This window comes from Zingiber officinale, chromosome 9B (assembly GCF_018446385.1).
Source record: "Zingiber officinale cultivar Zhangliang chromosome 9B, Zo_v1.1, whole genome shotgun sequence".
Taxonomy (NCBI): Eukaryota; Viridiplantae; Streptophyta; class Magnoliopsida; order Zingiberales; family Zingiberaceae; genus Zingiber; species Zingiber officinale.
The window spans coordinates 110733351-110805439 of NC_056003.1; the positions used below are offsets into that span (position 1 = coordinate 110733351).

At 37.0% G+C, this 72089-nt stretch overlaps 1 long non-coding RNA gene and 1 other non-coding gene across 2 annotated transcripts; both read left to right on the forward strand.

Annotated features, from left to right (window-relative positions):
• Window positions 1-19434: 19434 nt before the first annotated feature.
• On the forward strand, window positions 19435-19543 carry LOC122025918. The gene has a single exon (XR_006123928.1). It is a non-coding gene; the product is annotated as a small nucleolar RNA R71 (small nucleolar RNA).
• Window positions 19544-60810: 41267 nt separating this feature from the next.
• On the forward strand, window positions 60811-61852 carry LOC122025051. The gene is made up of 3 exons (XR_006123589.1): window positions 60811-61366; window positions 61472-61605; window positions 61797-61852. It is a non-coding gene; the product is annotated as an uncharacterized LOC122025051 (long non-coding RNA).
• The last annotated feature ends 10237 nt before the right edge of the window (window positions 61853-72089 follow it).

Genomic DNA, 72089 nt, shown 5'->3' on the forward strand with positions numbered 1-72089 from the left:
TTAATTTTATTCGTCATAAAGTAAAGTTGACGAGATAATAAAATTAATGAATAAAATCTCCTCTTCGATTTTGTATACGTTCACACTATCGTGACATACAAAATTCATGGAGATTTTAAGGAGTTGATCTTGACCAAATATTTTTATGATTCTTAGGATGATTGTCAATCCCTTAGTAGTCATACTATAGAAAAGACTTAGTAGTCCCAATTGTAATGATTGGAAATAGGACTTGAACATTAAGGTAGACTGTCTTCTTAGAATTAAGAACAATATAGGTGTATTTAATTCATTAGTTGAAACATGTTTAGTGGTGTTATCTACCAGAACCTGGAGTGTAGATACAGATGCCATTAATCATGTCCGCAATTCATTGCAGGGTTCCAGGAAACCCGACAACTAAATGAAAATTAAAACACCATCCACATGGGCACTACTGTAAAAATGGTAGCTGTTGCAGTGGGAGATGTTTATCTTTTGATAAGAATAAAACATGGATTTTTGAGTAATTGTCTTTACGCACCAAGTTTAGAAAGAACTAGTTTTCAGTTTCTAAACTATTCAAAGAACTTGATATTCTGTCTTTTTTAATAACAAAGTTGTTATTAAGAAAAAGAGGGAAGTTATTTGTTCTGGTACGTTGGTTGGCAATTTATAAATCCAATAACTCTCATGATGCAACAAATGGAAATTAGTAACACATCTTCTAACTTTAAGAGAAAGTAACATTCGGAAATGAACCAATTATATCTTTGGCATCTAAGGCTAGGTTATATTAACTGGAGTAGGATTCATTGATAGCTGATGAACTTCTGGGTTCATTAGTAGTGAAAATCTTTCCAACCTGCGAGTCTTACTTGGAAGGAAAAATAACCAAGAAGCTTTTAAGTCTAAGGGGTATGGAGTCAAAGATATGTTGAAATTGGTTCATTCTGATTTGTGTGATCCTATGACTATCCAGACAAGAGGTAGTATTGAATATTTCGTCTATTTTATAGACAACTATTCAAGATACAAATAAATTTACTTAATGTACCGCAAGACTAAGTACTTTGATTAGTTCAAAGAGTACAAGGCTGATGCGGAGAAATGTTAAAGTAAAAGTCACTATGGTAAGATCGTAGTGGCAAGTACCTCTTGGGAGAATTTAGGAGTCACTTATTAGAAGTAGGGATTCAATCCCAACTAGCTGCATCTGGTACACCCCAACAGAATGGTGTAGAAAAAGGAAGGTATAGGACTCTTATGGAAATAAGTAGATTGATGAGTTATTTAGAATATTACTAAAATTATTTTAAGGATATACTCTGGAAATGGAAATGAATATAGTACCTTCCAAAGACAGAACTCTCTACTCATATAGAATTGCTGAATAGGTGTAAGCCTATTTCGAAGCATATTCGGATTCGGGTAGTCCAACACATATGCAGAAGAGAGACAATGATAAGTTGGACAGGAATTTACTTGTTTGTGGGTTATCCTAGAGAAATGAAAGTAGGTTTATAGTCTTAAAAATCAGAAGGTATTTGTTAGCATCAATGACCGATTTTTAGAAAAGGACTATGTAATAAACCATGTGCCCATAAGAAAATTTGTTCTTAAGGAAATAATAAAAGACATGTCTAATCTAGTGCCAACTGTACAAGATGAGATACCACAAGGAAACTGCAACACGTATCACAAATGATACACAATTGCAGAAAGTGCCTTGTCGTAGTGGGAGGGTTGTTAGGCAACCTAAAAGGATTCATGTTTTGGGAGAGTTTTTGGACTCGATCCCTGGAGGACATGAACCTGATCTCCGGACATATGACGAAGCACTCCAAGATAAAGATGCAACATCTTGGCAAAGAGTAATGAATAACAGAATTAGAATATATGTATTCTAAAAAAATCTGGAAGCTTGTAGAAACACCAAATGGTGTAAAAGCCTTTGGGTGTAAAAATGTCTATAATAGGAAAAGAGGGATAGACAGGAAGGTAGAAACTTTCAAAAGCAAGGCTAGATGAAAAAGGAAACTTTTTCACTAGTAGTCATGCTTAAGTCTATCCGGATTCTTTTATCTTTTTGGCAAGTGGATGTCAAGACAACATTCCTTAATGGAAGTCTTGAAGAAAGCATCCATATAAAGCAACCAGAAGGGTTTATTGTAAAGGGCTAAGAGCATCTTGTGTGCAAGCTCAATCAGTCTATGGACTGAGGCAAAGCTTCAAGGTCTTGGAACATCCAGTTTATCAAAGTAATCTAGACCTATGGATTTATTGAGTAAACGGATAAGTCTTGTGTATACAAAAGGTGTGATGGAAACGTGGTGGTGTTTCTTGTACTATACGTAGATAACATTTTTGGTAGTTGGAAACAATATCAAAATGTTGTCAGAAGTAAGGGTATGGTTGTCCAAATAATTCGATATAAAGGACTTGGGAGAATGTATATATTTTTGAGATCAAAGTAATAAGGGATCGCAAGAAAAAAAAAATATTACTTATCCCAAGCTTAATACATCGGAAAAAAATCCTTGCTCAGTTTTAGCATGCAAAACTCCTAGAAAGGTTTCTTACCTTTTAAGCATGGAGTGTCTTTATCTAAAGAGATGTCTCCGATGACATCAAAGGAGATTGAGGACATGTAGGCAGTTCTTTATGCTTCGGCAGTTAGACAACCTAATGTATGCTATGCACGAGATCAGAAATCTGTTTTGCTAAGGGCATAGTTAGCAGATATCAAAGTAACCCTAGACAAGGACATTGGACTGCAGAAAAGCATATATTAAAAGTACCTTAGAGGCACTAGAGATTATATGCTAGCTTACAAGGCAGTTAATTTAGTTCTTGTAGGTTGCACGGATTTTGACTTCCAATCGGATAGGGACAATAATAAGTCGACCTCGGGGTTTTGTGTTTACTTTAGGAGGAAAAGTCATAACTATGGAAGAGTGATAAGCATAGGTGTTTTTCTGGACTCCATCATAGAAGCTGAGTATATGACAAGCCTCTGAGGTAGCCATAAAAGCTGAATGACTTAAATAACCTCAAGATAGACTTAGATATGATTTCTAGTTTGTCCAAAGATTATTACAATTTATTGTAATAATAATGGTGCAGTAGCAAACTCGAATAAACCATGAGTCTATAAGGCAAGTAAACACAATAGAGCGCAAGTACTACCCAATACGAGAAATTGTATAACGAGGAGAAGTTGTTGCCGCCTAGATTGCATCAGATGATAACCTAAGGTCCTTAAGGCAAGAGCTTTTTGAAAGGCATGGAATCAGATGTATGACAGCAGATATGACAGCTTAGTCTTTTAGTATAAGTGGGAGATTGTTAGAATGTATACTAAAAGCCTAGCTTTTGGTATAAAACATTTATCTAGAAATAAGAATCACATTAGTCAAATGTCTACATTTGTGATAAATGTAGTTGTTCAATTAATTTATATTGTAGATAACATGGTATGTGGTGTCACACACAGAAGATCATGTTATCAGTACCTTATAAATTATAAACAATAGCTCACGACCATGATGGAAAGGAACAAACCATTGGAAGATCGTAGTGTAATTAGGTGTTAGTTTATCTTAACTATATAATTACACTAGTACACTAAGAGTGTATTGAGTAGGACCATTAGAGGTCGTTTCTTTTATACTGACTTTATAAAGGAACAAAGACCTCAGTTATTATGGAAGTGTGTGCTCTTAATCTTAATATAATAACAAGCACATATATTTGATATTTATTTCTTTAATTTATCAATGGGTGAGATTTAGTTCGATGAATCAATAAGCCCGATAAGTTGGGAAATGATATCACTTATAGTGTGTGTTGTTGATTATAGAAGGAAACTGTGTCCTAGTAATCTAGGTTGAGAATGCCCCCAAGAGGAGCTCATAAGGATTGTCATGTTAAACCCTGCAGGTGGACTTAGTCCGACATGACGATGAAGTTGAGTGGTACTACTCTTGGAGCTAGATATGAATTAAGTGAGTTGTCAGTAACTTACTTAATTAGTGGACATTTGTTATCTTAAACACAGGGAGACTAACACACTCATGATAAGAAGGAGCCCAAGATGTAATTTGGGATTGGTGCGGTAGTTCAATAATAGTTCTCTAGTGGAATGAATTATTATTGATAAAATTAAGTTGTGTGTTTAGGGCGAGCACGGGATGCTTAATTTTATCGGGAGACCAAAACCAATTCCTCCTCTCGGTCCCTATCGTAGCCTCTAGTATATAGAGATTTATACCCACCGCATACCCACCTTCTTACCCATCCAATGGGGCCGGCCAAGCTAGCTTGGAACCCAAGCTAGGGCCGGCCAAGACCAAGTGGATGAGCCATGTAGGTGGCCGGCAAAAGCTTGGGTCCCAAGCTTAGGTGGCTGGCCACTTGAATTTTAAAAAGGATTTTTATTAAAATTATTTCTTATGTGGATATCGTGATTTTAAAAGGGAGTTTAAAAATTAAAAATTTCCTTTTATAGCTTTCTACAAAAGATTAAGAGAAGAGATTAATCTCTTTCCTTATTTGTAGTTTAAAAGGATGATTTTAATTTTTGGTAAAAACTTTCCTTATTTGTAAATCATCTACATGTTTAAAAGAGAGTTTAAAATTTGAAATCTTTCCTTATTTGTTGATTAAAGGAGGATTTTAAATTTTAAGAAAACTTTCCTTTTTAACCATGTTCATGATTTAAAAGAGAGTTTAAAATTAAATATTCTCTTTTATAAGTTTCTACAAAAGATTAAGAAAAGATTTGATATCTTTCCTTATTTGTAGATTAAAAGAGATTTTAATTTATAAAGATAACTTTCTTTTTATCCACATGTTTAAAAGAAAGATTTTACTTTATTAAATTTCCTTTTTATAAACCAATCATGAAGGGATAAAATTATTGGAGAAATTTTTATAAATTTCCGGAAGCAAATAAGGAAGTTTTAATTGGTGTTTAAAATTTTATTTGCTTGGAGAGTTTATGTGGTGGCGGACCATTACAAATTGAAAAGAAAAATTGTTTTTAATTAAATAAATTTTCCTTTTCAATGGCAAAAGAATTAAGGAAGTTTTTATTAATTTTTCCTTATTTGCCAAGACCAAGGATTATACAAGAGGGGGTAGAGGAGGCTTCAAGGCTAAGGACTCTATTCTATTTTTCTCCCTCTTTTCCTTGGTGTGGTGGCCGGCCCTTCCCTTTCTCTTCTCTCCTCTTGTTGTGGACGAAATCTATCATCTCTTGGAGCTTGGAGGATGTGGCCGGATCAAGGAAGGAGAAGAAGGAGAGAAAGCATGCATCCCTTGGAGCTTGGTTGGTGGAAAATTCTTCATCCTTTGGAAGTTCTTGTGCTTGGCCGAAACTTGAAGGAAGAAGGAAGAAGGTGCCTAGTGTTGGTGCGGGAAGCATCCGACGATCGAACCTAAGTTTTGATTATGGCAAAGGATTCAAAGTTAAGGTGCGTTGTTATCTGACAGCTTTTGTTGAGTGTTTCAGGAAAGTCCTAACTGCTGTTAGGCAAGGTAAAATCCTAGGGGGTGGTAACCCTAGGTCATAGGGGGTGGTAACCCTATGCGGAAAGTCTTGGCAGGTCGATGGCTTCAGGCAAAAGTCCTAGGGGGTGGTAACCCTAGGTGGAAAGTCCTGGTGTCGCGAACCAGGTGAAAGTCTGAACTGGCCGGTGAAGCGGATGTTCAGCAGAAAGTCCGGAAGCATCGAGTGCTGAGCAAAAGTCCAGTCAATCTGGAGGATCGTACTGGCAACAGGTAAATCTCCTGAGTGGAGTAGGTGAGGACGCGTTCCCCGTAGAGGGAACAGTAGGCGTCGGGTCGACCTAGGGTTTCCGGCTGGAAACCCGAAGTCAGACTCGGACAGTCCGGAGACTGTCTATACTTTATTTTATGTGTACTGTGCTAACTTTGTTTTGCAGGGTATGTGTTTTGGGACTAACACATTTTGCAGGAACAAAGGAGCAAGTTACGACTCGGATGAACAGTGTCCGAGGCGCCTCCATGGAGCTTGGAGGCGCCTCGGGTGCGAGCCAGGAAAAGGCCAGCGCAGCAGACTGGAGGCGCCTTGAATGGAGTTCAAGGCGCCTTGGACCGGAGGTTGGAGGCGCCTTGGATAGGCGCCTTGAACCAGATAGAGTTCGACCAGGTCAGTGCTGATCCACGCGGGTGACTCGGCTCGTTCAAGGCGCCTTGATGAACAGTGTAAGGCGCCTTGAACCCTCTTTATAAGGGGTCTCGACCAGCAGCTCTGAACAAGATTTTACAAGCAATCTTTCTGCTACAAGCTGCTCACGAGACGATTCCGAAGTGCTGCTACGAGACACCGACGACCCGGAGCTCCGAACTTTCTTTTCTACTACTGTTGTCGGTATAATTTTAATTGCAGTTACATTTTGTAATTAATCTGTAATATTCATACGAAATTATAGTTGTTGCCCACGGAAAGCGATCAAGGATCGCGGGCCTTCGAGTAGGAGTCGACCTAGGCTCCGAACGAAGTAAACGACTGTGTTCTTGTGTTTGTTTCCTTTATTCCGCTGCTTTAATTACTCTACGAACGTTTTACGATTCCGATAGTCGAACAAAATAGCCGCGAGCGCTATTCACCCCCCCTCTAGCGCGTCTCGATCCAACAATTGGTATCAGAGCGGGGTCGTTTTGAATTGGTGCAACCACCTTTCAAAACAAATTTTTCGCAGTTTTTTTTTGTTTTCGGAGTCGAATTAGAATTTAGCCTTATAGCTATATTCTAATTTTTTGTTTCCCTCGAATCGACTTTTGCTCGAAGTAGGTGCAACACCACTCGAGTTCGTCTTTATTATTCTTTATTCCAGCACTACTAATCCAAGACTTAGTCTTGGAACATATTTTGTTGTTTTCTTTTGTTACATATTATAAATGGCCCAACAAGAGGGTTTCAGCACTGTACGTCCCCCGCTATTTTCCGGAGAGGACTTTGGCTACTGGAAGGGAAGAATGGAAATGTATCTAAAGATACAATTCGAAACAGGGATGATCATAAAGACGGGACTAAAACTGCCAATCGATGACGACGGCAAAACTACACCCTGCGAGAAGTGGGACACCTCTTTAATAAAAAAGGTTGAAGCCGACGCCAAAGCTACCTGCACCCTCCAGTGTGGTCTTACCAAGGAAGAACTCAACAGAGTTGGTCCGTTCTCCTCTGCAAAGGAGCTCTGGGAAAAGCTAATCGAACTCCATGAAGGCACTGACGACACCAAGGTAAGTAAAAGAGATCTTTTACTTAATAAATTATATAATCTAAAAATGCAGGAAGGCGAAACGGCGAGTTCTCTTCACGCGAGAATACAAGACATCCTTAACTCTCTTCACGGAATTGGCCAGAAAATAGAAAATCGGGACGTAATAAGGTATGCCTTAAACTCGTTTCCAAGGAATACATTGTGGGCATCAATGGTAGATGCCTACAAAGTTTCCAAGGATTTATCCTCCTTAAAATTAGATGAACTTTTTAGTGAATTTGAACTTCATGAGCAGACTAATGCACAGCCTACCGAGAAAGGTATTGCGTTGGTTGCAGGTACAAGCCGAACCTGGGAACCAAGACCACGACGGAGAACCGAACCAGCATCGGAAGCTGAACCAGACTCTGACGATGAAGAAGGTGACATTACAACCGAGCTGGTGAACCTCGTGAAGAAGCTCTACAAGACGAAAGGATTCGACAAAAGAGATCTGAAGAAGGCAGTAAAATCAAAGGAAGGCCCACAAAATACAAAGATGAAGTTTGAAGTTACATGCTACGGGTGTAACCAAAAAGGGCACATCAAAACCAACTGCCCTAACATGAAGGAGATCAAAAAGCAAAGAAAGAAAAAGGTCCTCAAGGCAACATGGGACGAATCTTCATCGGAGGACGACGACGACGAGCTCGAACAAACGAGTCTACTTGCATTAATGGCTCGGGACCAAGTCGTTGAATACGGATGCGAGAGCGAGTCTGAGGCCGAGTCCGAGCAAAGCCACGGATCCGTATCCGTTTCCGAAGGACCAGACCCCGCTGTAAGTATCTCCCGGTTGAACACTTTAGTTAGCTATTTATTGCGCAAATTAGCCAAATCAAACCTGAAAGTTAAATCACTTCTAAAGGAAGTTAGTGTCCTTAAAGAAGTGGCTAACACCAAATCCTTACCTGACCAGAGTCAAACTGAATTTCCAACTCAAGTTCAAAAACTTGAGGAAGAAAATTCAAGTCTAATAAATCAGGTTAAAGATTTAAGAAATACCTTAGAACGGTTTACTTTGGGCTCCAAGAATTTGAACTTGATTCTTGGGACACAAAGAGCCATCTACAACAGAACTGGGCTGGGTTACAAAAGTAAATATAGATCCTATTTATCATTAATAAACAAACAAAGTATTAAAACAGTCCAAGCATGGGTCTCCAAGTCTAACTTGGTTAATCAAGTTGGACTTGGCCAATACTGGGTTCCAAAGGTGTTAGAGTGTATACTAAAAGCCTAGCTTTTGGTATAAATATTTATCTAGACATAAGAATCACATTGGTCAAAAGTCTACATTTATGATAAATGTAGTTGCTCAATTAATTTATATTGTAGATAACATGGTGTGTGGTGTCACACACAGAAGATCATGTTATTGGTTCCTTATAAATTATAAACAGTAGCTCACGACCAAGATGGAAAGGAACAAACCATTGGAAGGTCGTAGTGTAATTAGGTATTAGTATATCTTAACTATATAATTACACTAGTACACTTAGAGTGTATTGAGTAGGACCATTTGAGGTCGTTCCTTTTATACTGACTTTATAAAGGAACAAAGACCTCAGTTATTATGGAAGTGTGTGCTCTTAATCCTAATATAATAACAAGCACATATATTTGATATTTATTTCTTTAATTTATCAATGGGTGAGATTTAGTTCGATGAATCAATAAGCCCGATAAGTTGGGAAATGATATCACTTATAGTGTGTGTTGTTGATTATAGAAGGAAACTGTGTCCTAGTAATCTAGGTTGAGAATGTCCCCAAGAGGAGCTCATAAGGATTGTCATGTTAAACCCTGCAGGTGGACTTAGTCCGACATGACGATGAAGTTGAGTGGTACTACTCTTGGAGCTAGATATTAATTAAGTGAGTTGTCAGTAACTTACTTAATTAGTGGACATTTGTTATCTTAAACACAGGGAGACTAACACACTCATAATAAGAAGGAGCCCAAAATGTAATTTGGGATTGGTGCGGTAGTTCAATAATAGTTCTCTAGTAGAATGAATTATTATTGATAAAATTAAGTTGTGTGTTCGGGGCGAACACGGGATGCTTAATTTTATCGGGAGACCAAAACCAATTCCTCCTCTCGGTCCCTATCGTAGCCTCTAGTATATAGAGATTTATACCCACCGTATACCACCTTCTTACCCATCCAATGGGGCCAAGCTAGCTTGGAACCCAAGCTAGGGCCGCCAAGACCAAGTGGATGAGTTAAGTTGGTGGCCAAAGCTTGGGTCCCAAGCTTAGGTGGCCGCCACTAGAATATTAAAAGGATTTTATTAAAATTATTTCTCATGTGGATATCATGTTTTAAAGAGAGTTTAAAATTAAAAATTTCCTTTTATAGCTTTCTACAAAAGATTAAGAGAAGAGATTAATCTCTTTCCTTATTTGTAGTTTAAAAGGATGGTTTTAATTTTTGGTTAAAACTTTCCTTATTTGTAAATCATCTATATGTTAAAAGAGAGTTTAAAATTTGAAATCTTTCCTTATTTGTTGATTAAAGGAGGATTTTAAATTTTAAGAAAACTTTCCTTTTTAAACATGTTCATGATTTAAAAGAAAGTTTAAAAATTAAATATTCTCTTTTATAAGTTTCTACAAGAGATTAAGAAAAGATTTGATATCTTTCCTTATTTGTAGATTAAAAGAGATTTTAATTTTTAGAGATAACTTTCTTTTTATTCACATGTTTAAAAGAAAGATTTTAATTTATTAAATTTCCTTTTTATAAACCAATCATGAAGGGATAAAAATTATTGAGAAATTTTTATAAAATTCCGGAAGCAAATAAGGAAGTTTTAATTGGTGTTTAAAATTTTATTTGCTTGGAGTTTTTTTTCTTGTGGCCGGCCATTATAAAATTGAGAAAGGAAATTATTTTTAATTAAATAAATTTTCCTTTTCAATGGAAAAAGAATTAAGGAAGTTTTTATTAAAATTTCCTTATTTGCCAAGATCAAGGATTATAAAAGAGGGGGTAGAGGAGGCTTCATTGCTAATGAATTTATTCTATTTTTCTCTCCCTCTTTTCTTCTTCTTGTGGCCGGCCCTAGCCTTTCTCCTTTCTTCTCTTTTGGTGGCCGAACCATACATCTCTTGGAGCTCTTGTTGGTGGCCGGACCTAGGAAGGAGAAGAAGAAGAGGAGGAAGCCTCATCTTGAAGATCCCTTGGAGTATTGGTGGTGATCAAGTTCTTCTTCCTTGGAGGTGGTTCTTCTTGTGGCCGAACCTTGCTTGGAGAAGAAGAAGGTGCGTGGTGGTTCTCGTCTCGGAAGATCGTCGCCCACACGACGTCCGGGATAAGAAGAGGAATACGGTAGAAGATCAAGAGGTTTTTCTAAAAGGTATAACTAGTAATTTTTCTTTCCGCATCATACTAGTTATTTTTGGAAATAATACTAAATACAAGAGGCTTACGCTCTAGTGTTTCGAATATGATTTTTCAAGTTGTGTTCTTTTGTTTCTTTCTTTTCCTTGTGATTTGATTGTTCTCTTTGGTTAACCTAAAGTTATTTTAGGAAATTAAATATTAGCTTTCTATTAAAGGTTTTGTCTAGTCGGTGGTGGTTGCTCCCATATCCAAGAAGGTCATGTGCCTCGCCACGTCAGTACTGGGAACCTTTTATGGAAATTAATATTTAATGGAATTAATAACTTAAGGAGACTTGGGTCAAACGTGTTAAGTTCCGCAGGAGATCCAAGTCAAAACCTAAAAGAACAAATAGATTAAGTTTTGGATCAAACGTGTAAAGTTCCGCAGGCGATCCAAAATTTAATTTAAAAGAACACATGGTAGCTAGGAAAAGGTTCAGACCTTTGTACAAAAATTTTGTACAGTGGAACCTATAGGTTTTCCGAGTAGCAACCAACAATGGACCTATCTTTGATGTTAGCTTCAGGGGTTAAGGTAGCTCTTGCGCAGGTCTTGCTTTCTCACTTGTATCGGGGTTTATTTCACTTTGTTGATAGTCACTTTGCCTCTTTTGGGGGACCGGTTCTTGTTTTTTAAAAAAACCTTGCCTACTTTCCAGACTTTTTGCCCTCGTACTCCTTCGACCCAAGAGACCCTTTGCTTCTTTTTTCCTTCTCCATAAGCTGACCTAGAACTGGATCAAATATACTACCTCAATAGACCATATCGAGGCCATGATCCAGGGGGAGCAAAGAGAAAAATAATCCTAAAAATTTAAAATTAAAATTCGAAAGTAAAAAATTTAAAATTAAAATTCGAAAGTAAAAAAATTTAAAATTAAAATTCGAAAGTAAAAAATTTAAAATTAAAATTCGAAAGTAAAAAATTAAATTCAAAATTCGAAATTAAAATTAAAATTAAATTCAAAATTAAAATTAAAAATTAAATTCAAAATTCAAAATTAAAATTAAATTCAAAATTCAAAATTCAAAATTAAAATTAAATTCAAAATTCAAAATTCAAATTAAGAAATTAAAACTCAAAATGAAGATAAGGGATCCAGACTCGCTGGCACCCCCAACTAAACTACCCGGGAGGGTAACTGAACCTAATCTACCCGAAATGGGTAAAACAAGAGTAGATTACCCGGCAGGGTAATTAAGGTTAGATTAAAACGGACTAAGGTTAACTTGAACCACAGTACTGGTGAAGTTTTTGGATGATTTAGGGAAGCTTGGGCATCGCATGTCTAGGAAGATATGACTTCGACCTGGTGCATTTGGCCAAGTGGAACTGACCGAAGCTACCCTTAAATGGATCCTAACTAGTTAGACCAAGGTTTAGTACTAAGCTCAATGGGTAGGACTATTTGGAAAATCTCGAAGGCATGGTTACTTTAATGAGTTCCTTGTGACTCACCATAGCCCAGAAGTTTATCCAAAGAATGCTTACTTGTTGAACCCAAAGCTAAACCTGAATCTAACACAAAGTTAACCCAAACCTTAAAATTGAATTATAAATCATCTCACATCAATCATAGGTTTCCCTGATTGAAAATTTAGATCGGGTGAGATGACTAAGTAATAACATTCATTTGAAAATCATTTTCAAAATCAATTTTAAAAATCAATTTTCAAAATCAATTTTAAAACTCAATTTTCAAAATTAATTTTAAAACTCAATTTCAAAATCAATTTTAAAACTCAATTTTCAAAATCAATTTTAAAACTCAATTTCAAAATCAATTTTAAAACTCAATTTTCAAAATCAATTTTAAAAATCAATTTTAAAACTCAATTTTCAAAATCAATTTTAAAACTCAATTTTCAAGATCAATTTTAAAAATCAATTTTAAAACTCAAATTTCAAAATCAATTTTAAAACTCAAATTTCAAAATCAATTTTAAAACTCAATTTTCAAACTCAATTTTCAAAATCAATTTTAAAACTCCTCTTCAAAATCAAATTAAATTTAAATTTGAAAAAAACAAAATCGGGTGGAGCTTATCAGAGGCGCCTCCCATCAAAAGGAGGCGCCTTAGCAAGCGGCGGGAAAATTCCCGCCGCTTCGTCTTAAGGCGCCTCGGATCAACCCGAGGCGCCTCCAACTTATATAAGGCGCCTTAAACCTTGGTTTAAGGCGCCTTCAACACTTTATATCAAAACGAACAGAAGCCTTTCTGTTCGTTTTCTGTCGACGCCAAGCACGCGTTACTCGTGCGGTTTCCTCCCAACTAAGGCGCCCTCAACCGGTTTTTTTCCCTCTCTACGTGACAATGCCTCCTAGGTATAATCCTAATCCCTTCCGATCAAGTTTTACTTAGAACTTTTGTTTATTTTTGTCAATTTTTGGTAAAATCGTTCAAAATAGGAAACGCCGACATGTTGATCTTAATCCAGCTAGAATTCCATCAGCAGATATCAGATTCCCGACTATACATCTTAGGGATACCTTTGCTAATTACATCTTTGAACCTATCAAGCCTAGATATGTGAATAAGACTTTTTATACCCAGTATTGTCAACCAACTATTCAAATGATAGAGCACTATCAACTGGATTAATTGGTTTACTGCACCGATACAGTAAACCAGGAGTTATGTGCCCAGTTTTATCACAATCTTGAGAGGATTGATGATAATAGGTATAGCACCAGAGTTTCTGGCGTGGACATTGAGCTTACTCCCACTCTGCTACGCACCACCCTAGGTCTTAGGGCTTCTGAGTCTACCTTTCTATGCTATCCCAGTAGGGATCTGCCATTTGGCGATCCTTACTCCCACATTACGTTAGATACTATCTATACGTATTTCCTCGGGGGAGAGAGACCTGCTGACTTGACTGAGTTCAGGTCAGTTACTCTTCGGATTCAGGACTACATGATGTATAGGGTCCTGACAGCATGTATTCTGCCGATCTCATCTCGGGATGTCTCGAAGATGAGATCTTCACACTCATTCTTCTTGTACGCCCTGTGTCATCGTTTTGACATCGATATTGCCCTGCATATGTTCCAGAACATTATCTGTGCATCTGGGACAGTCACCTCCAAGATAGTCCACATGCCCTATTGTCATATTCTGACACGCTTCTTTTCGACGATAGAGGGTATAGATGTGACCAGAGGAACAGTCATTCCTCTTACTATATATGATGAGCTAGGATCCCGTAGTTGTAGACTAGCCAGTGCCGATATCACAGTTGATGGAGTTCTAGCGTGGATAGGACGACCACAGCAGGCAGCTGCCCCTATCGCTCCAGCAGCCGATGATTTACCAGGCGAGGGAGAGGAGTGGGCTGATTTCTTAGCTGAGGATCTTTTCGCGGATCCCTCCCCGTCTGCCAGACCATCCACCTCAGCTGGACCTTCGACCTCTTCCTCACTCTCCGTCGAGGACAGACTAGCTCGACTCGAGGTTGAGTCCATCCAGACACGACGGATAGTTCTCTCTATTCGATCCGAGATGGCTGCCGGATTTACGTCCCTTCGTGACGAGATACGACGGCTAGGTCAGCCAGCACCTGAGCAGCCCCATGATCCTCCAGCTAGTTCTCCTCGAGCAGATGATCCTGCTATTTGATATGACTCTGTTATGCATTATTCTGTGGATTGTTGTCTCACTTGTTTAGACTTCCTTATTCTGTGAATGTACTTATTTGCATGCTTATTCAGTTTCACAAAAATCCGAGCTTACTTATCACTCATTCAAATTCTAGGTAAAATAGTGTTCAAAACTCCAATTTTGTTAGATTTTCAACATTTGGATCTAGCTTAGGTTTTCCCTTAGATATTATGTACCCCTAGATTAAAGCCAGAGCATCTCACAAACACCTAGGTCTACCTTGCTTGTGTTTGAAAAACTTAGAAAGACGTGAGATGCATAGGGTACAGCCTGGACTCAGGAATGCTTATATTTGTGCATCGATATGAGTCTGGGCGTTAAACACATCATAAATAGTAATCAAGTCAAGTCTTCCAGCTCTAGCCAATTCTAACTGGACCAAATAGACTTAACTTGACTAACCATGTGAAAGCTACTGCCCTCTAGGCAATCAGCAAGTAGCTAAAGGTTAGACAATTAGGAAAAGTATGTTTCAATTTTTTGGTCAAGCATGATAGTACTTAAGGTTTCCTTAATATCAAAGTTTCTTCAAAATGGGTATTCAAAACTTAATTACAGTTTTTTAGAAAACTTATCTATGTAGTGAATATTCAATTATTTTCAAATCTAGTCAATTTTTTTGTAACGGTTTAAAAGTTTTTAAGTGACTTCATATTTTATAACTTCTAAACAATTCCTTTTATTGAAAATTCAAATACTCCTATTTTCAAACCTAGTTAATGTTAAGACTAAACTTAGCTATTTTTGCAAAATATCTTCTCAAGACAAATCATTTCAAAGCTAAATATATAGCTAAGTACCTTCATATTTGGCAAATTCCAAAATTCAAAAAGCTAAGTCGTTTTGTCAAAAAGAAAATTTATTTATTTTCTTCTTTGAAAACTTTCCTTCAGAAAAATACAAATCTACTCTCAAACTGGTTTATTTTTGATGTATGGCAAAGGGGGAGAGTAGGTAAATTAAAAGTTAAAGGAAAATTCAAAGTATTTAATAAAAGGATTAAAAGTTAAAGGAAAATTCAAAGTATTTAATAAAAGGCGGGCTCTTATTAAGGGGGAGTCTAATATTACCAAGGTAAAAAGTTTCCAGCTTAACTGTTATTTCATTTGAAGTTTATTTAAGCCTGGTTAACTTTATGCAGTTATTACATATATTCAGTTATTACAAATGTTGTTTTTTTTAACTTTGAATTACGTATTGCCATAGTCAAAAAGGGGGAGATTGTTGGTGTGGGAAGCATCCGACGATCGAACCTAAGTTTTGATTATGGCAAAGGATTCAAAGTTAAGGTGCGTTGTTATCTGACAGCTTTTGTTGAGTGTTTCAGGAAAGTCCTAACTGCTGTTAGGCAAGGTAAAATCCTAGGGGGTGGTAACCCTAGGTCATAGGGGGTGGTAACCCTATGCGGAAAGTCTTGGCAGGTCGATGGCTTCAGGCAAAAGTCCTAGGGGGTGGTAACCCTAGGTGGAAAGTCCTGGTGTCGCGAACCAGGTGAAAGTCTCGACGGGTCGATGAGCGGATGTTCAGCAGAAAGTCCGGAAGCATCGAGTGCCGAGCAAAAGTCCAGTCAATCTGGAGGATCGTGCTGGCAACAGGTAAATCTCCTGAGTGGAGTAGGTGAGGACGCGTTCCCCGTAGAGGGAACAGTAGGCGTCGGGTCGACCTAGGGTTTCCGGCTGGAAACCCGAAGTCAGACTCGGACAGTCCGGAGACTGTCTATACTTTATTTTATGTGTACTGTGCTAACTTTGTTTTGCAGGGTATGTGTTTTGGGACTAACACATTTTGCAGGAACAAAGGAGCAAGTTACGACTCGGATGAACAGTGTCCGAGGCGCCTCCATGGAGCTTGGAGGCGCCTCGGGTGCGAGCCAGGAAAAGGCCAGCGCAGCAGACTGGAGGCGCCTTGAATGGAGTTCAAGGCGCCTTGGATAGGCTGAAGGCGCCTTAAACCAGATAGAGTTCGACCAGGTCAGTGCTGATCCACGCGGGTGACTCGGCTCGTTCAAGGCGCCTTGATGAACAGTGTAAGACGCCTTGAACCCTCTTTATAAGGGGTCTCGACCAGCAGCTCTGAACAAGATTTTACAAGCAATCTTTCTGCTACAAGCTGCTCACGAGACGATTCCGAAGTGCTGCTACGAGACACCGACGACCCGGAGCTCCGAACTTTCTTTTCTACTACTGTTGTCGGTATAATTTTAATTGCAGTTACATTTTGTAATTAATCTGTAATATTCATACGAAATTATAGTTGTTGCCCACGGAAAGCGATCAAGGATCGCGGGCCTTCGAGTAGGAGTCGACCTAGGCTCCGAACGAAGTAAACGACTGTGTTCTTGTGTTTGTTTCCTTTATTCCGCTGCTTTAATTACTCTACGAACGTTTTACGATTCCGATAGTCGAACAAAATAGCCGCGAGCGCTATTCACCCCCCCTCTAGCGCGTCTCGATCCAACACCTAGGTGGTTCTCATCTTGGAAGATCGTTGCCCACACAACGTCCGAGGTTAGAAGAGGAATACGGTAGAAGATCAAGAGGTCTTTCTAAAAGGTATAACTAGTAATTTTTCTTTCCGCATCATACTAGTTATTTTTGGAAATAATACTAAATACAAGAGGCATACGATTCTAGTGTTTCGAATATATTTTTCGATGTTGTGTTCTTTTGATTTATTTTTCCTTGTGGTTTGATTGTTCCTTTCAGTTAACCTAAAGTTATTTTAGGAAATTAAATATTAGCTTTCTATAAAAGGTTTTTTCTAGTCGGTGGTGGTTGCTCCCATATCCAAGAAGGCCATGTGCCTCGCCACGTCAGTACTGGGAACCAATTATGAAAATTAATATTTAATGGAATTAATAATTTAAGGTGATTTGGATCGAACGTGTTAAGTTCCGCAAGATATCCAAGTCTAAACCTAAAAGAACAAATAGATTAAGTTTTGGATTAAACGTGTTAAGTTCCACAGGCGATCTAAAATTTAATTTAAAAGAACACATGGTAGCTAGGAAAAGGTTCAGACCTTTGTACAATTTTTTTATACAGTGGAACCTCTAGGTTTTCCGAGTAGCAACCAACAGCATGGGCATGACTATGCCGTGTTTCAATCGGCCAACCTGGGTGAAAAGACATGACTATACCATGTAAGATTTGGACATCTTCGAGAGGAAAGGCATGACCATGACTTTTGGCATGATCCTACCATGTTGGGTTCAACCAACTCAAAATGTAATAGCACATCATGCCTTTGAGGCATGAGCCGCCTTCCTTTTCTCCCCATCTCTTTCCACGCCTGTAAGGATGGTCACGACCAGCTCATGGATATTTTAGGCCCTGAAATAAATCAAAATAAAGACTCAAATGAAGAATAAAATAAAATTTAAAAGCAAAAAACTTAAGTAACTCTTGGGTTACCTCCCACGAACTACTTGTTTAAGGTCATAAGCTTGATCCCTGTTTCAGCTCAACTTAGAGACTTTGCCTTGAGGCGATTGGATTGCCCTCCTTGATGGCAAGGTGTGTCTTGAAGCCAGTTCTTCTTCTTCTTCTTCTTCAAGTAGAGGTCTTAGATAAATCAAATTCAGTTCTATCCTCACCTATCGTCAAAAAATAGTTTGTGATTTTTCATATCTATCACTGCTCTAGCAGTAGCAAGGAAAGACCTATGTAGAATGATGGGAATCTTTTGGTCCTCCATTTCTAGGACTACAAAATCAATAGGCACTATAAAGTTACCTATCATTATTGGTACATCCTCAATAATACCTAACGAGTATCTACAGGAGTGGTTAGTGAGTTATAAAGTCATTATTGTCAGCTTGAGATCACACAAACTAAGTTTCTTACAAAATGAATAAGACAAAAGACTTACGCTTGCTCCTATATCATTAAAAAACTTTACTTATATGCATTGTATTGATGGTGCACTGGATTGAAAAACTCCCTAAATCTTTTAATTTCAGAGGAAGCTTGTTTAGAATAAAGCACTTTCCTCCGTTAGGGAAATTGTTTCAAAGTCTTCCTTCTTTCTTTTGTGCAAGATGATGCCCTCGTGAACTTGACAAATTTAGGCATTTGTTGTAGAGCATCAAGGAGAGGTATGCCAATACAAAGCTCTGTGATCTTCTCCAGAAATTTGTCAAACTCTTCATCTTTCTTGCCTTATATTAGCCTTTGAGGAAAGGGTATCGAAGACACATAAGTCCTTAATGGAAGGTTGTGACTTGGTTCCTCATTCTTTTTCTCAGCTTCCTTTTGAATATGATCACTATCTAAGGAAGTTTGAGTAGCTCCTTTCATTGGACACGTTCAACTCCCATGTTCCCTTCAGCTGCTTGAGGTTCAATTAAGGTTGTACCGCTTCTTAACACAACAGCATTGCAGTGCTCAATTGGATTTGGTTCTGGTTTTTCTGAAAATATCCCCATAGTCCTCAACGAGGAGCTAGCAACCTGCATAAGTTGAGTCTCAAACATATTAGTATGACCTTCCAAATTACCAATTGTACTTTTCAATTGGTTGACATCTGCAACCAGCTGGGAATGCTTGGTCATGAAGGTCTCCATCATCTTCTCCATCCTATCCGGTTGGGATAAAGATTGGGTTCTAGTAGCTTGCCCAAAATTTCTTTATCCTCCTTGATATGAGAAGTTGGGTGATTCTCCATCCAAAGTTGTAAGTCGCTGAATAAGAACTATTTTGCTTCAGGTTGAAGTTAGTTATTGCATCTGCTTGTTCAATTTGGACTAACCATGCAGCAATAGCTCCCAATTGACAAGCATCATTTGCATGTCCTATATTACCACAAACCTCACAAATACATTAGCAACATTTATAAAATTTACATTTACCATATCAAATTTCTTCACCAATGCGTCCATCTTTGCTGAGAAAAAGTCTAGGGTGTTAACATCATACTTACCAGCAATCTTGATAGGGTTACCTCATTCGGACGCCCACTAATGATGATTTAACGCCACGTTCTCAATGATTTCTTCGGTTTCATCCAATCTCTTGTTTATTAAAGCTCCAACATGTGCATAATCTAGAGACACCTTTGCTTGGTAAGAAATTTCACTATAAATTGAGTGGATGATGAGCCACTTTTCGAGTCCATGATGAGCACATATTAACATAGTAAGCCTTTGAATCTGTCCCAAGTTTCAAATAGAGACTCTTCATCTTTTTGCATAAAGTTTGAGATAAGACTCCTAAGGTGAGTAGTCTTACTAGGAGGAATTTCTATTCAAGGAACCTTTTTTCACATTGTTCACAAGTGGTTATATTGTCAGCAGGTAAAAAATTTAGCCAATCCTTGGCTTTATCTCGAAATAAAAATGTGAAAAAAGCAATCTGATAGCATCGCTAAGCACCATTAATCTTCATGGTACCATAGATTTCTAGAAATATTTTCAAGTATTGGTTGAGGTCCTCAGTTGGTCTTCCACCAAATTGGTTTTGTTGTCCTATAGAGATTAAATAGGTTTGAGTTCAAAGTTGTTCGCCTCAATTGAAGGTATGGTGATGCTTGACCTTAGGCCTCTAGCACTAGGTGTGGCGTAGTCTTTCAAAGATTTGTTTGCCATGCCTATTTGAGTTTGCTCTGCTTCCACTTTCTTTTGTATGTTTCATCTGTGACGATATGTCTTAAAATCTTAGGATCAACAAGAATAAGATTTCTTGATGGTTTAGATCTTCTCATAAAAGAGAAACAATCTCAATAATCTTCAAACATAGTTATTAGAAAACAAAAATATAGAATTTAAGAGAAATAAAATGCAAAATTAAAACAAAAAAAATCTAGACTAACTAAATCATTAATCAATCAATGTTAATTGAAACAGTCTCCAACAAATGCCCCCAAAACTTAATGTGTTGTAACAGCAAGTGCACGGTTATCGTCAAATAATAAAAATATTGATCCCATCGGTATTGTTGATTAAACAGTAATGGAGTTTGCAAAGCTAGTTTTCTAGAAAGTAGAAGTTGGTTGAGTTCATGAAAGAGACTAAGAGAGAGAGAGAGAGAGAGAGAGAGAGAGAGAGGGGGTTGAGAGTAATTGAGGGAGAGTTAAGAGCAATTGAGAAGGCTGAGAGAAAAATTGGATTAGGGGAACGATTCTAAGACTTCTATTTCACTACGATGTTTGTTGATGTCCTAAATATTGTTCACTTTCTTACCTCTATATTTGCTCACATGGAGGGTGTCCTATCCCAAATTACCGATATGGATTTGGGAGGATTACATTGGCGTGCCTACCCAAACTTGACACTTTGTTGCAAGGCGATAACCTTAGAATGTTCACTTTGTGGGACTACCCCTATCACTAGGGCTCCATGGTTCATCCAGATTATTATCTCTATATCAAGACATCAAATTGGTACAAATCCATTAAACACTAATATAGTTATCCACTCATGGTAAACCGATTTACATTCAAGACGATAATGCTAGAAGTCCGCTTTGTGGGACTACCCCTAACACTAAGGCTCCATGGTTCATCTAGATTATCAGCTTTACATGGTGACCAACTATTCACGTGCTATGGTATTCAAATTATACACAATAAAGCCCAAAACAAGAAATAAACATGTCATACAATAGAAAAAGTTAACAAATACTTAGTTCATATATTAACAGTCACATTGTAGCTACTTCATATACTTAGAATCCAGAGAACTAGTCTATAGAGAATGAGAAACAACAAAAAATATAAAATGTAGCATTCTACAACTCAAAATAAGAAATAAAGAGAAGAGAATGCTTATCCAATCTATGTCGGTGTCTTCGGATGAATTCCAAGCTTCGATGACGGATAGATCATCACGACGGCTGAGAAAATAGCTCCTCTAGGGTGCCTTGGAAAGGAAAAAACCCTCCTCCTTGAGTTAGGGGGGCTTCTTAGGCCATTTATAGCCCTCCCAACCATTAAAAATAGTTGAGAAATACTTAACTGTCGAGAAAATTTGTCACACAACACGACCGTGCTTGTGAGGCATGACCGGACCGTGTTGGTCTCGGTTAGCATATGAGGCTGAGGCATGGCCAGGTCGTGTTGGCCACAGTAGAAATCTAGAGCTGAGGCATGGCTAGGTCATGTTGGCCTTGGTAAAAATCGGGAGCTGAGGCATGGCAAAGCCTTTTTGGTACTATCAGACCGTGTTAGCTGCGGTAGGAATTCAAGGACGAGGCATGACCGAACTGTGTTCACCTGGTTGGAGGAAAACAAGTGCTATTAGTCTTCAAATAAGGCACAGTCGAACAGTGTTGATTATTGGAGACTTTGTTTACACTCCATTCTTTAGTTAATTTCACCCAAAGAAACACGCCCGTGTCATGGACATGATCAGAGTGTATTCCTTACTGTAACTTCTCATTCCATGGTTTGAATGCTTCATTTTTGCTCCAAAAAACATGTTTTGTCAATGAAAATAAGAAAAAAGCAGCTCTTCAAATTAAAAGAGTAAAAATAATGAAAATAATAAAAATAAAATATGTAAATGCAAAATATGTTCATGAAATGCAATAGATGTATGTTAAACAATACTTAAAAACACGTACAAAATACACACATCAACAACTTACTCAGCTTACTCAATTCCACTCAGTTCCCCTAGTTGGTCCACCCGACTCTAGGGGCTCAACTCCCCTTACAACTTGCTCCACTCAATCAGTTCCACTCAATTCCTCCAGTCCACCTAACTCTAGGGACTCAACTCCCCCGACAACCTACTCCACTCAGTTAGTTCCACTCGGTTCCTTCAGTCAGTCCACGCGACTCTTAGGGCTCATCTCCCTTGACACAATGGCCTGTTCAGTTAGATCAACTCCCCCGATCCCATTAGTCGATCCATCCTACTCTAGGGGTTCAGTTCCCTTAACATACTGCTTAGATCTCCCAATCTAACATGCTCATGCTATTTGATTTCTGCCCACCGATTCAATTCAATCTCCTTTACTAATTGAGCTAGGCCCCTTGGCCGAATTAGTTATATGGGCTTGTGCTAGTATTATATTAATGCAACATGTGGAATGTGTTGGTTAAGTTAATTTTGTTGTGATCTAACCACTTGATTAAGTGTGCAGGAGACGTTCAGATAGGTCGACGGGTTGACCGGATATCTGGTAAGAAATCTAGCTAAGTCAACGGGCTGATCGGATAGCTGATACGAAGTCTAGATAGGTCGACGGGCTGACCGAATATCTGGCAAGAAATTCAGCTAGGTCAACGGGCCGACTGGATAACTGGTATGAAGTCCAGACAAGTCGACAGGCTAACCAGATGTCTGGCAAGTTGGTAAGTTAAGGTGAGTCTCTGGAGGAGAGTGACCTTGTGAGGACGCGTCCTGGTTGAGGGACAGTAAGCGTCGGTCTATTTAGGATCCCTAAACTGAGACCTTAACTAGTTCCTGGTCTTGGGAGGATAGGAACCAATTAGTACTCTTTATTATTAATTATTATCCTAATATTTATTTTGTAGGGTATTTAGATTAATGTTGTAGGATAAAAGGAACATATTTGGCTTCAGATGAACAGTATCCGAAGGCGCATTCACTGGCTATGGAAGGCGCCTTCCGTAGGGTGAAATTTTGACCTCGCCACGGATAAGTGTCAGGCTGTTTGGGATCAAGTTTAACCCATTGGAGGTGCCTTCAATGGCTATGGAAGGCACCTTCCATGCCTTATGTAAGGCAGTCTCGTGAAGGCAGTCATATAACACTGATATACGAGCTATCACACATCCATTTGAGCTTCTGACTGCTCCAGGCTTCTGCTATGACTTTGCTGCACCTGACAACTGCTTCGAAAACTTTTGATCATGGCCGGCAGACTGACACCGATACATGAGTGCTCCTTCTTCTATTTCTAAAGTGTCGATAACATTTCATTTGTGTACTTGATTACTGCAAAAGGACAAGTGTAGTGTGTTACACTTGTTTGAACTTTTTTGTACTCGATTTCCTCTTCTAGAGTTATCGGAAGAGGCCTTTAGTGGATTACCCATCGATAGGTCCACGGGACCTGGGTCTTGGAGTAGGAGTTGCTGAAGGCTCTGAACCAAGTAAACCGCTTGTGTCTTTCTCATGTCTTTTTAATTTCGATTTCATTCGTACTTTCTGTTGCACATACTTGTGATTTTAAAACCAATAAAATGAGTTTTTGAAAACCACGTGATTCACCCCCTCTCTCAACTGCGATCGATCCAACAAGTGGTATCAGAGCAGGTTCTGTTCTGAATTGGTGCAACCACCAATCAAGCCGGGGGAATCACATTTTTTTAAAAAAATTTTCATTCTATTTGAATTGGTAAAACTTTACCTGTTCAGATAATTTTTTTTTTTTCAATTTTAACTTGAAGTTGGAGTAACACCTCTCAAGTTATTTTATATTTCTTTATCTCAAACTCTACTGATCCAAGAACAAGTCTTGGCACCTCTTTTAGTTTTCTATCTACAGCTGTGAAATGATCCAAAATGAAGGATACAGTACCGTCCATCCTCCCCTCTTCAACAGTGATGACTTCCCATACTGGAAGAAGCAGATGAAGGTGTACCTGAAAACGGACTTCGACCAATGGTTCAGCATTACCAAAGGGTACAAAGCACCAATTGATGTCACCGGAATTCTATTGGATCCGAAAAATTAGAATCTTAAAATGAAGAAAAAAACACAAATGGACTTCAAGGTCCTCAACACAATCCAAAGCGGGTTAACAAAAGAAGAGCTGCTCGTTGACCCTCACGAAAATGCAAAAGAGCTATGGGGCAAACTCATAGAATTACACGAGGGGACCAACGACACAAAGGTAACGAAAAGAGATTTATATCTAAATAAATTGTTTAATATAAAATATAGGAAGGTGAGACTGCCAGTCTGCTGCACGCAAGGATAAAAGATATCCTCAAGGGACTTTACACCATCGGCCACCAGTTGGAGAACCGGGATCTAATCAGGTATGTTCTAAATGCGTTTCGTCGAAATGCACTGTGGGCATCCATCGTAGATGCTTATAAGATTTTGATGAATTTATCAAAATTAAAATTAGATGAACTATTTTGTGAATTAGAGCTACACAAACAAACTAACACCAAAATTGAGAAAGGTATTGCTCTTATTGTAGGGACATCAAAAGAAAATTTTAAAACCAAATTTGAACTTGAAATTAAGTCTGACCAAGACTCAGAGGATGAAGAATACCTGATGAACCTGGTAAGAAATATGTTCACCAGGAGAAAGAAGAGTTTCAGCAAAAAGGACCTGCAAAAGATCAACTCCACCTCTAATTCTAACAGCAAGAATGTAACCTACTTCGGATGTAACAAGAAGGGACACTACAAGACCGACTGCTCGAATTTGAAAAAAAAAGAAGGCCCTTAAAGAGACATGGGATGAATCGTCCGGAGATGAATCAAATGATAGAGAACCACAACACACCAACTACCTCGCGTTGATGGCTCACGAATCAGAATCAGAGAACGAATTAGAAGTGGGTCCAAATCCGAATTGAGCCACGAGTCCGCACTCATTCTGAAGGTTCCAATGAGGTATACTTTACTTTAAGCAAAAGATTTTTCAAAATTATTGCATGTTTAAATAAGAAATTAACTAACTCTGAAAATTGCATAAATGAACTAACAAAAGAAAATAACAAACTTAATGAACAATTAAAATCAAGTTCAACAACTGAACCAATTCAAGCTGAAATCCCAACTCAAGTTGCAAAACTTAAGGGGGATAATCTCAAACTAAAAAATGAAATAATTGAACTAAAAGAATTATTACAAAAATTCACAACTAGATCCAAGTATCTAGACATGATACTTAGGTCATAAAGAGTTGTATACAACAAGTTCGGACTCAGATACAAGTCCAACTCAACCAAAAAATCCATTATATCATTAGTTAATCAAATAAGACCCAAACTAAAGCTTGAGTTCCAAAAGTGTGTCTAATCACACAAGTAGGAATCAATCAATATTATGTACCTAAAAATGAGATCCATTGTATAAAATCAAATCCAACTAAAACCTTAAATTCAAACCAAAATAAACCTTCAAAACTAAATTCTAAACTTAAAAACAAAATAAAATCAAACAAATCAAATTAACATCAAGTCCACTATAATTATAAACGTAATCGACACAAAACCAAAACTTAAAAATCAAACTCAACAATTCAAGGGGAGGCTTCAAATTAGTTGGCACCTCCAAAATAGTAACTTACCCAGCTAGGTAATTAAGACTAACCAAATTAAGGACAATAGTTTAACTTGACAAATGTACTGGTAAAGTTTTGGATGATAGTAGGTTAGGGAAACTCTGTCTATGCATGTCTAGGAAGATATGGCTTCGACCTGGTGCATTTGACTTAGTGGTACTAACTAAAGTTACCCCTTACGAATCCTAACTAGTTATACCAAATTTTGTACTAAGTTCAGTGGATAGCACTATTTGAAAAACCTCGAAGGCATGGTTACTCTAATGATGTCCAGGTGACTCACCATAGTTCAGAAGTTTATCCAAAGAATGCTTATTTGTTGAACTCAAAGTTAAGCTTGAATCTAACATAAAGTTAAACTAATCCCTGAAATTAAACTTAACTCATCTCACAAAATTATAGGATTCCCTGATTGAAAACGTAGATCGAGTGAGATGACTAAGGACTTTAAATTTTAAACTTAAACTTAAAATTTAAATTAAAATTTAAAAATTTAAAATTTAAAATTAAACTTAAATTTAAAATCTAACTTTAAATTAAAAATAAAAATTGAACTTAAATTTAAAATTTAAACTTAAAGTAAAAAAAGGTGCCTCTGATACCATCAGAGGCGCCCTCAGGAGAGGCGGGAAAAATCCCGCCTAAGCGGTGGAAGGCGCCTTCAGCCGTTTGAAGGCGCCCTCCATAACCTATGGAAGGCGCCTTCCATTAAGCTTGAAGGCGCCTTCAAGCAGTGCTTTTCCAACGAACATAGGTCTTTCTGTTCGCGATCTCAGACTCGACAAGGCGCCTTCCAGCGATGATTTCTCAATGTTTTCATTACCAAAACCTTAAAATGGCTCCTAGGTATAACCTCAACTTAGTTCATCTTGTCAATCCTCAATTCTTATGTGTTTTATTTGTTAATTTATGTTTATATGCTTGTATACAATTAGGAAAAGATGACATGTTATCCCTAGGCCTAGCAATACTCCATCTACTGATGCCAGATTCTCTACTTAGCAACTTAGGTTGTCCTTTTTACAGCATACATATGTTGCCCTGAAATCTAGGTACTTAAGTAGAACCTTTTTTACTTAATATTCTGCCTCTATCATATAGATTATTGAGCACTACCAGTTAGATAAACTGGTTTACTACGGTCATGCAATAAATCTCAATTTGTGTGCTCAGTTCTACAACAACTTAGAAAAGATAGCTGACCTGACCTACTCCACCAGAGTTGGTGGAAAGGATTTTCACTTTTCCGCCACCTTATTATATGATAGTTTAGGACTTAGAAGATTTACATGCACATTTTTATGCTACCCTGGTAGAGATCTGCCACTTGGCGAGCCCTACTCCCATATTACATTAAATACTATCTATATGTATTTTTTTGAGGAGGAGATACTACCTACAGTGACTGACTTTAGGTCACTCTCCCTTAGGGTCTAGGACTATATCCTATATCGAGTCCTGACCACATGTATTTTGCAGATCATATCTCACGATGTTGCGATGATGCGACCCTCCCACTCTTTTATCTTGTATGCTGACATTGTATTACATATGTTTCATAATGTCATACATGTATCCAGTCTCATCACTAGGCATCAGGTTCATATGCTCTATTGTCACATCTCGACATACATATTTTTTACCATAGGAGTAGATATGACCCAGGGTGTAACACCCCTAGAAAGCCTAGATAAGAAAGTAAGGGTAATGAGAGTACGAATGTAGTGAAAAGAAGGGGTAGATATTCTAAGTTAAATATTAAGATGGGAAGGATTTAGATGATTAAAACTTTATGAAAGAAAATAAAGTTGAGAATATAAATCATCTATGCATGATTTATAATGTATGGAATTAATGTAGACAAAAAGGAAGAAGTATGAGATAATATATACATGTATGAAATATTTATGCATAATGCATAATATGGTAATATATGAATTATTATGTACAAAAGAAAATAAAATGTTAGAAGAGAGATTGAACCTTGGATCTCTTGTAAGGAACATGTATAGGATATCAAAGGGGATAGGAGAATTATTGATAAGGAGAGAAAGGACTAAGTAGTTAAGAATAAGAAAGGATTCTTTTTACTTAAAAGGAAAAGGAAGTAAAAAGAAGTAAAAATATACATAACCAAGTTTTAATCCTTGGTTCTCTTGTGGATGCATGCATATGTTAACCAAGTGTGATAGGAGAGGATATTGTAAGAGGAGAGATAGGAATTTTAATTAAAGGAAAGAAAAGAGAGAACTCAAGAAGCATTTCTCTAGAATATTCTTATCATTAAAGAGGAGAAATAAATAAGGAGGATGAATCAAGTCAAGTTTTCCTCCCCTCATTTTAGTATAAATAGGCATGGAGGGGTGACTTCAACTTCATCCTCAACTCATTCTCCTCCTCTCCTCCATTGGTGCCGAGAACTCACTCTCTCCCTCTTTTCTTCTTCTTGTTGCCGAGCAACACAAGAGGAAGAAACCTCTTCTTCCTCCTCACTCTCTCCCTCTTTTCTTTCTTGTTGTTGCCGAGCAACACAAGAGGAAGAAGTCTCTTCTTCCTCCCCCTCTCCACCAAAAGACCTAGCTTCTTCCATTGGTGCCGAGCAAAGCAAGCAAGGAAGAATGGTCCACAAGCAAGTTCTCAACTCTAGGAAACTTAAGCAAAGAAGGTAAGCTTCCCCTCACCTGCGGTACAAGGCTTTCATGTGATTTTCGGATTCTTTTTCTATGCCTTGAAAGAAAGTTTTCCCCTATGTTTTTATACATATATGATGCATGATCAGAGGTGTATGTAACCCTAGAATTTCAATCAAAAATATTGTAAATAGGTTAGGAAAATTATTGTCTAACCAAACTAGTGCAAGGTTCCCTCTATGAAATGCTAAGGACCTTCCTATGGTTTTCTTGCTTGGAAGTTGATTGGAACCAAAAGAACCCCACTCTCATGTTTCGGCCAAGAAAGAATTTAGGGTTAGGAGGACCTTGAATTTAAAATAACTATGCTTATATGACATGATATAAAGTTCTTAAGAGTTGTATACTTGTATGTTGAAAGAAACTCATGAACCTTACTCTTAATATTTCGGCCATGGTAAGGTGATGGTTTAGAGAAGCTTAAACAAAATTCTAATATGCTCAATGACCTCTGTGATATTATGTTATGAAAGATGATTAATGCTCTCATGTTTAATTGGAATGTAGAAAATTAGTTACATGATTTATGACATGTAAGATCACAAGAGTCCTAGCTTGTTTATGATCCAACTTTGTGTATGATGTTCTTAGTAAATCTTGCTATGAAATTTACTTAGGTTTCCCATGCTTTAGGCCACTTAAAGGAAGTTTATATTCTATGAATTTCGGCCAAGTAAGGTTTAAAGGACCTAGAGGCCTTGGAAATGAAACCTAAGGGGTTAAAAGTACTTCTTATGAAAACTTGATAATGTGTGAATGTGATACATGTTTGTATGACCTAAATGAATCATTATGTGTTCGGCCATGAAGGGATAGATGCCCTAGAAACCCTAGAACAAAAATTAAATATGTCTATGCCATGCTGTATGAAAATGATATGATAATAAGTTAGAATGCATGATTGCTTTAGTTACGAAATGATATGCATAATGAAGTTATATTATGAAATATGCCATGATGTGTTATAGCATAGAAAATGCTATACATAATGAAAAGAAATGAAGTTATGTTATGATATGTGATAGCATAGAAAATGCTATACATAATGAAAAGAAATGAAAAGAATAAATGCATGAAAGATTGTTAAGGACATGATATGATAGTTATGCATGATAAGTTATTTTTATGGTTTGTACCAAGGGTGGGCTCCGTAAACGCCCCGGGGTCGATGGAGTAAGACTCGGGCCTCGTCAGTAATGGGCCTTTGAGTGCCCTAGGTCGATGGAGTAAGACTCGGGCCTAGTATGTATGCATGGTAGGGCTCAAGACTTGCTACCTTGGACCTACGCATTAAGTATGTGGTACAAACCGGGATCCCAAATGATGATGATATTAATTTCAAGTACTATTAAGTATAAGTTTTCAAATTCACGATGCATTGCCTACATTCATATGTGCTTGAATTATATGATGATATGATATAATGTCATGTGATATTATGATATGAATATGATGTCCTTGTATGTCTTATGCTTGTGATTTATTTGTTTTATGATATGATATTCATGCTTCTATGAAATGATATGTGAATAAGAAATATGCATGATATGTTTGAATAGAATGATATGTTATGTTATGATTAGTTGAGACGATGATATGTTGATCCATTCTTGATATACGATGATTCTCGGTTTTAGTGAGTAGGAAAGGAACTTACTGAGCCATGAGTGCTCATAGCTTACTTTCCTTGTACCGCAGATAAAAGAGAAAGCTGGATGAACAACGGAGCAGCAGGAGGAGCAGATAGTGATGTGTGTGGTGGTGGCTCGGCTAGGACGATTCGGACAAATTAATATTTTTAGTTATAAGTTCAATATATGCACATTTGAACAAATCAGAATATGTGATATTATGCTTAATAAATTAAATTCTTTAAAGTTTTTATTCTTCCGCTGTTATAGTAAAACATGTACGTAAGTAGTATAAGAACGTAGCGCTGCCCTTAGGTAAGAAGGGTGGGCGTTACACAGGGTACGTCTGGTTCCCTTAGTGCATATGATAAGATTGGTCAACGTCAGCTAGCTTTAGTGTATATAGACATCACTGCTCAGGGGGTTCTAGCTTGGAGAGTTGGGTCGCAGCCAGCCATACCAGTCGAGGCTGAGGATGACTTCCCCCTGTTATTCCAACTGAGGGAGAGGAGTGGCCAGAGTTTACGGCTGAGGATATATTTGGATATCCTCCGACTTCAACCCAGCCCTCGACTTCTTTATCTGTCAAGGATCAACTCGCTCAACTTGAGGAGTCATCCGTACAACTTTGGCAGTCAGTCTCGGATGGATTCAGCACACTCCGGGGGAGATGACCACTGAATTTACTTCTCTCTAAGATGACATGCCCACCAGATATGAGCAGATTCTTCAGGCTCTGCAAGCACCTGAGCGACCCCTACCACCACCACCACCTACTGACGATGATCAGACCTGATCATGTTACATACACTACTATGCATTATATACTATTTGACTTACTATCTTCAGTCAGTTTTCTCTCTTTTTAGTCTATTTGTTAAATTATGAGTGTGTTTCATAGACTAAGTGTTGGAGTGTATACTGAAAGCCTAAGCTTTGTAAACATTCATTATGAATAAAGAATCACATTTGGTCAAATTGTCTACATTTGTTTGTAGTTGTTCATATAATTTATATTGTAGATAACATAGTATGTGGTGTCACATGCAGAAGATGATGTTATCAGTACCTTATAAATTATAAACAATAGCTCACGACTAAAATGGAAAGGAACAAACCATTAGAAGGTCGTAGTGTAATTAGGTATTAGTTTATCTTGACTATATAATTACACTAGTACACTCAGAGTGTATTGAGTAGGACCATTAGAGGTCGTTTCTTTTATACTGACTTTATAAAGGAACAAAGATCTCAGTTATTATGGAAGTGTGTGCTCTTAATCCTAATATAATAACAAGCACATATGTTTGATATTTATTTCTTTAATTTATCAATGGGTGAGATTTAGTTCGATGAATCAATAAACCCGATAAGTTGGGAAATGGTATCACTTATAGTGTGTGTTGTTGATTATAGAAGGAAACTGTGTCCTAGAGATACTAGGTTGATAATGCCCTCAAGAGGAGCTCATAAAGATTGTCATGTTAAACCCTGCAGGTGGACTTAGTACGACATGATAATAAGGTTGAGTGGTACTACTCTTGGATTTAGATATTAATTAAATGAGTTGTCAGTAACTCACTTAATTAGTGGACATTCGATATCTTAAACACAGGGAGACTAACACACTCATAATAAGAAGGAGCCCAAAAATGTAATTTGGGATTGGTGCGGTAGTTCAATGATAGTTCTCTAGTGGAATGAATTATCATTGATAAAATTAAGTTGTGTGTTCGGGGCGAACACGGGATGCTTAATTTTATCGGGAGACCAAAACCAATTCCTCCTCTCGGTCCCTATCGTAGCCTCTTATTTATAGAGTTCTATACCCACCTATACCCACCTTCTATACCCACACAATAGAGCTAGCTTGGGAACAAGCTAGGGCCGCCTAGGTATAAAATTGGGTGGCCTAGCTTGAACCCAAGCTAGTAGGGCCGCCAAATTAAATTAAAAGAGAAATTTAATTTTAATTTTTATTATTATGTGGAAGATATAATTTAAATAGAATTAAAATTAAAATATCTCTCTTGTAAAAAGATCTACAAAAGATTAAAGAAAGAGATTAGATCTCTTTCCTTATTTGTAGATTGGAGAGATGTTTTATTTTCTCTTTAAAAATTATTCACATGTTGATAAAATTAAAATTATAGAAATTTCCTTTTATCAACCATGAAGAGATTTTAAAGAGAAATTTTATTTTTTAAAATTTCCGGAAACAAATTAGGAAGTTTTAATTGTTGATTAAAACTTGTCCAATTTATTCTCCAATGATGTGGCCGGCCATGAGATTGTAATTTGGGAAATTTTATTTTATTTTTCTCAATTAAATCATGTCAAGGAAATTGAGGAAATTTTATTATAATTAAATTTCCTAATTTGCCTAGGCCAAGGAATATAAAAGAAGGGGTGAGGGTGCCTTCATGAGACACAACATCTATTGTTTTCTCTCCCTCTTTTATTCTTTGGTGTGGCTGGCCAACATCCTTTCCCTCTCTTCCTCTTGTGGTGGCCGAACATCTCTATTCCCTTGGAGCTCTTGTGGTGGCCGGATACTACTAGGAGAAGAAGAAGAAGAATGAGAGGAAGCTAGCATCTCTTGGAGCTTGGTTAGTAGTTTGGTTTTTCTCCTTGGTGAAGTTTTCCTTTGTGGCCGAACCTTGCTTGGAGGAGAAGAAGGTGGTTGGTGGTTTCTCATCTCGGTAGATTGTTGCCCACACAACGTTCGAGGTTAGAAGAGGAATACGGTAGAAGATCAAGAGGTTTTTCTACAAGGTATAACTAGTAATTTTTCTTTCCGCATCATGCTAGTTATTTATGGAAATAATACCAAATACAAGAGGCTTACGTTCTAGAATTTCGAATATGTTTTTCGAAGTTGTGTTCTTTTGGTTTTTCTTTTCCTTGTGATTTGATTGTTCTCTTTGGTTAACCTAAAGTTATTTTAGGAAATTAAATATTATCTTTCTATAAAAGGTTTTGTCTAGTCGGTGGTGGTTGCTCCCATATCCAAGAAGGCCATGTGCCTCGCCACGTCAGTACTGGGAACCAATTATGGAAATTAATATTTAATGGAATTAATAACTTAAGGAGACTTGGATCAAACGTGTTAAGTTCCGCAGGCGATCCAAAATTTAATTTAAAAGAACACATGGTAGCTAGGAAAAGGTTCAGACCTTTGTACAAAATTTTTGTACAGTGGAACCTATAGGTTTTCCGAGTAGCAACCAACAATTGGTATCAGAGCTAGGGTTTTGCCTCTGTGTATTTGGTATTTAGTTTAATTATGCACATGTCATACATAATTTAGGCAGGATAATAGTAGGATGTGCTAACTTTGTGGATGCAGGATCCAACTATTATGACTTTTAGTTATTATGTGTGTGATTGGACCCTTGGACATGTCAAGGGCATTAATATGTGTGTGCATGATTGTATTTAAATACGGCAGGAGCTGTATTTAGTTTTTATTAGGATTTTATTTTTGATCTAGATACATGTACATTCCTTTTATGGAATATAAGATCAAAATATAAAATTCTATTTATGTCGCGGATCAAATCTTGCAAAGCGTGGAACCTTCTAAGGACCAGAGGCGCAGCGGAACTAGGAGCAAGATGGATGTGACAGCTAGACCCGGAGGCGGTGGCCAAATATGGCAGCAGCTTGGGATGACAACACACGGAGGACAATTAGAGATAAAAGCCATAATAGTTGAAAATTAAATTTTCTATTTATTGCTTTTATATTGTGCTGTGTGTGCATGTTAGTTTACAAGTATTAAGTAGGCTAGCATAGTTAAAATTCCTCATTTATAAATAACTAAGTGGGAGAGGGATTTTTAAATAAATCTCATGGTCTCCATTACTGGTTTGTAAGTGATGCAAACAAGCTTGCGCGTTGGCTCTGAGTGCCTTCCTCCATAACGGATGAGTTTGTTTGTGGATCACTAGAACAGACTTCCATTTTTGGATGACTATAGGAAATTAATTAAGAGCGTGTGTTCTTCCCCAACGGAAGGGGCATAATCTTATTAATGGACTTAGTGTCAAGTAATGGTACACACTTAGACACATCTAATAGTATCCTCCCAACGGAGTCACTATTATTATTTGTGTGACCAAATAATACCAACTATTAATTTTATTTGTCAAAAAGTTAGGTTGACAAGATAATAAAATTAATGGGTTAAAACTCTTCTTTTACAAATGTTGAATTTGTATACGTCCACACTAACGTGGCATACAAAATTCACGGTGTGATGAGGTGTTGGTTAATTTAAAATAGTATTGTTTGAGGAATCAATATTATTCTAAATTTAGAGTTCTGACCAAAAGTTATTTGTGATTCTTAGGATGACTTTCAACCCACTGTCCATCATACTTCAACAAAATAGACTTACTGGACCTAATTACATAGATTGGAAAAGGAACCTGGACATTGTTCTGACTGCTGAAAGCTATAAATTTGTACTGACTGAACCTTGTCCTGATGCACCCACTGGTGAATCAACCCAAGAGGAGATTGAATATCATAAGAGATGGGTAAAGGCAGATGAGATGGCGCGGTGTTACATTTTGGCTTCAATGTCAAATGTATTGCAACATCAGCATAAAGATTTACCAACAGCTTATGATATTATGAACAATCTCAAGGAATTCTTTGGTCATCAGGATAGGGCTTCTAGACAAGAAGCTATGAGAAAGATAATGACAGCCACCATGCAAGAGGGTACTCCTGTAAGGGATCATATCCTAAAAATGATGGCTTATCTGAATGAGATACAAATCCTTGGAGGAGAAATTGATGGGGAAACCCAGATCGATATGATCCTCCAAACGCTACCTAGAAGTTTTGAGCAGTTCCGCCTGAACTATAATATGAATAAGAGGATTTATTCATTAGGGGAACTACTGACAGCAGAAGGATTATTTCGTCACAATTCTCAAATTCACTATGGAAATGGTTCTACTTCTAAACCGAGAGGAAGAAGAAGAAACAAGTCGGTTCAAGAAAGAAAGTGAATAAATCTCGGAGTACGGGATTTAAAGCTGGAGTGAAGAAGCCAAGGGCAAGTGCTTCATCTGCAAGCAGTCAGGCATTGGAAGGCGGACTGTCTAGGAATCAGAACAACAAAGGTATATCTCATGCTCTAGTTGTTGAAACATGTTTAGCGGTGTTATCTACCAGCACCTGGTGTGTAGATACGGGAGCCACTGATCATGTCTGCAATTCCTTGCAGGGGTTCCAGGAAACCCGACGACTAACTGAAGGAGAGATTACCGTCTACATGGGCAATGCTACTAAGGTGGCGGCTGTTGCAGTGGGAGATGTCTACTTATCTTTTAGTAGAAATAGAAATTTGATTTTAAGAAATTGTCTTTATGTACCCAGTTTTAGAAAGAATTTAATTTCAGTTTCTAAACTGTTTTTATATGGATATTCAGTTTCTTTCAGTAACGATGTAGTTATTAAAAGAAATAAAGTAATTATCTGTTCTGGTGCATTAGTTGGCAATTTGTATACTTTAAATCCAATTTCTTCCACAAAGCAAAACATGGAAATTTATAATTCATCTTCTAACTCAAATAAGAGAAAAGAACCTTCAGAAATGAACCAAGCATATCTTTGGCATCTAAGGCTTGGTCATATTAACTTAAGTAGGATTCAGAGGCTTATAGCCGATGGACTTTTGAGTTCATTAGAGTTGGAAAATTTTCCAACTTGTGAATCCTGCTTAGAAGGTAAAATGACCAAAAGGCCGTTCAAGGCCAAGGGGTATAGAGTCAAAGAAATGTTAGAATTGGTTCACTCTGATTTGTGTGGTCCTATGTCTGTCCAGGCAAGAGGAGGTTTTGAATATTTTGTCTCTTTCATAGACGATTATTCAAGATATGGATACATTTACCTAATGCGCCGCAAGTCCGAGTGCTTTGATAAGTTCAAAGAATACAAGGCTGATGTGGAGAAACGACTAGGTAAAAGTATCAAGACACTACGGTCTGATCGTGGTGGCGAATACCTCTTAGGAGAGTTTAGGAATTACTTATTAGAGGCCGGGATTCAATCCCAATTGTCTGCACCTGGAACACCCCAACAGAATGGTGTAGCAGAACGAAGGAATAGGACTCTTATGGAAATGGTTAGATCAATGATGAGTTATTCAGAATTACCAAATTCGTTTTGGGGATATGCTCTGGAAACAGCAGTATACGTTCTGAACTTAGTACCTTCTAAATCAGTTTCTTCTACTCCCATAGAATTGTGGAATGGGCGAAAACCCAGTCTAAGACATATTCGGATTTGGGGTAGTCCAGCACATGTGCTGAAACCAGATGCTGATAAGTTAGAATCTCGTACAGAAGTTCGCGTGTTTGTAGGATATCCCAAAGGAACGAAAGGTGGTTTATTTTATAGTCCTAAAGACCAGAAGGTCATTGTTAGCACCAATGCCCAGTTTTTAGAAGAAGACTATATAATGGATCACAAGCCCAGTAGCAAAGTTGTTTTGGAAGAACTTAGAGAGGACATGTCTACTTCAGTACCAACAGTACAAGATGAAGTACCACAAGAGACTGCAACACGTGTCACACATGATAAACAACCACAGACAGTGCCTCGTCGTAGTGGGAGGGTTGTAAGGCAGCCTGAAAGATTCATGTTTTTGGGAGAGTCTTCGGACTTGATCCCGGGTAAACATGAACCTGATCCACGAACATATGACGAAGCACTCCAAGATATAGATGCAGCATCTTGGCAAAAGGCAATGAATTCTGAAATAGAGTCTATGTACTCTAATAAGGTTTGGGAGCTTGTAGAACCACCTGATGGTAAAAGTCGTTGGATGCAAGTGAATCTACAAAAGGAAAAGAGGGACAGACAGGAAGGTAGAAACCTTCAAAGCTAGGCTTGTTGCAAAAGGGTACACTCAGAAAGAGGGAATCGATTATGAGGAAACCTTTTCACCGGTAGCCATGCTTAAGTCTATCCGGATACTCTTATCCATTGCTGCTCATATGGATTATGAGATTTGGCAAATGGATGTCAAGACAGCTTTCCTTAATGGAAGTCTTGAAGAGAACATCCATATGAAGCAACCAGAAGGGTTCATTGAAAAAGGCAAAGAGCATCTAGTGTGCAAGCTCAATCGGTCCATTTATGGACTAAAGCAAGCTTCAAGATCTTGGAACATCCGGTTTAATGAAGTAATCCAGTCATATGGATTTATTCAAAGTCCGGATGAGTCTTGTGTATATAAGAAGTGTAACGGAAACATGGTGGTATTTCTTGTACTATACGTAGATGACATTTTGCTAATTGGCAACAATGTCAAGGTATTATCAGACGTAAGGGTATGGTTGTCCAAACAATTTGATATGAAGGACTTAGGAGATTGTGCACACATTCATGGGATCAAAGTTATAAGGGATCGTAAGAAAAGAATGTTGTGTCTGTCCCAAGCTTCATATATAGATACAATCCTTGCTCGTTTTAGCATGCAGGATTCCAAGAAAGGTTTCTTACCTTTTAGACATGGAGTAGCTCTATCTAAAGAGATGTCTCCAAAGACATCGAAAGAGATAAATGACATGAAAGCAGTTCCTTATGCTTCAGCTGTAGGAAGCCTAATGTATGCAATACTATGTACGAGACCTGATATCTGTTTTGCCGTGGGCATGGTCAGCAGATATCAGAGTAACCCTGGACAAGGACATTGGACTGCGGTAAAGCATATATTAAAGTACCTGAGAAGGACTAGGGATTATATGCTAGTTTACCAAGCAGATGATTTGCTCCCTGTGGGTTACACGGATTCAGATTTCCAATCAGATAGGGATAACAGTAAGTCTACATCAGGCTATGTGTTTACTTTAGGAGGTGGAGCCATTTCATGGAGGAGTGTTAAGCAGAAATGCGTTTCGGACTCAACCATGGAAGCTGAGTATGTAGCAGCCTCTGAGGCAGCTAAAGAAGCAGTATGACTCAGGAACTTTCTAATGGACTTAGATGTGATTCCTGGTTTGCCCAAAATCATCACAATTTATTGTGATAATAGCGGTGTAGTTGCAAACTCGAAGGAACCACGAGCTCATAAGGCAAGTAAACATATAGAGCGCAAGTACCACATGATACGAGATATCGTGAAGCGAGGAGAAGTTGTCATCGCCAAGATTGCATCAGCGGATAACCTGGCAGATCCTTTCACTAAGGCCCTTCCAGCGAAAGCTTTCGATCGGAATGTGGAGGGAATGAGAATCAGATGTATGGTAGAAGATATGGCAGCTTAGTCATTAGTATAAGTGGGAGATTGTTAGAGTGTATACTAAAAGCCTAAGCTTTGTAAACATTCATTATGAATAAAGAATCACATTTGGTCAAATTGTCTACATTTGTTTGTAGTTGTTCATATAATTTATATTGTAGATAACATAGTATGTGGTGTCACATGCAGAAGATGATGTTATCAGTACCTTATAAATTATAAACAGTAGCTCACGACTAAAATGGAAAGGAACAAACCATTAGAAGGTCGTAGTGTAATTAGGTATTAGTTTATCTTGACTATATAATTACACTAGTACACTCAGAGTGTATTGAGTAGGACCATTAGAGGTCGTTTCTTTTATACTGACTTTATAAAGGAAAAAAGACCTCAGTTATTATAGAAGTGTGTGTTCTTAATCCTAATATAATAACAAGCATATATGTTTGATATTTATTTCTTTAATTTATCAATGGGTGAGATTTAGTTCGATGAATCAATAAACCCGATAAGTTGGGAAATGGTATCACTTATAGTGTGTGTTGTTGATTATAGAAGGAAACTGTGTCCTAGAGATACTAGGTTGATAATGCCCTCAAGAGGAGCTCATAAAGATTGTCATGTTAAACCCTGCAGGTGGACTTAGTCCGACATGATAATAAGGTTGAGTGGTACTACTCTTGGATTTAGATATTAATTAAATGAGTTGTCAGTAACTCACTTAATTAGTGGACATTCGATATCTTAAACACAGGGAGACTAACACACTCATAATAAGAAGGAGCCCAAAAATGTAATTTGGGATTGGTGCGGTAGTTCAATGATAGTTCTCTAGTGGAATGAATTATCATTGATAAAATTAAGTTGTGTGTTCGGGGCGAACACGGGATGCTTAATTTTATCGGGAGACCAAAACCAATTCCTCCTCTCGGTCCCTATCGTAGCCTCTTATTTATAGAGTTCTATACCCACCTATACCCACCTTCTATACCCACCCAATAGGGGCCGGCCAAGCTAGCTTGGGAACAAGCTAGGGCCGGCCTAGGTATAAAATTAGGTGGCCGGCCCTAGCTTGAACCCAAGCTAGTAGGGCCGGCCAAATTAAATTAAAAGAGAAATTTAATTTTAATTTTTATTATTATGTGGAAGATATAATTTAAATAGAATTAAAATTAAAATATCTCTCTTGTAAAAAGATCTACAAAAGATTAAAGAAAGAGATTAGATCTCTTTCCTTATTTGTAGATTGGAGAGATGTTTTATTTTCTCTTTAAAAATTATTCACATGTTGATAAAATTAAAATTATAGAAATTTCCTTTTATCAACCATGAAGAGATTTTAAAGAGAAATTTTATTTTTTAAAATTTCCGGATACAAATTAGGAAGTTTTAATTGTTGATTAAAACTTGTCCAATTTGTTCTCCAATGATGTGGCCGGCCATGAGATTGTAATTTGGGAAATTTTATTTTATTTTTCTCAATTAAATCATGTCAAGGAAATTGAGGAAATTTTATTGTAATTAAATTTCCTAATTTGCCTAGGCCAAGGAATATAAAAGAAGGGGTGAGGGTGCCTTCATGAGACACAACATCTATTGTTTTCTCTTCCTCTTTTATTCTTTGGTGTGGCCGGCCAACATCCTTTCCCTCTCTTCCTCTTGTGGTGGCCGAACATCTCTATTCCCTTGGAGCTCTTGTGGTGGCCGGATACTACTAGGAGAAGAAGAAGAAGAAGGAGAGGAAGCTAGCATCTCTTGGAGCTTGGTTAGTATTTTGGTTTTTCTCCTTGGTGAAGTTTTCCTTTGTGGCCGAACCTTGCTTGGAGGAGAAGAAGGTGGTTGGTGGTTTCTCATCTCGGTAGATTGTTGCCCACACAACGTTCGAGGTTAGAAGAGGAATACGGTAGAAGATCAAGAGGTTTTTCTACAAGGTATAACTAGTAATTTTTCTTTCCGCATCATGCTAGTTATTTATGGAAATAATACCAAATACAAGAGGCTTACGTTCTAGAATTTCGAATATGTTTTTCGAAGTTGTGTTCTTTTGGTTTTTCTTTTCCTTGTGATTTGATTGTTCTCTTTGGTTAACCTAAAGTTATTTTAGGAAATTAAATATTATCTTTCTATAAAAGGTTTTGTCTAGTCGGTGGTGGTTGTTCCCATAACCAAGAAGGTCATGTGCCTCGCCACGTCAGTACTGGGAACCAATTATGGAAATTAATATTTAATGGAATTAATAACTTAAGGAGACTTGGATCAAACGTGTTAAGTTCCGCAGGAGATCCAAGTCAAAACATAAAAGAAAAAATAGATTAAGTTTTGGATCAAACGTGTTAAGTTCCGCAGGCGATCCAAAATTTAATTTAAAAGAACACATGGTAGCTAGAAAAAGGTTCAGACCTTTGTACAAAATTTTTGTACAGTGGAACCTATAGGTTTTCCGAGTAGCAACCAACACTAAGACCACTATTTTCAAAATTATTTTCAAATCATTTATAAATTCTAGGGTAGAATTTTTCATACATTTTTCTCAAAATTCTCTTATTATTAGAATTTTTTAAATCAATTTTAGCCTTTGCCTAGATCAAATCCATAGAAAATATGTTCCTATAGATTTAGGATTTAAGCATCTCGCCAACATATTAGGGCTACCTTGTTTGTGTATTGTCAAACTTAGAAAGGGGTGAGATGCATAGGCAAATTGCCTGGATCTAAGATGCTTATATCAGTGTATCAACATAAGTATGGGCATTAAATACCAAAATTACAGTGATCAGGTTAAGTAATCCAATTTAGTCAAACACTAACTGGATAAGAAGACTTAACCTGACTAATCAAGTGAACGCTGCTATCTTCTGATAATTAGTTAATAACTAACGGTTAGACAGTTAAGGACAAATTATAGTTGATTAGATTATTTTGAACTAATCTCAGGTTCAGGGGGAGAAATTGATTTTCAAGTTTTTCTAAAAATTGCTTTCAAATCAAACTTATGCTTTTCATAAATCTACCTTTGAAAATATGTTTTGGAAAATTGATATTTCTCAAGTTTTGAAAAATAAATTTGGCAAAAATTTCAATTTTTTTTGTAAACTACTTTAAATTAACTATCTTTTTGAAAAATATTTTTGAAAAGCTTTACAGCACTTAGTATTTTAAATTTTATTCTTGAGTTTTGTTGCAAAACCTAGCATTTTCAAAATTTTATTTCTAGAAAACTTATGTTTTTCCTCACGGTTCTTTTAAGCATCTTCAAAGTTTTTTTATTAGATTTTAAAAATTATTCTTAGCCTTGTGAAAATCTTGATAGGAGTGTTGTAACAATTTTTTATAGATATCTTTAAAAATCAATTTGAAACCCATTTCCATGTTTGAAAATTGCTTTGAAAAAATGTCTTGTAAAAACCTTATTATTTTCAAAGCTTCTCAAAAATCGACTCTATAATTAGTTCTTTTCTAAAATAGGTTGTAAAGATAATAGTTTTCGAAACTATTTTAAAAGCCTTTATGGTAATAAAAGTTTTTTTTAACTCCCCTAAGTAATCCTGGAACTTATCCTATTGGCAATTTTTTTTTACTTAGCATATTTTTTTTCTTAGCTGTCTATTTATGTTTTTTGATGAATGACAAAGGGGGAGGGTTGGGGGATTAAGTTAGAAAACATAATTAACTTAGCAAACACCGAAATTCCAATAACTAACACCAAAATTTGAATATTATTTGTCTATTGATTAATTTAACTATCATTTGTCTATTTATCCTTGTATTTTTTTTCCTAACTTAATTCAGGTTGTTATTACATCAAAAAGGGGAGAATATTGGTGCAATTTGCACTAACGGTCTAACACAGGTTTTGATGAATGACAAATAAGTTATGTTAGGTTTTGTTGTGATCTAACCACTTGATTAAGTGTGCAGGAGAAGTTCAGATAGGTCGATGGGCTGACCAGATATCTGACAGGAAATCCAGCTAGGTAAATGAGCTGACCGGATAGCTGGTACAAAATCCAGATAGGTCTACAGGCTGACCGAATATCTGACAAGAAATCTAGCTAGGTCAATGGGTTGACCAGATAGATGGTATGAAGTCTAGATACGTTGACGGATTGACCAGATGTCTGACAAGTTGGTAAGTTAAGGTAAGTCTTTAGAGGAGAGTGACCTTGTGAGGACACATCTTGGTTGAGGGACAGTAGGTGTCGGTCCAGTTTAGATCTATTTAGGATCCCTAAACTGAGACCTTGACTAGTTCCTGGTCCTAGGAAGATAGGAACTAATTACTACTCTTTATTATTAATTATTGTTCTAATATTTGTTTTGCAGCATATTCGGACAAGTGTTGTTTTGCAAGATAAAAGGAGCATATTTGCCTTCGGATGAACAGTGTTTGAATGCACCTTCAAGTAGTGAAGGCGTCTTCGTACTGTTCATAGAAGGTGCCTTCACTGGCTATGGAAGGCGCCTTCCGCAGGGTAAAATTTTGACCTCGCCGCGGATAAATGTCGGGTTGTTCGGGATCAATTTTAACCCATTGGAGGTGCCTTCAACGGCTATGGAAGACGCCTTCCATGCTTTATATAAGACAGTCTCGAGAAGACATTCATATAACATTGATATACGAGCTACCGCGCGTCCGTTTGAGCTTCCGACTGCTCCAGGCTTCTGCTACGACCCTGCTGTGAAGCTGTTGTGCCCGACCACTGCTCCGAGAACTTTCGATCATGGCCAACAGACCGACACCGACACACGAGTACTCCCACTTCTATTTCTAAAGTGTCGATAACATTTCATTTGTATACTTGATTACTTCAAAAGGACAAGTGCAGTATGTTGCACTTGTTCGAACTTTCTTTGTACTTGATTTCCTCTTCCAGAGGTACAGGAAGAGGCCTTTAATGGATTACCTATTGATAGGTTCGCGGGCCCTGGGTTTTGGAGTAGGAGTCGCCGAAGGCTCCAAACCAAGTAAATCGCTTGTGTCTTTCTCGTGTCTTTTTAATTTCGATTTCATTCGTACTTTCCACTGCACATACTTGTGATTTTAAAACCGATAAAATGAGTTTTTGAAAACCACATGATTTACCCCCCTCTCACGTGCGATCGATCTAACAAGATGACGCGTAGGGTGTAAGCATATGTGGAGCAGTATGATTATACAAAATATGGGTTTGGGTGTGGCTGTATAATACGATGAGATATAATGATGTGATATTTTCTCTACTGTGACTTGACATCCAATTAACGAGGAAAGATATATTATTTCTCCAATAACATTATAAGAGGAGCATGCCCCCGCGGGCGTAGGTACACCTATGCATACATGCTCACATATACTCTTCATTCAAATTTCATCTTATCCTTCTCTCCTGTCAGTGATTGACTTAAGCATTAGAGTGGACGAGTCAGGCATCCCTGACCTCCACTCTAATTCTCTTATTATCTCTTGTAGACTTTAGAGACTCTCCTGGTAGTCGACCCCCCCTTTCTTCTTCAACATTTGGTGACTTGGTGGACATCGAATACACCTCATCGGTGGCTCACCGACGATCTCAGATAGGAACAACAATAAAATTGGCGACTGAAATTGTTTTCAATCATTAATTTAGCCACGAGATTATAATTTTGTCGCTAATTTCATAGCTATTAACCACAAATAATAAATAAATTATTTAATTAGAGATAGATAAATAATTTTCATCACTAAATCAACTACAGAAATTAACTTCGTTGCTAAATTAGCGACAAAATTAAATTCCATCGCTAAATCAATGATGAAAATAAATATCTATCGCTAAATCAACAATGAAATTAAATTTTCATTTCTAATTTAGTGATACATATTTAATTCTATCTCTAATTGAGTGACGAAATTAATTTTCGTCGCTAAAACATCAATGAAATTAAATATTTTGCTAAATCAGTGAAGGAATTTATTTTCGTTGCTAATTTATCCAAAGATATTTAATTTTATCACTAATTTAATGATGTAAATTTAATTCGGTCACTGATTTAGGATCATATTAGGGTTTCTTGATTTTTTTCTCTCCTCTCACTCTTTCGATCCTCTCTCTCCGACCAATTCCCAATCTTAGACGTCCATCACAATCTCTTCTCTAGCATGTGGGTAAACATCTCCCCTTTCATCTCTGGTGCTGTGCTGGTGAGGTCGCCCCTCTCGAGACGAACAGTTGTCTAGCACATACTATGTTGCCACCATGAGGTGTGAGGATCAAATCCTGGCTAGTAGTCGGATGTCTGCCCTCCCCCATGCATTATTCAACTACCCAAGGCTAGTAATCATCTGTGATTTACTTCTTCCGTATTGGCCTGGAGATGCTCTAGTGGAGGCGCAGGAGGCAAGCGAATCACTTTTTTTCCCACCATGTGCTCATGAGGCCATCCGCTGCCTCCCACTGTGCTCGCGAGGTCGGGCAGGTGTGACCTCCCATTTTGCGCACGTGGTCGACCGAACATGGCTTTGCATTGTGCCCGCAAGAATTCATATCTCATTTTTCATTAATGAGTACGTCATTATGCTTTTCCAACGCCACATGATTTTGACTCATATGAGACTCAAGACCTGAATGCTATTGATAAGTTGCTTATACTAACAACAATTCTTTTGAGGTGTGCTAACTTTCAACTTAGTTTTTTTGTTTATCACTCATAAAACATGCAAAATGATTTTGTTAATTTGGATACTATATGCATCTTTAATTATATTACATTCTTTCAGGAACAATGTAGAAAGATATATTCTATTATACCATCAACAGATATCCAAACTCTCATTAAGGTATATTTTTTTTAGACATGTTAAACTTGTGTTTATCAATTTGTGTATTTTTTTGATAAATAGTTTTGCCCTTGTGTATGTTATCCAACTAATATGTAGCTTAACTTTAGATTCATATATTAGATTGTTTTAAAATAGAAAATATAGTGTTAAACCTATCATATTGTTTTTGTTTAACTGAATTTGAATCATGCATGTGCTTATTTTTGTTAAACTTATCGTACTATACTTGCTACGGGATGGGATGGTGAGAAAAAAGAAATTAAAGATGTGATGCGTGTTTTTGTTTTTTATAGAATGTAATGTGATGAAACTAGAATCATTTGATTATTTTTTTATGGATAATTATATTTGGATGTTGCTTTTTGTTGAATGGTGTGGATGTTTGAATGTTGGATGTTGTTTTGTTTCTTTGAATGTTGTTATTAAATGTTAAATGAATAGTGTTTTTTTGATAAATGTTGAATGCTGTTTTTGAATGTTGAATGAATTGAATGTTTTGTTGTAAATGTTGAATGTTGTAATTAATGTATTACCGGATTTGAATTAATTTCAAGGAAATTTTGCCAAAAGTTTTGTTGAAATTAGCTATGGAAAATTGAGTTCCGTCTCTAATTTAGAGACAGAATTTTGAATTCCATTGCTAATTTAGAAACGAAGATTAAAATCTATTTTTAATTTATTTTCGTCACTAATTTAGTTATGACATATTAATTTCCATCGTTGAATTAGCGACAGTTTTAATTTATGTTTCTATATTTAGTTACCAATTTTAATTTCCGTCGCTAATCAATCACTAAATGTGTTAGAGACCGATTAGCGACGACATTTTGACCACCAATCAGTGTATTTCTTGTTAGGCCAACATGTTGTGTCTGATGAAGCTCTTTTCTCTTTTGAACAACTTTCTTAACTTCTTCTCAAGAAACAAGTTATGCTTTTCTGAAACCACCCACCAATACAACATTCAAGACAACTAGCTACTCAGACTATAAAAAACGGATGGCATTCTAAGTTCGAGCTCATCTCCTCTAAGCTGGTGCCTTTCCTACTACCTCCTTCAGTACATCATTGGATCCTAATATTGACTTGTTTACTTCTTTGATTTTGCAAAATACCACCTCTTCATAATCCTAACCACTTGCTCATCTCATTACCGAATGACTTTGATGATGATACTTTTTGACACACTCTTCCCTTGAGTGACATCTATGAACGAAATTGACCTGCTTTACCTAAGCATTTAAGGATCTGAATTAGTTGCAACAAAAACTATAGGGTTTGATTCTATCCTTCAAAATGGAACATAGACTTTGATTCCCTGCATAGCCTTCGTGAATGTTGTGGACTTTAAATGGATTTTTTTGTTGACCACAAAGATTGACTTGTGGCAAAAAGATTAATTCAACAATTAAGTATTAACTTCATTATCACATTTAATCTAGTCATTAAAATTAAAACTATCAAACTTTTGCTATCCAAAGTTGTAAGCTTCAATTAACTAGTTCTACAACTTAACATTTTAAATGTCTTCTTCAAGTCATTTCGATAAAATCATCTTTATAGAGCACCCATTTAGGTTCATTCATCTATAAATTCCAACACATTTGTCAACTCAAGAAATATATATATGATCTTCGAAAATCCCTCGTGCATGTCCCTAGCATCTATCTAATGTTGGTGCAATCAACCTCAAGTCAAGGTTAACCAAGCTCAGGTTGACTCGAGTTGGGTTTCGATATTTGATCAATATATTATTAAGAAGTCATATAGGTCAAGGTGATCAGATACTTGACTACAAGAGAAATATCCAACTGGGTCAAGGAGGATCGGACACTTGGTCATCAAAAGTCTAATGGAAAGTTGGCAAAAGAAATTCCAAGTAGATCATGGAGGATCGGATACTCGGAAGTTCAACGGAAAGTTGGCAAGAGAAAAGTCCAAGTGAGCAATGGAGGACCGAACACTGACATGAGATGGAAAGTACAAGTCATAGAGGATCAGACACTTGATGATAACGAAAATCTCAGTAGGTCAGGATGAATCGAATCCTAAGCAAAAGAAGTCCTGATAGATTGAAGTCAACTAAATACTAGGAAAGAAAGAATCCTTGAAGCTTGTAAGGCCAGATGCAAGGCAAGGAAAGTCCAAGAAGGTCAAGGACTAGATTCTTGGAGAGAGGTGGAAGCTCGAACCAATCTTTAGATCGGATACAAGGGTGGTAATGATCCAGAAGCAAGTCTATTCAACTGGTTGAGAAAATCAATTGAATCAATTTGATCCAAAAGAAAATTGATTCAATTGATTGGGAAAATCAATTGAATTGATTTGATCTAGAAGTAGATCAGTCGACTTATTTGAAAGCTAATCGATTCACCTGATTAGAAAAATTAGTTAAATCGATTTGATCAAAAGCAAATCAACTCAATTGATTGATAAAATCAGTCATTTGATAAACAAAAATCAGCCCGACCAACAACCTTTAAAAGGTAAATTCGAAGAGGTTTGAAGGTGTTGGTTCATGGAGATTTGAGGGAGAAGTGATGTTGCATTTCCAAACCAACAAGAGGCATTACAAAGCTATCAACAATGACCAAAGTGAAGTTCTCATCTTCTAAAGTTGTTTTGCTTTTATTTGTAAGTTATATTCAACTGATTGATAAAATCAGTCATTTTACCCGACCAACAACCTTTAAAAAGTAAATTCGAAGAGGTTTGAAGGTGTCGGTTCATGGAGATTTGAGGGAGAAGTGATGTTGCATTTCCAAACCAACAAGAGGTATTACAAAGCTATCAACAATGACCAAAGTGAAGTTCTCATCTTCTAAAGTTGTTTTGCTTTTATTTGTAAGTTATATTCTCTTTTGTTGTTGTATTGTCGTGAATTTGTTCTAAGAGGTTTCTCCACCTCTGGAAGATTTTCAAGAAGGGGAAGTTTTTAGTGGAAATGGAGAACTAGGATTAGACCCCTGGATTAGTCGTCTCAAGGCAGTGGACACCAAGTAAAATCCAAGTGTTGTGCATGTGAAGTTAATTTTGAACCAAAGTTTCCACTGTGCATTCAAATGACAAGTACAAGATCAAGATAAAGCTATTGAAGCTATTCCCTCCTCCTCTAGCTCACATGGGTCCTAATAAGTCATATCAGAGTGAGGCTGCACTTCATTGAAATAACTGCCGAAAGAAGCATGAGCTAGAGGAAAAAAGGTGTGATTTTGAGCTCTTTGATAGTAACAATTCATTTGGCTGACCGTCGGAAGAAGCGAACACCAAAGGGAGCTTGGATTTTGGGATGGAACATTGGGATAAATTCGGATATGACATCTGAGTACCTTTACCATTTAGATTGGGAGGATTCGAGCATTAGAAGTCAAGGATGAAATACTTTCTTATGATGGACATAGAACAATGGTTTGCTCTAATGAAGGATTTGAAACTTCGCGATACAAAAGAAAAACTTGTTCAGAGGAACAAATGCACTAAGGAGCAAGTTCAAAAATCTGAGGCAAATGAAAAGATAACTAGATTATTATCAAATATTTTACCTAACAATGTCTTGTGCAAGTAGGTCAATATCAGGATGCAAATTAAAGGATCTATGGAACAAGTTTGCAAAACTTTATGAAGATCTAGCCTCAACGCAAAGTGAAGATGAGCCCAAGGAAGGAAACTCGTTGACACTAGAGCAAGAGGACTTGGAGGTTGAGAGATGCTCAACATCCGAGATGGAAGATGAAGAAGCATCATCTTAAGGATTAAGGGGGAGTGTATGCTATTGACATTGGAACAAGAAAAACCCTCGACATCCAGAGCCAATGAGGAAGAATGTTCCACCTCTATGAGCGAAGATAGCTCTAACTCAAGAAGGTATAATAATTTTGTGTATTAAAAATAAAGATTATATATTGTGTTTTGAGTGTAGAGAAAGAGGACAATATAAGAGCAAGTGTCCCAAATTGATGAAGAAGAAAGCGCAATTGGCACCAAGGTGAAAGAGAAGTCAAGAGATGTTAGCCCCATGATATGAAAGGGCAAGGAGCACATTGTGTGTTTCACATGTATTTAAAAGGGACATTACCGAAATCAATGTCCAAGGGGGAGGAATCAAAGAAAAGAAAAGGGTGGGAACTCAAGTTTAGAGGGAGCACATAAGGCAAGATCCAAGGTACTATTAATTAATAATATTTCTTTATTTCAAGATAAAAAGCATGCTAGAAATAATTTTTATAACTCATTATCATGAAAATAGGATGCATGATAATTATAAATTATATCATGCTAGAATAACCTCACCTAAGGATAGAAAAGATCTATGAGCCCCAGGGTAATGATGTAATGGTTAGACCCTCCAATAGATAATCATGGGATCTAAAATTCAAGTTTTAGCTATAACGCATTGTAGGGGATTTTTACTCTAGTGAGAAGCGGGCCTAAGAATATTGGTCATTTGGATGAGCCTCTATGAGTACTTCTCAATTTACCTTGATGGTCGGTGAGAAACTTTCGTGGGGTCAGGTCGGTCACTTCTAGGGTTAGTCAGTTCAAAGAGCTGGATACCTAGATTACCCAAAAAAAAAAGATATAGGTAAAACTGTCAAGAAAATTAGACACATGCCTAGAAAAAGAAATATCCAAGGCAGTAATAAAAAATCAAAATTTGAGGATTGAAAATCAAGTTTTGATGTCAAGACTTAATAAGCTAGAGAAGACCCTTAGTAAGATGGAAATAATATTTAAAGGTTCAAAGAAACAAGATTTAAGCTTAAATAGACAAGAGTACATCTAAGGGTAAGAAAGGTTTAGGATATAAACCTAAGTCCAAGGAAAGTATGACCTCATACCATAAAGTTTCATATAACTATGAAACTAACCCTAGGTCTAGAAGTCAAGTCAAGGTTACAAGGTTATTCCTAGTGTTGATCTTAAGGAGGCTAGCATTACTAAAGCTTCAAAGAAGTATAGGAAAGCCATTAGAAAGGTATCTAGAGAGATTATCCCTAGTAAATACCTAGTACACCCAAGGATCTTCAATAGATTTTGAGTTTCTAAAAGTGTGATCTCTTCACACTAGATGGGTATAATGTGTGTCAACTCTAATTAGAAGGGTAGTTAACCCAACCATGATGAAGTTAACATTTTTAGAGCATTATCAAGGTATTGTGATATTTTAAAAATGAGATATTAATTTTTATCCTTGATGAGTTTATATCATGCCAATAAAAATTTAAGGTATTGAGATTAATTAAATTGACACAAATATGATAAAATTCAAAAGTGTGTAAAGTTGGGATTTTGGCACATTCGAGAGAGATAGGGCCACCATGTCAAATCATGAATTTGACATAGTGATTAGTTGATGACACTTAAATAAAAAACTAGGTATTTTCTTATGAGTAATAACTATCATATTTGTGTGTCCTATCACATATCATGAAATCATATTATACATTTATCTTACCATAAAAAATAATACATATCATGTCATACATGCATCATTAAGTTTGTTAGCTTTCTTTATGATGTTATGCACTTGATGAATGTCATAATCATTTACATATATAAATTTTAATTTCTTAAAATTAAGGATAATGACATTAGTTGACATCCGAGGTAGGATGATCAAGTTTAAAATGATTAGTTAAAAATGCATGATCCCTTAGCTTAGGAAAAACCTATTTTACATCTTATAAAAATCATATAATGACTTGTATGTATATTGAGATACATTAGATACAAGTCAGATGTTAGGATAATGAACTAAGTTCAAAATGCAATTTAATGTATCAAAATAGGCTTTAGTTTCATTAAATCAAAATGAATTTAATGTAAACTAATCATGGGGAAAGCTAATGTACAAGTCATGCACATCTATCTTATAGCTCATGGTTGGAAATTATGTTATCTCGGCAAAGCCGAGATAAATGCCCCCCTTATGTGCTAGTCAATATTCCAAAGGCTAGTAGCCGCCCGTGATTTACCTCCTCCGTGTTGGCCCTGGGACGAGTTGGCGGGGGCGCTGGGGGCGAGTGTATTTGCCTTTTTGCCACAATGGTTAGAAATTATGTTTAAAAACTATTTCAGAATTATTTAAGAAAATCACAGTGGAGCCTATTTATTAATAGGAATCACCATTGATTATTTTAAAAAATCTTAATGATTAATTTGAAGTTTTCAATGGTTTCCGATTTTTATATAAAACTATTTTTCTATAATAGTAATTGATAAAAGTAATATCTATATGAAATTTCATGATTTTTTTAAAAAAAAACATGGAATTACTGATGCATTTTTTATATTAGGTCTAAAAATTAAAATTGTAATTTTCAGAATATTAGTCAACTATTTCAGAAAATCAATTGAATGGATTCTATGTTTTTGACTAAAATAGATTTGTTTAAGTCATTTAAGCTCAATCTTAGGTATTTTAACTATTCTTAACCCTATGATTTTATTGAATAAGTATTTAAAGGTGATTTTCTTGGTGAAAATGAAAAGGAAAGTTAAAAGAAGAAAAATGAGGACTTGAGGGGAGGTTTTAATTCAAGGTTGAATCTTTTACCTCATGACTTAGATTTTGAAACTTCCTAAAGATTTGGGAATCCAAATCGTTATTGGTGCAATGATTGAAGTTGTAGCATGCTTTAAAAGGGAGGTTCTTCTTAAAGACATGATTTTGATAAGAAAGGAGATTTGAAAGTTTAAGGAGAATGCAAGAATTTGAGGATGAGTGAACAAATGAAGGATAATGTGTATGCTCAAGATTGAGCATTGGAGACAATGGAAGGTATGAACCTTCATTGTGATGTTGAAAGTTTAAGATGAATAGATCTTGAGAAAATATTTTTGATGTATAGAAATGGGGGAGAATATAGGGTTTAAGTTAAGAAACTCTCATTCACGTTTTGGCATGAGAAGAAGGATGAAGAAGAAAAGTTTGGCTAATGAGTTAGTTTAGCTTAAACATATTTTCAATATAAAAAAATGAGAGATTGTTGGTGTAATCGACCTCAAGTCAAGGTTGACCAAACTCAGGTTGACTCAAGTTTGAGTTTCCATGTTTGATCAATATGTTAGTAAGAAGTCAAGTAAGTCAAGGTTACAAGATACTTGACTATAAGAGAAATGTCCAAGTAGATCACGGAGGATCGAACACTTGATAATAAAAAATCCAACAAGAAGTTAGCAAGAGAAAAGTCCAAGTGAGTCATCGAGGAACGGACACCTGGCATGAGATGGAAAGTCTAGGTGGATCATAGAAGATCTGACACTTGGTGATGATGAAAGTCTCGGCAAGTCATGATAGATTGGATGCTAAGCAAAGTAAGTCCTGATAGGTTAAAGTCAACCGGATATCAGGTAAGAGAAAGTCCTTGAAGGTAGTAAGGCTAGATGCAAGGTAAGGAAAGTTCAAGTAGGCCAAGGACTAAATTCTTGGTGAGAGGTGGAAGTTTAAACCGATCGTTGGATTATATGCAAGGGTTATAATAATCCAGAAGCAAATCGATTCAACTGGTTAGGAAAAGCAATTGAATTGGTTTAATCCAAAAGAAAATTAATTCAACTGATTGGGAAAAATAGTTGAATCGATTTGATCCAGAAGCAGATCAATCGACTGAATCGAAAAATTAGTCAAATCAATTTAATCTAGTAGCAAGCATAAGCAAATTGATTCAACTGATAAGAAAAGTCAGTCAAATCGATTTGAACCAGAGGCGAATCAACTCAACTAATTGATAAAATTAGTAGATTGATAGGCAAAAATCAGACCGAGTAGCACCCTTTAAAAGGTAATTTCGAAGAGGTTTGAAGTTGTCTATTCTTAGAGGTTTGAGGGTGGAGTGTCGTTGCATTTCTAGACTAACAAGAGGCATTCTGAATCTATCAACAATGATCAAAGCGAAGTTCTCATCTTATAGAGTTGTTTTGCTTTCATTCGTAAGTTGCATTTGCTTTTGTTATTGTATTGTTGTAAATTTGTTGTAAGAGGTTTCTCCACCTCCGGAAGATTTCTGAGAAGCAGAAAGTTCTTAGTGGAAGTGGAGAGTTAGGAGTAGACCCTTGTATTAGTCATCTGAAGGAGACAATACCAAATAAAATCCAAGTGTTGTGCATGTAGAGTCAGTTTTGAATCAAAGTTTCCTCTATGCAGCAATCACAAGATTGAGATGAAGTGATTAGAGCTATTCACCCTCTCTAACTCGCATAGGTCCTAACATCTAATTCTTTTTTATTTTATATGTGGAATACCGGTTCTATTGTATTTTTTTTCTTATTTATAAGGATGACATTATAATTACAAAGATAGAGAAACATCCCTACACTACACCTTTTTAATCAAAAGTTTTCTATTGAAGATCTAGAAAATGTTCGATTCATTCTTAGTATTGAGCTTCTTTCACATTACGAAGATGGTCTCTTTATTTAGAGCAAATACATTACTCACATTTTTTAATGAGCTAAAATATTAATGGACGATGCATGTCATGTCTCACACTAATGATTGAAAGTATCCTCTCTACAATTTTGTCCTTCCTTTCCCTATTATGTCTAATTTCAAAATCTATCAAAGCATTTTAGGAGCCTTACATTTTGTTACCATAACATGTCCTAATATTGTATTCATCGTCAACTATGCCTACCGGTTTATGCACACACCTATTGATAAAAGGTGTTAAAAAATTCATTGCTACCTCAAAAGTATTATTATGCATAAGGATCTTATTAAATCAAAGCATTAGATACATATCTTATAAAGTGATGTAAATTAGGCTAATTCTCTTGAAGATAGACTCTACTAGTATATGTAATACTTCTAAAACAAAATTTAATTTCATGATATTCTAAAAAGCAACATACAATGTTTCATTTAGATATTAAAGTCGAGCATAAAATCATTATCAATGTAGCATCCAAGGTTATTTAGTTTCAATATCTTCTCTTTAATTAGCTACATTTGTCTATTAATATTGTACCTAAAATTTGCTATGAAAATACTGGAGCATATCTTACTTTGAATATAATTTTCTTTGTGACATTTTCGCTAGCTCTTTATCCAAATATCATTTTAGCATGTTGATGATCAAACTTAATGCCCTCTTGCACTAAAAGAGAATCAGGATTATCAATGAAATTCCTGACATAAATTAAATTTCATCGGTAATTATCGATAGAATTTAATTTCCATCAGACCGCTTAGGGTTACCGATGGAATATTTTTTCCATCAGTAATATCAAGTAAATTCTCGATGGAAATCACATTCCATCGGTAATATCGATAAAGTTTGATTTCCGCCGACATAACTTGGGGGTACCAATGGAATTGTTATTCGATTGGTAATATCAAATACAACTACTGACGGAATCTATATTCCAATGGTAATTTCAAATGTACTTACCGACGGAATATAGATTTCGTCAATAATATCCGATGGACTACCGACGGAATCTTATTCCATCAATAAGTCCGATTAAAATTAGGCATCACTTTGATTTCCTTTTCCTCATGCTCACGCGTGGCTTCAACTTCTCCCCAAATCTCCAGCACTCCGATGATTCTTCGATAAGTCTCTCTGCCCACCTCTCTCCCTCTTCCTGATGCCGGTAGCGACTGGTGGCCAGCATAACACACAATTGGTGGCTATGTTGGTTGCCAGAACATGGCTAGCGGTTGTGTCGATCGACAGGACGTGGCTAGCGGCTATCACGCGACTGGCGATTGTGCGGCTGTGCCAGCAGCCAACGCCCAGCTGGAGGTTGTGCCGACCGCTAGCACCCGGTAGGTTGCTGTGCCGGCCGCTAGCACCTGGCTAGCGGATGTGCTGGCCGCCAACACCGGGCTGGCGGTTGTGCCGGCCGCCAGCACCGGGCTAGCGGTTGTGTCGGTCGCCAACACCCGACTGGCTGCTATACCGACCGCCAACACCAGGCTGGCTACTGTGTCGACTGCCAACACCCGACTGGCTTCTTTGTTGGCCGCCAGCACACAAGTTGGGTGGCCGGTAGTTGTTGGCCATGGTTGGCAACAAGGTCGGCTGCCACTTATTGGCCGCGGTTACCGGCTTGGCCGACAACTATTGGTCCTGCCATGAATTTGTCCTAGCTTGTCATTATTTATGATTAATTTTAGCAACTTATTTAATATACTGCATTCATCACTCTTCTTCGATTAGACTACACATTTTCATGTATAATTTATTAAACAGTATCTATATGTTAATTTACATGGATGAATTTAGAGATGAATAATATGATATAGTCATTTTATTATTTTAGTGTTGGTATATTTACATCTAAGATTATTTTTAATTCTTAATTTAATAGTTTATCAACTCATGTACTTTGTAACAAATTGTATAAAATTTTATTTTGATTAGGTGACAATGTATATGAATAAATCTTGGATGTCTAATAAATTAGATAATAGATTTATTAGAGATAATTTTATTGCTGAAGTTGAACAGTTTGTGAACTTTGCTAAGAGTCATCCAGAATGTATGAATGGTACCGAGTTATGGTGTCCGTGTAATCATTCCAAATGTAGAAATAGATCTTGCTATAATGAGGATATTATGAAAGTACATATATGTAATAATAGTTTTGTGTCAAATTACTACAATTGGTACTGTCATGGAGAGTCTTATTTATATGAACCAATTGGACCTTCTGGTGGTTCATCATCTGGTATAACTGTTGTTAGGGAATCATCAAGTAATGATATTGCAATGTAATCAATGGTTCATGATGTGATTATTACAATATAGATAAAATACCAATATCTGAATATTAATAATTATATGAAATATTAAAGTCTAGTGAAAGAGAAGTATGGGAAGACATTCCTTCTAGTCATTCCCAACTATCAGCTATTATAAGGTTATTGAATATAAAAGTAGAACATTTTTCAGAAAGATGTTATGATGACATATATCCATTGATGCCAGAGTTGCTCCCTGTTAATAACATAATGACTGATAACTTCTACAGTACAAAAAAAATTGGTTAGAGGTTTAGATTTGCTTGTAGAAAAGATTGATTGTTGTATAAACAACTACATGATATTTTAGAATGAAGATAATGAACTGAGTGAGTGCAAAATCTATACTCACCCTCGTTATAAGCATGCCCCTCGCATACCAGGGAAGAAGAAAAAAAAAATTGCTTGGAAAGTGATGTATTACTTTTCGTTAACTACTAGTGTCACGCCCCAGAGGAGTCCCTGTCTGAGAAAATTTCGACAGCATCTCCCCTGTACGGTGGACAATCTGAAACTTTTCTACATCTCACAAATACCTCAGCCACAGGCGGCTGGAATAACAACAGTAAATAAAATCAATCACCACGCAGTTTATATATGTATTCAGCCTCTGGCTGTCACAACCACGCAGTTAATAAAATAAACAACATAGTAATACTCTGACTCGAAATCAACCCTACTCAACTACACTCGTAAAGCCCAAATCCGATTTTTTTCTTACCTCTTCTGCCGTCCAGGCAGGTATGTAGTAAGAAAATCCAAATCATACTAAAAGTCCATCCAACGGAAAAATTCCATACAATATCCATATGTAAGTCCAAAACAAAACTAACACAAAGTCTGATAGCGAAAAGCTAGAATGAAACAGCAACTTAAAAAAAAACCAGCAGAGGAGTAGCACTACGTGCAGTGGGGACTAGCGACTGGAACTCCCTCCTGACAGCATCAACCTGAAAATAACAACAATGGAGGCGGGGTGAGTCCAACACTCAGCAGGTACAATTTGATATGCAAAGTAAAGAAATAACACCTAACACTAATCATGCGTACAGTCTCCTGATATAAGAAAGATATAAATATGCATCCAAGTAAGCAGGAGAGCATACTAACCAGGACTCGAGTATAAGGACAAACAATCAGGTGGTATAGGAATCAGATGCATGTCAAACATAGGTATCCAAACAATATGCATATAAATGCAGCAACCACAAACACAAACAATAAATGCATCATGCATATGATGCCAATGATGCGTCTCGGTCACCCCGACGCCACGATCATCTCATACAAAAGTGAGGCCGAGTGGGTAGGGTGACATCCGTGCACTCTGTCGTCACTACTCTTGATGAGTGACCGAGTGGACGGGATCTTTGTCGGAGTACACTATCCTCCTACCCCAAATCATAGATGGGGAGCACAATGCTCTCAACTCCCGATACGATGGGGAGGAATCCCTGCCGGATAACGCGTTGTGTCACACTACCCATGAGCGGACCAGGGGACAGAGTCCCTGCTGCAACACACTCTGCCTGAATCGACCACTAACCCATGAGTGGTGGTGTGTGCAGATCCATGTAACTGGCGATGTGCTCAGCAATAATGGAGCAGACTATCGCACAGCATGCAATCATGCAAATGATGCATGACAATAACCATATAAACATCCTGACCTAATCCATATATATAGAAAAGTGCATCATAGGTCAACGAATCCAAAACAATCCAAAGGTATACAGAAGGTATAAAACCTAGGTCCTGAACATGGTCAAGCATGGCATATCACTACCCCCTATAAGCATGTATAGACAGGTAAAGTATACATGGGATGTAAAACAAATCAATCAATCAAACATGTACCAAGATTTGGGTAGTGATTAACCGGAATAGATAAGAAACATAATTAATGAAACATGTTAATTTCATTACTAAGCATATCAAAGATAAAAAGTCAAAAGTACCCGCCTCCGAAAATAGAAAGGTCCAATCCGACGTCGAGATACCGTCTCGAATCAGAGTCCTGTAATAAATCGTACAGTTTAGCTAAGTTAACTATAAACAAATAGCTAAACAACTTCCAAATCCACCAACCATCTAGGGTTAGTTTCATTAACCCTAATTACACCATTAGATTTATTCCAAATCTAAATTAACAACTATTGCTAACATATCTAGAAACCATCTACAACGGAGACCAATTCCTACACAATTAACGAACCCAAATCAAACACATAACAATCTATATATGTACCAAATCCTTACCTTAATTCAACCGCTGCTGAAAGTCAGAAAGTTGCTGCCCAAAAGAAACAGCTGCTGGAAAGTGGCTGCCGGAGCCATTTCCTCTGACCAGATCAAGAAGAATGATCAAAAACATTTACAAAACAACTATTAACAATTGAATTCTAGAAATAAACTGTTCCCCTTTACCTCTTCCACTCCAATTGTCTGTAGTGACCAAGGATCCGGCGTAGAAGAAAAATCCTCTACCAACGTTGTGGTGGCTGAAACCTAATGTAGCCACTGCCTTCCATCATCACCCCAACTCAGGCTATGAAAGGTATCGAACCCCCAAACCACAACTAGGGCAGAGCACTAACCTCCAAGATGATTGTTGGGTGACAACGTGGAGAACAATCGGCAACAGTGCTAGGGCACGAGTCGAAGCAACTCAAGGGAAAAGGAACCGGTCGAGGTAGCCACGTCTGCAATGACATGCTCAACCCTGGTAATGGCAGTGGTGGATTCAAGCTAGGGGCTGGATCCCTTCCCTGGGCCGAGGACCAGCCCGTGCTGAGGCTACCACTCCGATCGGGAATTAGGGGCAGCTGGAAAACTGAAGGGCGACGTCTGCGCCAGGGGTACCGGCAGTACTGGGCTGTGCCGGCCGATCGGCGACGGCAGTAGCCAGTGGAAAACGGGAGGTAAATCTAGGGCAAGGATGCGCAAGAAAGGGGCGGTGCAATCCAAAGAAAAGGGCGGCTCGATGAAGAGGAGAAGGAAAGGCCGGCTGCCGGCGCTAGGGCACAGATGACGGCTATAGAAGGGGCGGCTCCCGGCGGTGTTAGGCTCGGGTGGCTGGCGGCTAGGGCACAGACTCGGTGGGGAAGAAGGAAAGGCTCGGCGATTAGGGCAAGGATTCGGCGACGGGGAAGAAGGGGCGCGCGGACGGTTTCGGGGAGAAGAAACAGATTCGGGGAGAAGAAATAGAGGAAACGGTGAAAAGAAAATAAAGAAAAGGCAAAATAAATAAAGAAAAGGAATTAAGAAATTCAACTTTTCCTCACTTAAATGGGGTAGCCTAAACAGGCTTTTCCGAACCCCGTTTTTATCCCCGTCAACTCATCCGTACGAGCTCCGAAAAATTCCCGAAAAATTTCCAAAAATTCTGAAAAATTCCCTTATTAATATTCGCCTATTTTCCGGTATTTTACAACTAGACTTCAATGCTTATATGGATCTACCGCTATAGCTTGCCACATGATATAACATCATGAACATGAGCATGAAGGAGGTATTAAGTGTCATCCTTGTGATTATCCTGCATGGAAACATTTTGATATTATATTTCCTTTCTTTGCAATGGAACCACATAATGTGAGATAGAGACTTTCCGCAGATAAATTTTAGTCATTTGGTCAGTTGAGATACCAATATTCATCTTGGTTATTGATATTAACATTGTACAATTTAACACCATGGATATGCATGAAAGATGAATTTATATTTCTTACTGTGTTTATTCATAGTCTAACCAATCCCAAAGACAAAATAGATGTTTTCTTGCAGCCCGTGACTGCCGAGTTAACTGAATTATAAAATATAGGGTCAGTGACTTTTGATGTTGCAAGTAAAACTAATTTTAGATTGTATATTACAGTATTATGGATGATTAGTGATTTTTTAGCATACTCAATATTGTCAAGATAGAGCACAAATGGTAAATTAGCATGCCCATATTGTATGACAAAGTTTGATGCATTTTCATTACCTTGTAGTGGGAAGGTATCTTGGTTTGATAATCACTATAAATTTTTACTAGTTGATCACCCTTTTAGGTGAAATAAAAAAAATCTAAAGAATGTTGTAGTTAGAAAACCTCCTCCAATAGTCCATGATTCAAGTGAAGAAATTATTCAACAAATAGATAGTTATGGATTTCTTCTAGTATCTCAACTTGGTTCCAATGAAATAAATAAATATATTGTAAGAATGTGCAAGTATGATTGGAAGAAAAGGAATATTTTTGGGGAGTTGTCTTATTAGAAGTATCTACTCATTCAACATAATTTACATGTTATGTGATCCTGTCTGAAGGCTATAAGAGGGTGTGCTGGCTTCGGTGAATGAAGAACGACGAACTTCTCAAGATTTGAAGGGACTCCTTGATGATCCTGCACACACTCAGATGATCCAACATAGCGTTAGTGACCTAAGACCAGAGTGGGAATCCCTAGCTAGATCCTCTGACGCTCAAGTCAACCTCCTTGCTCAAATAATAGTAATGACAAGTGTAAGAAAGTGGAACTACAGATGCAAGTGCTTGTGTTTGCGTACCTTGCTAGCGGAGAGGATTTCCCTTTTTATACCACCTCACATAACCTCCGCAATCAGGAGGTCGTCCTCAGTTTGTTAGAGTTTGTTAGAAGATGAGAAAAGTACAACCTAGACTTCATGTAATATTCCTTGAGGAATTTTTTTTCGACCCTAGATGTACCCTCTTTGTCATTTATAACTTGAATCCGTGATATGATGACATATGCAAAAGAGTACATCGCTGTAACCTATTAATGAATGAAGAAGCTTCGAGAGAATATTTCCCGATAGGTTTGCCAGGCTATCATAAAGTTATCGACTGCTTGTCTACTAAATATATACTGGCCAATCCTTAAGTCGGTCATATCATGAGAACACTTTCTGTTGAATATGTAAAATACCGGAAAATAGGCGAATATTAATAAGGGAATTTTCTGGAATTTTTGGAAATTTTTCGGGAATTTTTCAGAGCTCGTACGGATAAGTTCACGGGAATAAAAACGGGACCGGGAAAAAGCCTGTTTATGCTACCCATTTAAGTAAGGAAAAGTTTATTTTCTTATTCTTTTCCTAATTCTTTTTCTTTTTATTCTTTTTCGTTTTTTTCCCGTGTCCTCACCCAAATCTCGCCGAGTCTTCTTCTTCCCCGCGCCTTCTCCCCCTCACGGCGAATTTGCCCTAACCGCAACCGCAAGGAGGCGGTTTCCTCACTTCCTTGCCGTGCCCTAGCCGTGCGCCGCCGACGCCTCCTTCTCACTGCCGCGCCTCCGACAGTCGTTCGTCCCCGCCGTACACCGCGATCTCGACGCCACAGTGCGCCCCTCAACGCCGACGTCTCCTCGCTGGCACTCAGGCACAGCCGAGCAGAGGTCTTCCTCTACCCGACTCCGACATCTCTCCTTTTCCTCCCGAGCCGAACACCGATGCCACTGCCTTAGCCATCTCGCGCCGCCACCACAGCCGGTCACCGCGACTCCTCTTGTGGGCTCGTGACACAGCCGACTCCCTGCTGCCGGTGCCCTATTTTGGGTTCACAGTCAGCCGAGCTCTCCTCACAGCAGTGCCGCAGACCTCCATCTCGTGTGCCCTAGGTTTGGATTGTGCCGCCGCTGAGTTTGCTTCGCCGACGCTGTGCCCTAACATTTTCGCCGGCCACAGGTTCGATCCATCACAGATTGTAGGCTCTGTGCCCTAGCTTTGATTGGAATTGGGTTGTTTTTGGTTGATTTTGGATTTTTTTTATTTTTCTTGATTTGTGGTCAGTGAAGTAATCAGCAAGGAGTTTGGGTTTGTGGATGATTTTGGGTTCCGGCAGCTATCCCATTTAGCAGCCTACTTAATTGTCAACAGCAACACACTGCGACCGGGAATCAAGAAACTACAGGCTGTGAATTGAGGTAAGGTTTAGGGTTTTGATCTTGTGGTAGATTATTGCTAGTGTGTTAGTAATAATTATTGATTTAGGTTTAGAAGTTGTATAACGGTGTAGTTGGGGTTAATGAAACTAACCCTAACTGATCAGTGGATTAGAAATTAGTTTAGCTATTTGTTTATAATTAAATTAGCTAAACTGTGCGATTTAACACAGGACTTTGACGCGAGACGAGTATCTCGGAGTCAGATTGGACCTTTCTATTTCGGAGGCGGGTACTTTTGACTTATTGTCTTTGATATGCTTAGTAATGAAATAATATGTTGCATTAATTGTGTTTCCTATTTGTTTCGGTTAATCACTGCCCAACACATGTTACCTGTTTGATTGATTGTTTGATTTCATTTCGTATTGATCTTGTACCGATCTATCATGCTCATGGGTAGTGATATAACCATGTTTTACCATGTCAGGACCTAGGTTTGATACCTTATTTGATCAGTATACCTCAATATGATTTATTCACTATGGTGCCCATTGTTATATGTCCGGAGGTTGGTTTAGTATATTACCATGCTTAGTGACATGCACCATTTGCATGATCGCATGCTGTGCGATAGATTGCTCCATTATTGTTGAGCACTTTGCCAGTTTTCATCACTGTTCGGTGCTCCGTTGTGACGCTCATGGGTAGCGTGACACAGCGTAGTAGCACGTCAGTTTGACTCTTCCGGTGCTCCATTGATCCGCCGGGGTAGTGTGTGTGCGTGTACGTTAGAATTCCTCCCGTCATAGTATGGGAGATGAGGCATTGCGCTTCCCATTTATGATTTGGGGTAGAATCGTATGTACTCGACATCCCGTCCTCGATCACTCATCGAGGAGTAGTGTTGCGAGTGCAGTCGTCGCCTACCACTTGGTCCCACTTTTGTTGTGAGTTGGTCGGCGGTGACCATGACATTGGCGCATCATATCGTGATGCATTTATTGTTGTGATTGTGATTCTGCGTTTATATCTGCGCATATTGTTGATACCTATGTTTGGCATGCATCTGATTCCTATACCACTCGGTTGTTTGTCCTTATACTCAGTCTGGTTAGTCTGATTCTCTCTGTCTTCTTGGTTGCATTTACCTTTATTTTTATCAGGAGACTGCATGATTAGTGTTAGGTGTTATTTCTTTACTGTGCATATTTGTACTGCCGAGTGTTGGACTCACCCGCCTCCGTTGTCGTTATTTTCGGTTGATCTGTGAGGAGGGAGTTCGATCGCTAGTCCCCACGACGTAGTCTTAGATCTCTGCGACCTCGATGGTTTTTATATATCGTTTAGTTTTGTTTTGCATTTATTGATTATGTGTGGACTTGGTTTGTTTGGATACTTGGTTGTTGTATGGATTTTTGTGATGATGATGGATTTTTATTCGATGTGTTTTTTTACTACGTGCCTGCCTGGACGGCAGAAGAGGTGAGTTCGTCGGTTTTGAGCTTTACGAGTGTAGTTGAGTAGGGTGGTTTTTGAGTCAGAGTATTACTACTTTGTTTGATTATATATAACTGCGTGGTGATGTTTTATTTTGTTGTTATTATTCCAGCCGCCTGTGGCTGAGGTATTTGTGAGATGTAGAAAAGTTTCAGATTGTCCACTGTACAGGGGAGATGCTGCCGAAATTTTCTCGGACAGGGATTCCTCTGGGGCGTGACAGAATATATTTCGGTCGGTCATACATTAAGAATACCTTCTGTTGAGTATATCCTGGTCAGTCATGCACTTAAAATACCTTCTGCTGAATATATCCCGGTCGATCATGCATTAAGAATACCTTATGTTGAATATATCCCAATCAGTCATGCATTAAGAACACTTTCTGTTGAATATATCCCGACCGATCATGAATTAAGAATACCTTCAGCTGAATATATCCCGGCCGGTCATGCATTAAGAATACCCTCTGCTGAATATATTCTGATCGGTCATGCGTTAAGAATACCTTCTATTGAATATATCCCGGCTGGTCATGCATTAAGAATGTCTTCTGTTGAATATATCCTGGCTAGTCATGCATTAAGAATACCTTCTATTGAATATATCACGACCGATCATGCATTAAGAATACCCTCTACTAAATATATCCTGATCGATCATGCATTAAAAATACCTTCTGTTGAATATATCCCGACCAATCATATGCTAAAAGCTTTATAAGGCTGAGTGCCTTTAAGCTCGATTGAGCCTTGCCCGGTCGAGCACACACAAGCACCCTTACGCTCGTTCAGTTTTCGCTCGGTCGAACGTATGCTAGATACTTTATAAGGCTAAGTGCCTTTAGGCTCGATCGACCTTTGCCCTGTCAAGCACATACAATCACCCTTACGCTCATCTGGTCTTCGCTGGCCGAATGTATGCTAGAAACTTTATAAGGCTAAGTGCCTTTAGGATCGATCGGGCTTTGCTCGGTCGAGCACATACAAGCACCCTTACGCTCTTTCGGTCTTTACTAGGCCGAACGTATGCTAGAAACTTTATAAGCCTGAGTGCCTTTAGACTCGATTGGTCTTTGCTCGGTCAAGCACATACAAGCATCCTTATGCTCGTTTGGTCTTCAAATGGCCAAACGTATGCTAGAAACTTTATAAGGCTGAGAGCCTTTATACTCGATTGAGCTTTGTCCGATCTAGTGCATACGAGCACCTTTATGTTCGTTTGGCCTTCGCTAGGCCGATTGTATATCAAAGAAGTTACAAGGTTGGATACCTTTTATCCCGGGCAGATTTATGTCCGTCTGGGTGCATGTAGAGAGCCTTGTATTCAATCAGTCAATACTCGACCGATTATACACTATAGATTAGATCACGCTAAGCATCTCTAGGCTCAGCCAGTCTTTTCCGTCCGAACATATACAAAGAACCTTATGCTCGACCAGGTTTAGGCGTCACCCCATCCTCTCAACTTTGGCTTCCCCTTTATCTAAAGAGTTCGCTCACCATAACCCGTATTATCATGCATGTTGAGAAAATTTTCTTCAATAATATCTTCAATACTTGATGAATGTGCCTGAAAGAACTAAAGACACTGCAAAATCATGTGAGGAATTTAAAAAACTAGTCAACAAACCTGAGTTGCATCAGAATGAAACAACCAATAGATTTCCAAAAGTTTGTTATACATTAAACAAAGATAGTAAAAAAATCTTTATGTAGTTAGTTGAAAGAAATAAAATTCCTAGATGGGTATGCCTCAAATATGGCTCGATATGTAGATATGAATATGTTAAAGATGTTTGGAATGAAAAGTCATGACTGTCATATATTCATGCAAAGACTTATTTCAGTAGCTTTCCATGACTTACTTCCTCAAAATGTTTGGCAAACATTTACAAAATTGAGTCTATTTTTTAGAGATTTGAAAGCAAGGTATATCATAATGAATGATATGCTTAGGCTAGAAACAAACATTTCTACCATACTATGTAAGCTAGAGCGCATATTTCCACCTAGTTTTTTTTATTCAATGGAATATCTACTAGTACATTTATCATATGAGACACAAATAGCTGGTCCTATGTAGTACAGATAGATATATCCATTCAAACATCTTTTGAGGAAATTAAAGAATAATATTCGTAATAAAGCAAGAGTTGAGAGGTTAATATGTAATGCTTATCTCGTTAAAGAAGCATCTTCTTTTTGCTCCTATTATTTTGCTGATAATGTGAAAACTAGGCATCACAAATGTCCTAGAAATTTTGATGTTGCATCTTAGTTGATAGACCCATCGATATTTTCTATTTTCAAGTTTCCTAGTAAGTCAATGGGTGCATCTATTTCTCGATGGTTAAATTAAGAAGAATATCATGCTGCAAGAATATATATACTCTTAAACTGTGATGAGATCAAACTATACATAAAGTAAGTTGACTTCTCTAATCAAACATTTATCCCCTGTTTAATTTTTTTCCTGATATCCCAATTGTCTTAAAATTACATTTTTTTCTAGCTTGTATGAATAACAACTATATCTACGAAATCTATCAATGGGTGCAAGTGAAGTAGCTACAAAGTTAGAGGCCAAATTTACATTATAGTTTCAAATATATATAAGTTAGAGAATTTGTGAATTTTGTTTAGTTCATGTGTATTAAGAAGTATCCTAATTTATATCATAACTATTTTTATAGATGAAAGACCGTAGAATATTAAATATGGAAGATGATAGGATAATGAATATTATATGAAGATCCTTCCATAAAATAAAGATGTACTCTGGTTACTATACTAATAGACTCAAATTCCATGTGGCACAATGAGATTCATGGAGATTAACATAGAATTTTATTGTTTGCATCAAAGGATCTATGGATAATAGTAACACTAAGTTTGATTACTATGGTAGACTAGGTAAAATCATAGAGATTGAATATCTTGTATTACCTATAAAAAGGTGTGTGTTGTTCAAATATTCATGGTATGATCTGACCCCAAGAATAGGAACTAGAATACATCCAAATTATAATTTAGTTGAGGTTAATGCAAATAAAAGGTTCAACAAGTTTGAACCTTTCATTTTCAGGATGCAAGTGGGTTAAGTTTTCTATCTTAAATACCCTATGAATAGAAAAAGATCTAGTGAATGGTTAAATGAAGCCTTGCTCAACCATAAAGATGTCAAACACAATCACTGCTTAAAACCATGATGCATTTCAGAATAATGAAGTAGAGAGACATTCATTTGATTTACAACTCCAATCCACATCTCAATTACTTGTAGATGTTAATATCACTTACAAGGAGATAAATGATGGAGAGATATCAAGTAGTAAGGATTTTGTTGAACTAATAGAGTCTTGTGATGAGGACTTAGAAATTGTTAATGTTGATTAGTCATATCTTAATGATAATTAAATGTTAGCATTATTGTTTAAGTAAGTTATGCTTCCATATTATTTTATATTTTTATTATTTAGTAAATTTAATTATGACGTGTTGTAATATTATTTTGCAGACATTATTATGGCAAAGGAGCAGGCAATAGTGCTCCATGGCTACAAGGTGCTATGAGTTGTTGAAGACTCATAAGTATTTTTTGTTATTAATAATTCAAATTCATATATGACTTTATTTATAATATATTTATCATATCATAATATTTTTCTTGTAGGTTCACTCTAGATGGCCACCAAGTTGCCACGTATATCATCGAAAAATTAAAAAAATGAGTTTGTGCTTCTGGTACTGCATTGAGTCATGTAGACTAGGAGACAAAGATATTTTATTATAATGAATTTATAGTAAGTAAATTTAATATATTTTTTATTCTATAATATATTTATCCTTTAATATACCAAATTTTTTATTCAACTTATAATTATAGAAAAGATATACATGAGAGGAAGATCACGAACAACTATTTAAAGATACTTGAAATAGTTATTATTCCAAACTTTACAGAGACCTTCTTTATTATATGAGAAAGAAGGGCATTAGGTTGATGTATGTGTTAGCTGAAATATGGAGTGCATGGATAGTCACCTAGGTTGTAAAAAGGTATCAAGCAAATACTGAAAAGGATAGAGCAAATAGAAATACAGAGCTAGGTGGTCCGAGCACCAGAATGGCTCGGCATACATTAGGATCCAGATCTATTGTTGAGCATGTCATGGATTTGGTGGGTTTAATTTAAAGTTATATAATAAAATTTTGTATTTATTACCAAACTTATATTATTTTATCCTAAATTATTTGTGTATGTAGGAATGTGAACTAGCTCACCAACTCACTTGTATTGAGGTCTTTCTCAGGACTAACAAGAAGAAGGATACCACTTTTATCCTTGATCCTAGGCCATACACATAAAATTATTAACTTTATTACATTTAATTATTTCTATCTTAATTAACTTTAATAATTGTAATCAAATTAAATATTAATCATATTCTAGTTTTTACACAGAATCAAATGATAAATAGAGTGACTGAGGCATCTCAGCCACCAGCAGAGGGGGGAGTCACAACCTCTATCGACTGATGTACTAAATGAGATATATTATGATGTTGTCGGTGGATGGACAAAAAATTCCACTCTCTACAGTCTTGACTCCAGGTTAAAGTTGCATTTGATCGTTTAAGGACTTATAGGGGTCATGCTAGTTCTTCTTCATCTTCTACTGAAGTGCAGTCTTTAAGATGAGAAAATCAAGAACTGCACACTCAAATTGCCACAATGGATCAGAAGATGGATCAGTGGATGGCTGCTAAGGAGCAAAGAAGGGCTACTGATGAGCGAAGGAGAGTCGATAATGATTGGAGGAGAGCCGATCATGAGGCTCTCATGGCCCATATTCGAGCGGTCATGGCTAATTTCATCCAGACCCAAACATCACATGATTTTGAGTCACAGAAGACTCAAGACCCATTAGAATGTGGTGATTAACTTTTTTTTTTTTTAAATTTGTTCAACTACAACTTAATTTTTTATTTATTATACATAAATCATGAAAAAAATATATTTATTCTATTTTGATATTCTAATATGTTCATTTCTCACTATTGTATTACTATATGTTTCAGGAGTCCTGGCCTATTGACATATTAATGATCATCATCATCTACTCATTTCTATCGAGGTATCAAAATTAGTTATACATATATCTAAAATTTTTAATTATACATAAATCTAGTATAAATATATTGTATTTGACTTTCTACAGAATTATCTATTACTATTTTATATATAGATGTATTATTTGGACTATTTTTTTATCATTGTTTGTATTTAGATATGAATATTTGGATAGTTTAGTTTTTTTCTATTATTGTGATTTGTTTAGATTTTGTTTATTTTAGATGATTATGATTGTTGGATATTTAGATACTTTCTATTAGTTAGTTTGTATAGATGTTAGTTTATTTGTGTTTATGATATTATAGATTGTATGCAATATTTGTATGGATTGTTAAGATGTGTGGATTGTGAAATGTAATTGTATGGATGTATTTGATTGTTTATATATGATTGTATGTGTTTTTGATATTATGAATTGTATGAAATGTATATGTATGAATTGTTAAGATGTGTGGATTGTGAAATGTGCTTATATGGATGTATGTGATTGTATAAAATATCATCATCTATGATGGTTTCTTATATCTATGAAAATTATGATTGGGGATTTTTCTCTACTTTACTCAAAATTATAGGGAAAATTTGCATGCAACCCCCATTAGAATAGGGTATGTCTTAAATATAAACTGATTGTTTAAAAAAAAAAATTATACTGACAGAATACTGGTGGAATCGGTAATTCCATCGGGAGATATCAAAATAATTTTTTGCTGGAATATCCTATTTCGTCAATAAGTACCAACAGAATACCCCGATTATGTCGGCATTTACCAACGAAATAAGTTATTCCGTCGATGAATGCCGACGGAATAGCTAATTCCATCAGCAAATCCTTTTGGGAATGCCGACAGAATTGGGTATTTCATTGATAATATTACTACGGATATTCTTATTCATCGGAATATATTGCTATGGAAATTTATTCTGTCGGTAAATTCCGTCAATAAAATTATTCCGATAAATTATCTCTTGATAAATAATTTTTCATCATAATTCCGTTGCTAAACGATTGTGACGATGGAATAATGATGGAAAATTTCGTCGAAATTCTTAGTTTTTTTTTGTAGTGTTGGGTTTGTAAAGAGGATAACATGGATACTATTGTACAATCCGCAAGTACACGGTTGTTGTCAAATAATAAAATATCAATCTCACAAGGACTGTTGATTAAGTACTAATTAACTTTACATAACAAATTATCTAGACAATTGATTATGCCCCAATTTTGTTGTGAAATGGGCATCAAACAATAAAGTATCAAACCTCTCCTATGCTAATGTAGCATAGAAATGACTCGGGTCGTCCGTCAATGAATGTAACGGTAAGTGATAAACTTATGGTTGTATGTTATTCCTATTTTTGAGATTTTTAATATGGAAATGGGGGTTTTGGATTTTGATTCTAAATCTAACAAATGAAAAGTAAAGCAAGTAGGAAGCTAATCTAGTGTTGGAATGAAATCTAACTAAGTGCCAACAATTAATCCACAACGCATTGTCATTATACGCTATGGACTAACCATCAACACAATTAAACTAAGGAAGGAAATGACAAAGCATTAGATGAAACATAATCTAATAAATGAAAGACAATGCAAGTAATAAAGCTAAACCTAACCTAACTACAATTGCAGAAAATAAAAGGGAAACATGAAGTAAAACATAGAACGAAACCTAAAGCATGTAAAGAAATCTAATTTAACCTAACCTAATTGCATTCAATCAAAACTAGAACTTAAAGAAATTGAAAGAACAAGACAAAACAAGAATTAACCAAACTAAAATGTATCAAAATAAACCTAACTATTGGTTGAAGCAATTCATCAAACACGTTGTATGCATGAAACTACTTAAACATAGTAGATGCAATTCAAACATGGAAAGTCAAGTTAATACAAGCATTCAACCATAAAACATCAACACAAGTAAACATAAGCAATGAACATGAATAAAACTAAGCTAATCCAACCACAATTCACCCTTCAACTTCAAGTACCAATGACTACCCTTCGCTGTCACACGAAAGACCCGATGATCGAACCTCGAACTTCGGTGAACAGTAGCACAAGCTTGCTGGTTGCTGCCCACGTCGACAACGATGATGCAAATCTTCCAACGGAGAACCCCTACGCTGGAAGCTGACTGGAAATGGTGGGATGGACTGCTGCCGCCACTCCTCTGCCTTTGCCGCCTAAACCCAAGGTGGTGAAGCTTCCAGAAGGTGGCCGGAAGATGGAGGTCTCACCGGAGAAACCCTCTCCGGTGAGGTGAAGATCGGAGTCGTTGTCGTCCGCTTGCTGCCCGCCAAGAAGAATGTCGTTGTCGTCGCCGCTGGAATCCAGAACAGGAAGGATGGTTTGTGGATAGTCGGCCGGCGGCAGTAAAGGAAAGAAAAGACGCCACCGACCGGAGAGAAGCAGGAGGTGTGGGGGTGTGTCGCGTGCCCTAACCGCGTGAGAAGAAGGATCGTGAGCCGAGAAGAGGTATCGGCACTGTGTCATCCGCGTGAAACCTTAAGAGAGGGTTTTCTCTCTTTAGATATGGATCGTCCATCTTGATAAGGAAGATAGATGAAGATCTGACCATCGGATCACGAGATGAGCCGTCTAGATCATTTCAAATTAGATTGACACTGATTTGATCAGACGACCCATGTTGCTCCAGATCTGAATAGAGGGTTGGATGATTAGATCTAAGTGACGAAACAAGATTTCTCCTAATCTGGATCAATGGTTCACACTGATTCAGCTTGATCTCCTCCGTTTGACCTTCAAATTAGACCAAATTTGATCCAACTCGACTCCAATCCATGGCTTTTTGAATTTCCTACAAAACCACATAAAAATATGAAATTAAATTTACAATTTATAGGAAATTTATAATTAAGTCCAAAATAGATTCTTCTCGCAAAATGTAATATAACCATAAAATTAAGCATGTGAGAAGGTAAAAATGTCAATAATAAGAGCCAAAATAATTAATAAAAATGCTAATTATCAACTCCCCCACTCTTATTCTTGCTCGTCTTGAGCAAATCAACAAAACAAGAAAGATAACTAAAAATACATTCCCTAGTAATTCACAATCATACTTAGAAAATAGTGAAAGAGAAGTTACATACGATTGCCCAATTCAAATGACCCAAGCAATCATGAATTCAATTCATACATTAATTAACAAACATGATAACTTCAATCGATAATAGATAAACTGAAAATGATAATAAAATAACCTCACAAGGAAAGCAATGGTGGCTCTCCTCTCATATAAATGCAATAGTAGAGCTCACTCAAGGTACTCATGATTTATGCACTACCATGTGATTTCTTTGCTTCTAATCTCCACCACTATATACATAAGAGTGTACAATAAAATAATGAAGGTATTATTTGAAATGTAAGGGAAACATGAATCAAGCAAATGATAGTGTAAGAGAAGAAATAAGGAAGATAAAGCAAGGTAATGTGGAAGACATGGACATAGTAGAATGTTACATAGATAAGTACAAGAAAATAATGCCCAAAAAGTATCTCATCCAACTTCTAAGCTAGCTCTCAAAAACTCAATAAAAATGTGAACAACCTCTACTCTAACATTTCAATAAAAATTCACTCATGATATACAATAATATTTCAATGTCGCTACAATAAAGATTGTCGTTTCCAAAAAATTCTACCACACATGAATACAAAAATAGCACAACATGTCAAAGTATTTTTCTTTTTTCTATTTTTTCCTTTTCTTTTTTTTTTCATGTTTCTATTTCCATTTTTTTCTTTTGTTTTTTTTTTTCCTTTTTTTCATTTCTTGATTTGCTTTTTTTTCATTCTTTTTTTTTTCAACATGTCATGCATCTTTCATATGCATCATCATCAATAGCTCAAATAAA